This window comes from Arachis ipaensis, chromosome B08 (genome assembly GCF_000816755.2).
Source record: "Arachis ipaensis cultivar K30076 chromosome B08, Araip1.1, whole genome shotgun sequence".
In the NCBI taxonomy this organism is placed as follows: domain Eukaryota; kingdom Viridiplantae; phylum Streptophyta; class Magnoliopsida; order Fabales; family Fabaceae; genus Arachis; species Arachis ipaensis.
The window spans coordinates 36795814-36867902 of NC_029792.2; the positions used below are offsets into that span (position 1 = coordinate 36795814).

Below are 72089 nucleotides of genomic sequence, written 5' to 3' on the forward strand. Positions count from 1 at the left end.
TATTAAAAAAAGGACCAAAATCGAACCAGTTATTTGTTGAAAAAATGTGTGAAGTACACCTGAGCAGAAGATTTACCTCAGATGCTTGCGGGGACTGCGACTGCTCAACTGTATCTGCGTCGTGGACCTCTTCGCATACGTCCCTGCATGTACCCCGTACGTGGTTGTTAATGCAAATATTCGTCTACCATGCATATGCAACGTACTGCATTTTGTTGTATTCTAAAAGTCATAAATGAAACTTGTCTAACCTGTTATGTGTGTCACCGTCGGAGCTCGAGCGTGCTTCTCCGTCGCCCATTGTTTTTCTATTTTTTTTTTGTGTTTCGAATAATGGTGGTATAGAAGGGTAGGTGGGTTTATTTAATTGCAACGATCCTTGCAAATGCCGACGGTTGTGTCTTCCGTTTACAGAATGTGATGCGTTTATGTTTACGGTACTCGGGTGTTGTGGGTGGAGTCACAGGTATTCATTGTAATCGTCAAACTCGCGACAAATCTTTCACCCGTAAGGTACGTTCGTATGCGAGCTCGTTTTATGGTCTGTTCCGTATCCAAAAGTGAAAGCTCTGAGTGACACTATACTATAAAATTTCCTTTTGCAATCAATTATTATAGGACGATTGCGGTCAAATCTATCCAAAACTATCGATAGGCTTCCACTACGGCGCTAAATCTGACCATGCCTTCCCCACCCCCTCCCCGCATTATTTTAATTGATTATATCGTACAGGCATAGGACTGCGTGCTACATATGCAATGGGCGTAATGATTTATTTCCTGCACCAGTACACTGTCAAAAGGCATTCGTTGGAAGATGGGACAAAGCCAAAATGGCTAATACAGTAGATGCCTTTAGCTACCCGATTCCCTTCCCATCGTACATATTAACCAGTTTGTCCAATGATTGTGCCATACTTGTTTAAGCATTAAAATATATACACAGTGTATTGTCCCATACCCCGAATTGACATATACACCTGCTCGTCTGCATCTACCCAGGCCCTAAACCTTGTTTCGTTTTAATTTTATTGGTTCATTAACCAAAATAAATATATGAACCCTATATCATAAACTTTAAACCCTAAACCTTAAACCCTAAATCCTAAACCATAAATCATACACCATAAACCCTATCAACCCTAAACCCTAAACCCTAAACCCTAAATTCTAAACCATAAACACTAAACCATAAACCCTAAACTCTAAACCATCAACCCTAAACCCTCAACCCTAATCACTCACTCATAAACCGTAAACCATAAACCCAAAACCCTAAACCCTAAACCATAAACCCTAAACCCCAAACCCTAAACCCTAAATCCTAAACCATAAATCCTAAACCCTAAACACTAAACCCTTAACCATAAACCCTAAATCCTAAACCATAAATACTAAACCCTAAGCCCTATATACTAAACCCTAAGCCCTAAACCCTAAACCTTAAACCGTAAACCCTAAACCCTAAACCATACACCCTAAACCCTAAATCCTAAATCATAAACCCTAAACACTTAACCCTGAACCCTAAACCCTAAACCATAAACACTAAATCCTAAACCCTAAACAAAAAACACTAAATCCTAAACCCCAAACAATAACCCTAAATTCTAACCCCTAAACCCTGAACCCTAAACCCTAAACTCTAAACCCTAAACCATAAACCCTAAACCATAAACACTAAACCCTAAACACTAAACCCTAAACCCTAAACCCTAAATCCTAAACCATAAACCATGAACCATCAACCCTAAATCCTTAACCTTAAATCATAAACCATAAACCGTAAACCCTAACCCATAAACCCTAAACTATAAACCCTAAACCCTAAACCATAAATCATAAACCCTAAACATTAAACCCTAAACCATCAACCCTAAATTCTAAACCGTAAACCATAAACCCTAAACCCTAAACCCTAAACCCTAGTCACTCACCCATAAACCCTAACCCCAAAATCCTAAACCCTAAACAGTAACCCATAAACCCTAAACCATCAACCCTAAATCCTTAACCCTAAACCCTAAACCCTAGACCCTAAATCCTAAACCCTAAACCCTAAATCATAAACCCTAAACCCTCAACCCTAATCACTCACCCATAAACCCTAAACCATAAACCCTAAACCATCAACCCTGAATCCTTAACCCTAAATCCTAAATCCTAAACCATAAACCCTAAACCATAACCCTAAATCATAAATCCTAAACCCTAAACCATAAAACATAAAGCCCAATGTAGAATAACATAAAGTATTGTAAAATACATTTCTTTATAATTGGACATTTTTTGGGAATCTTTTATTTTTAATATTGGAGTGGTAGTGGTGTTTTTCTTAAATGTGGATTGTTGGGGTGTTATACTTAAATGTGGGATCGTTTAACTAGAGAAGCGAAAATCAGACTGTCCCATTTGTTAGAGGTACACAAATCGGACCATCCGATTTCTGAGAGGTACACAAATCGGACCCAAGGATTTCTGAGAGGTACACAAATCGGTTGCATGGATTTGTGTTAAAAAAATTAAAAATTTTAAGTACAGAAATCGGACCCAAGGATTTGTGTACATCAACAGTTTAAAAAAAAACCAAAAATTACAATGTTAAAGTATATCACCACTTTTACTTCCATAACAAAAAAAATTAGCCATTTTTTGAAATACCATGTTCATTCATTGTTTCACGGCTAACAAACAAATCACGATGTTAACATTTTCATCGTTATTATTATTTAGTATTAACATTTATCTCTCACATTATTATTATTATTATTATTATTATTATTATCATTATCATTATCATTATCATTATCATTATCATTATCATTATCATTATCATTATCATTATGTCTAGAGTCTATTTCTTTTTTCCGTGATCTGTAAATTAATATTTATTTGTTCTATTTTTTTCTTTCGTTCATTGGCTAAGCCTGATAACACTATCTAGAGCATATAGCCCCACCCATCAATTCACATATCCTCGTCTTATAATGCATCAAACCCAGGTGAGCCGAAGGAGCGACAGTAGTGGGAGAACACAGCGTGAAGGAGGACGAAGAGCAAAGATAAGGTTCTTGTATGGTCGGGCCTCATCTGAACCGGGTGTGGGGACTGGGTTGGGACTCGGGCGAATTACTTCTGTTGTGTTGGTTCGGGGTAGACTGCTGGCCCAGAATTGCGTCCAAAAAAAAAAGCTTTCGATGATATTATTGTAGGAGGCTGATTTTTTTTATATGGAAGAAATATTGGTATTTTTTTGGGAAATAGGATTATTTGGTGTAATTACAAATGGGTGAATTTTGTAGGTGAAAAGTCAACACGTGGGGGGCGTGGTGCAACACGTGGGGGCATGTTGGACACGTGGCAACATCCTGGCCAACACGTGGGGAGTGTATTGGACACGTGACAGCGTATTGGCCAACACGTGGTGGGCGTGGTGCAACACGTGGGGGGCGTGTTGAATGAGTTCCATAATACTGTAATACACTTCAAATATCAATATTCAACCAAAACACCATCTCCGTTTTCATATTAAAAATAATTTCTGGTTGTAGGACTCTTCCATGTTATTTGAATTTAGAATAAATCGAATTTATTGTTACCTAATATCTCGATATTCCTTGAAAAATGATGTGACATAATTTTTTGTATTTAATGGGCATTTATGTTTCTTGATGTGACGTGAGTGACTGCTCCAGACTACCTGCGGAACAAGATGGTCAGACCCATCATGATGCCCAACTATACGCGCTCGTCAACTATATAATACAACAAATGTGAGAAAGTGTATACTATACGCTTCCCTTAAATGCTTACTTGATTGCCTTTGTTGTGGATAGTCTAACTCACGGCATTGAAAGAAAAAAAAGTGAAAAGAAAAGCAACTTCAAATATGGAAAATCAGTTTTCGGATTCGTTGGCTGAGATGGGTGACCAGTTCTTTCCAGACGATCTTTTGATGGAGATTTTCACTCGAACAAACTCGAAGACAGCGGCGAGATGCAGAACCGCAAGCACAACGTGGCGTATCCGACTGTCTTCCGACAGATTTAGGAGAGACAACACGCTCGCAAACATTGGAAAACACCGTAAGGTGTTGCTCCAGATGGGTGACCCGGAGACGTACGGTTCAAACGAATCTTTCTGCATTGTGGACTGTGTAGACCGAGGAAGAGTAGCCGCGCCAATGCCAGAACAACTGGGTCCCCGCGGATGGTGGACTGTTATCGGCTCCGATTGCGGTGTGATCTGCGTGTAGTATAGCACGACTAGTCCTGATTTGAGACTCCTGTTATGGAACCCGCTGCTGCGAGTCGCTCGGCAACTGGATGATCCGGCCGACAAACTACTTAAACAAGGCATCATCGAATACGCATTTGGATACCGGGCGGGAATTGACAATTACTGCGTCGTCCATATGTCAAAGAGGCACATCCTAAACAGGTTTTTGCACTGCAATATTTTCAATTCCGCAGAGGGAAGCTGGAAACACGCGTACATAAACGATCAGCATCTCACTCACCTCGATGAGGGCTCAGCGTTCAACCTTGGTAAGGTCGTGTGGGTCAACTGGGGTGGACGTGGTTTGATGATTGCAACGCATGTGGTCGTGTTGGATGCAGACACCTTTCTTCTGAGCAAGATAAGGATTAACGGTAGCTTAATTCAGCATGTGCAGGTGATGCGTGTGCTCGACGGCATCCCACACTTGGTCGGGTATGAACGATCCCCGCACGGAGGACTGTCGACCATATGGTGCAAGATTGACTTGGAATAGATGTGCGTCATCCCGTTCATCAAGCTAGGAGTTGCCGGTCAGTATGGCGTCCCATGGAATCCTGTGACGATCATGGGTGATCGTATGATCACAGTACGCGAAAAGAATCGCAAATGGGCAAGAGGTGTTAACGGTGGTTTTCTGACAGAAATTTCGTTGGATCAGATTAATTTTGTTAGCCGACACAGAGTCACCGCATTCAAAGGTGAGTGGCCGAGTGACATGTACCTTCAGCGCGTTATAATTGTGGGGGTGGATTGTCTAGTTCCCTGACGGAGTGGCCGCTTGTGTGATTCAATCGCATATGCGGCAAGTAGGCTGTCACTCCGTAAATCCATTGCGACTACGTATGGACCAAGTGTAATCGTTGTTTGTATTCCTGATATGTTTAAATTATGTTTTTCGAATGGATTGATGTGTATCGTGGTTCATTATACTTAGTAGAATGCGTAAGGGAAATGAAAATTATCCAATTAGATTGAAAACACAGTGCCAATGCAATCAAATCCATGCTACAACTAAGGCTAAACAAATCGTTTTAATTAATTATGTTTTCCAGTCGTGAACACAGAAAAAAAATAGGCTCAACTAGCGACTTTGATCGGGAAAAAAACCAACAAAATGATCACGGATAGCAGCACGATGATCACAACCCCACGCCCCCTCGTCATCGCGACACTCGCAAGCATGTTGTCTTCCATGGCCATAGAGGCTGCAACGGCAGCCTCGAGCTCTACCCTAGTTTCATGCAAACTCTGTTTCAAATGACGCAGCTCATCTAGGAGTTCCTGTCTTGTCTTCTTTAACTCCGTGTTCTCGCTTCTAATCCACTCGTTCGTTTCCAGCAACCTGAAAATGACATTGGAATAACGAGCCGGGGGCTCTGGATCGTACCACTAAAAGAATGAGCATTTCCTGTTGATTCCGTACCCAGAACATCCATAAAACCTTCTGCTTGGATAGTCACATCTCCAAGCGGTTCTGATTGGCGACCTCACGCCACAGTGACAGCGAGGCGTCGGTGCATCGATGGAGGACGAGCTTATGGAAGAGGATCCCTGCATTGTGTGTTCAATAGTTCACGGGGGAGTGAAAGAGTGGCTTTTGAAATAGCAGCGCGCAACGATGGTTCATATTCACCTCTCTGCTAATGGCACCATGTCCTCACAATCTAACGGTCTTCTTGTTGACTGACACCTGTGACGCCAACCTGGCACGGAACGGTCGATTAAAGCCCCCAGCCCCAGGGCGGAGGCATCTTCCCCCATGGAGTTGTTAGCTGAAGATTCAAACCATTACCATTAAATATGTGGCCCGTTGTCTCCCTTTGGTATAATCTTTCTCTACGAAAAATGGTATGGAAAAAAATAATTCATATGTATATATCTTGTACGATCTGGTTGCATCCGGGTCTATGGGGAGATTGGATTGGTTTACGGGATGGATTCTTTCTACTGTTTTGAACCGTGGCAGACTGTTGGCCCAAAGTAACGTTTTAAAAAAACAAAAAAGGCTTTCCATGGTCATTGTTGCGGGACTCTTCCCAATGCAATCGTCGTAGGTTGATTGAAACTGGAATAAAACGAATTTATTGTCACCTAATCTCTTGTTATTTCTTGAAAAACGATGTTACTTAATGAGTTGTTTCATATTTTTTTGTATTTAAGGGGCATTTACGTTTTTTTGATGTGACGTGAGTGACAGACTCATCATGATGCACAGCCGCGCGCGAAAGCGCTACAATCTAGCAAAAGTGAGGAAGTGTATAGTACACGCATCCCTTAATGGTTTACTCCATTTTGTTCTGGACAGTCTAGGTCACGACATTTTAAAAAAAAAAAAGCAGAGAAGGAAAGCAGATTAGATTATCGCAACTCTGTTGGCAGAGTCATTGGGTGAGATGGGTGACCAGGTCTTTTCGGACGATATATTGATGGAGATATTCACCCGGACAGACCCGAAGATGGCGGCGAGATGCAGAGCCACAAGCACAACTTGGCGTGTCCGACTGTCGTCCGACAAATTTAGGAGGGACAACACGATCTCAAACAGCGGGAAACACCAGAAGGTGTTGCTCCAGATTGGTGACCAGGAGACGTACTGTTCAAGAGTATATTTCTGTCTTGTGGACTGTGTAGACGGAGGAAGAGTAGCCGCGCCAATGCCAGAACATCTGGGTCATCACGGATGGTGGAGTGTCATCGGCTCCGATTGCAGTATGATCTGTATCCGTTATAGCCGGGCTGGTTTTGATACGGGACTGATGGTATGGAACCCACTGCTACGAGTGGCTCGGCAACTGGATGATCCGGCAGACACCCTATGAAAACAGGCCGTTATCGGATACGCATTTGGATATCCGGCGGGAGCTGAAAATTACTACGTCGTCCATATATCAAAGAGACATCTCAAAAACAGGTTTTTACACTACAAGAATTTTGTTTATTTGTGGCAATTTTTTCTCTTATTTGTAGAGGTTTATAACCCCCACCAAATGGTTTGTGGGGGTTTCTAAAACCCCCAGAATTTAAGGTGCCACGAGGTCTTTTGTGGGGATTTTTAAAAACCTCCACAATCTATTCAGTGGAGGTTTTGTGTGTGTTTAGTGGGGGTTTTATATTGAATTTTTGTGATAGTTTTAAATTATTTTTTTGGTAATTTAAAACCCCCACAAATTAATTTTTAATTTAAAAAAAATTATCTATTTTGTGAGATTTTCAAACCTTCACAAATTCTGTAATTATTTATTTATTTTTAATTTCAAATTATTCATTAATCTCATCTCATTTACATATTTTCAAATTAACAAAAAAAAGCAACAGCAAGCTTGAAGTCCTAACTCTGGCTATTGTCAATTAGTTTTCACTAATCATTTTATCTATGAAACATGCTCTCCATTGTCCAAAACCTAGAAATAACTCTAATTGCAAGCTTAGTAGAAAAAAAAAGCATACACCAGCTTCGGCGACTTATCTTGAAGCATTTTCTATTGTATGAAAAATAAACTACATGCCAATATATATTCCTTATTCCATAATCCCTTAAACATGTAAGAACTGTCATAGAACAACCATTGCATTTAGAATAATAAAAACAACAAAAATGCACACTTCATCCTTATGTCCCTTGTCATGAATCTGAGATCCCGTACCAAAACTCTTTCCTTCATTGCAAGTAGATTCTTCTCTTACTCTTCAAAAAATTAAGAGCAGAGTACACATTGAAATAAGAGACCATATGTTTATAATGGTAAACATCAATGCAACAAAATAAAAAAATAAAAGCCATAATAGTATCATTAAAAAACAGAAACAAAAGAATTAATTACCCTCAGAGAAAAACAAAGTAGACAGCCAATTTCGAGAGACCACGGCATCCTGGTTTACACACAACAAAATTAGAACCTTGATCAAAAGCAAAATTAAGAGTTAATGCTTACTTTGGTCCAAAGGTTGCTTATTTTGACCATTGAACCTTTTTCTTTCCCATTCAAAATTCAAGTGCGTAGTTAATAATATACATATGGTCCAAAAGGATTTTTATTATATTATATTATATTAATTAACTAATATTTTTTATTTGTTCTGCTCAATAACTTCTAGAAACACTTTCACACACAACAGTAGTTTTTGGTCCAACATAGAATTGCATGATTTTGAGTGGGATTTTGGACTAAAAATATTAATGCTGACCTCATTTTTTTCATTTTCCATCAATCTGTCAACCAGGTGAGACCCAATGAATCTAGCTCCTCGGTGACCAATATTCTCATGTTGGACTGTAATCAAGAAGGAATAATAAATTAATAATAGGTAAAAGTAAAAACACGGCATAGATCGAGGTAAAAAGATGTTTCTGTGAAATTAGTGATTCAAGTAAAACTTATAGCCAAACACCTAATACAAATTGAATCAAAGATCCATAATTGACCTCTCATATACATAAACCAGAAGCATAGATACAACAAAGGATATAAAAACAGAAAGGAAAAAAAATCACTGAACAGTTAGTATACAGTTTATACTTATCTGTCTATAGTATCAATGTTCATGGGGTGAACATAGGCTTTCTGCTAGATCCAAAGGCAGGATTCCATTTCTCTCATAAATATTTCATGGTTATATATATATATGGATTCCATGGGTGGATTGAAATCTAGTACACTAAAAATAAAAGATAAATATCACACCACATGTAATATCACATGTGCATTATTCCTTTACCTTCATGTAAAATTCTCTAGCTGAGATAGGGATGACCTCTGATCCAAAGTCATTTACAGTTGGAAATCGCCATCTATATTTAATAAATTTGTAGCACTTAGCGAAACAAGATTTGCAATAGGATGAGTCAGTTCATTTTCAGTTAATATTATTTTATTTGAATGCTCTTTGTAAAGCCCCACATGTTGCTATACTTCAGTACCATAATAGATTTAGAAGTATCTCCTTCTTGAATACATACACACCCATAGAAGCAATGTATGGTTTCTTTACAGCCTCTTCCTTTGAAAGCCCAAGAATTGTTGTATCTACTTGCTATATTATGAAGCAGTATTAGCTGTAAACCTTATTCTTGAAACTCCTAATATGTAAGAAGTAGCACAAACATGAGTTATTACCATTGCTTTTAGGTCTTCTCCTTTGGGCTTTTCACTGAATGAGAGAATCCTTCCTTTATCATCTATCTTCAATAGACCAAAATCAGAGGCACGACTGTCACATATGAAGAGAGTTTTAAACAATAATATGTGACAAACATTGTTGAATCATTTATTCATTTGGACTGATAAAAGAGCTATTTTCTCATTCAGAGAAAGATGACAGAGTGATTTCAAGATATACATCATGTGATTATGTATACTAGAAACAAATTCGAAAACCATTAACCCAACTTACCTGTCATCCATGGGGAGACAAGAAAGAGTAATATCTGCACCACTCTCGCGATGATTCTGGATATGAAGATGAGTCAGAACATGTCAAATTGAATGCATCAACAGTATTGAAGGAGGAAAGGAAGTACTATTGATTGGACGAAACAGTGCCTTACTTGAACAAAGTCCATATAGTCCATTCGGTAGAGATAATCCCCAGAAAGAATCAAGACATCCTCAATATCCTTGCTTCTAGGATCCTACAGTATCATAGTTAAACAACATAACTTGGATTAAAAAGTTCAAGTGTAGATTATGTAACTACTATAATTTCTATAGAATTATTATACCTCAAAGAGCCAGTGGAACTTCCTCACGGCATCAACAGTACCCTGAAACCATTTTTTACCTGCCTCCCTGGAGTTTGAGTGGCAGCAAGAACCTGAAATAATAAATACAAGCATTCTTAGTCTTGAGTAATTACAAGTATAGTTCTTCAACACAGAATCCATCAAGTATACCTCAACATAGCCATCTCCAAAGGTGACACCAGTGCCAAAGTTGTACGCACGTGCAATATGCCTATTGAGTGAAGCTGAGTTGAACTGAGTGAGAATGTAGACCTTGTTAACTAAATCTATATCAAATCCTCTACCTTGACCTAAAAAATTTACAATCTATATCAAATCCTCTGCCTTGACCTGAAAAATTTACCAAAGAGAAGAGTACATTAAAACATAAGAAGCAGGATTTGTGTATAATTTTGCCAAAACTATATCATTAAATTATCACAAAATCTAACATCTTTGAAAAAAATTGAAGAATTGAAGAAAGCAAAGAATGAGAAAAAATTAGGAATAAATCCTCATTATAATGACTCCACAGACATGAAATCAGTTCCACGATATCTGATAGTTTTGAATGTAGCTTCAATCGAAGCTTACAGAGACTCACTAGCTCGCCTTCTTGATCTCCTCAGCTAGCACCACCGAATCCACGCCGAAATCGCACTATGAGTGCTTCAAGCCACCGGAAGAACAGCAAAACCAGCGGCACAACCCGCAGTGGAAGACGATGGAGAAGCAGAAGATTTAAAGCATTACCTCAACAATATGAATCAAATCGTCACTCTGAGAGGTCAACAAAAATTCAGAGGCTCCACGATCTCCATTCATAACTCTACCGGCAACGCTTGACGGAGGAGACGACGGCGGCAAGGAGATGAATGGTGGCGGCAATGAATCGTCCCTCTCCCTCTCTCGCTCGAAGCCCTCTTCTAACTGTTTTTTTTTTTTCAATTTTTGTTATTGGCTAATATTATTTGGGCTAGAAATTTTTTTTAGTATTAATTGAGCTGTGGGGGTTATTGTTAATAATTTAGGGAGGTTTTACAAATTGTCACTATTAAAATATATTATGGAGGTTTATAATAACTTCCACTAAAAAACTTCCACAAACAAGCAAGAATTTTGTAGTGTTACACTGCAATATTTTCAATTCCGCAGATGGATTCTGGAAACACGAGTACATTAACGATTTGCGTCTCACTCACCTCGGTGTGAGCTCAGTCTTCCACCTTGGTAAGGCCTTGTGGGTCAACTGGGGTGGACGTGATGCCACGGTTGCAACGCATGTGGTCGTTCTGGATGCATGCAACCTTCTATTGAACAAGATGAGGATAAACCGTAGCTCAATTCAGCACGTGCAGACGATGCGTGTGCTCAACGGCATCCCACACCTGGTCGGCTATGAACGATCCCCGCACAGACTATCGACCATATGGTGCAAGATTGACTTGGAATCGATGTGCGTGGTCCCATTCATCAAGCTAGGAGTTGGTGGTCAGTTGGATATTCCATGGAATCCTGTGACGATCATGGGTGGTTGTATGATCACAGTGTGAGAAAATATTCATAGACGAGCAGCAACAGGTGGTAACGGTTCTTCTGTGACGGAAATTTCATTGGATCAGATTAATTTTGTTAGCCGACATAGAGTCACCGCATTCAAAGGTGAGCGGCCGAGTAACATGTCCCTTCAGCGTTCTTTAATTGTGGGGGTGTGCTCGCTAGTTCCCTGAAGGAACGGCTGCTTGTGTGAGACGATCACGTATATCTGAACTTTTTTTTAATATTAGGTCTGTATTGGTGTAATCCATCAAAGTTCCAAGAAATTGTATTTAACTTCTTTGTTTTAATATAAAAAAAATCAGCCTTAACACTATTATAAATTATTGATTCTTATCATTTTGGACTATTAACTTTAACGCGTCACTATTAATTTATTATATAGAATAAATAATAAAAAGAAAATAAATCGTTCCCTTTGTCTTATTTTTTTGTCTTATTTAATATCGTAATTCAGGATTTCTGTTAACTTTTTTTTTGTCTTATTTGAAATCGTTACGCACGATTTTTTTTTATCCTATATCACTGCATTACACCAAAACATCATAATATTAATGAAAAACACCAATAATAACCTAATATAAAAAAAATTGGCCTATTCGTGTAATCTATCAAAATGTCTAAAATAAAAAATATAAATCTTCTTTTTTTTAAATAAAAAATAGCATTAACGTTTTGTATTTAATAAATTTAAAAATTATTTTTACATACCAAATGGCAGTGACGTTTTGTGTCTTTTAAAAAGTATAAACAAAAATCAGCCCCTTGGCCTTGCACTTCCCGTAATAATAACAATGTTAAATGTTCTCATTAGAATTTTTGTCATTTTACATATTAAGTTTTTATCCTTTACATGCCACACAATTAAATTAAAATAGATTTTAATATCGTATCGCCGTGTGCAGACGCTACTGATCTCATGCAATGGCAGGTCACCTTTTGCTATGTTAGGAAGCACTTTGCAAAGGCTTGAACATTGGACGGCACCCGAGGTTGCCTAACCGGTGCAATTCTAAACGCATGTGATGCATCCTGCGTCGATGGAGCTGACCGTCTTCATACTCCAAGAAAGGTGTTTGCAGACCCAACTTTTTGACCGGGAAACAGCTAGCCGATTCTATCCTCTTCACAAATCAAGCCATCGCAAAAACACAACCATCCCCACGCACAACCAATGCGGAACAACCCATCGGACGCCGACGACCGATACTGCAACGAACAATGGCCGATCATGGGACACCCGCTGCATCCAACAACGTGAACGATGACACGGCCTAGGTACGATTGTGGTGCATTGGCCGGTTTTGACTTTTTATTTATTTATTTTTTTTAAGTTATGCTTATGCTGCTCCCGATTCTACTGAGTTAGTTGTATACCACAACGTACTAACAAGCGCCCAATGCCAGGAGGACTAGAGAACATCGGGCCCAAATGACAACACTTCAAACAACGCGTTGTTGGAAATAATGAGAGAGGTGCTCGAGAACACGAAGGTTGGTAACACCCATCTCAATTTCCGCTCTAACTGTTTCGATAACTCCAACCATCTGACAGATCTGTTACGATCTTCCATGGAAGAACACGCAACGCCAAATGGACAGGGTGGAAGCAGAAATGGTGACGATTCGGTTGTTGGTGGGCGGTCTCAGAGAGCCTGTCACCCAGGTGCAAAAGGGACCTGCGGATATAGTCAACGCAACGTCCGATAGAAACCGGATTGAGAAACGAAGACTACCGGTCGCCGACAGGGAACATATGCACAACCCGATGTCACGCGCCTCCATTCCCAACCGTAGACAGTTGATGCTTCCAGGAACGATGAGGAAGAGACTGCATCAGTCGTCGACAAAAAGCAGCGGCGGAGACGTCAACATGTCTGTTTACGATGACGACGACGATCAGAAACGGGCCATGTACCCAAAGATGTGTAGGTCAAACACGCACGACGTCGAACATGGGCCTAAGGGTGGCAAGGCCACATGCTTCTTCACTCGATTCAAGAAAAAGGTATACGGGGGTAACCGGAGGACTATATCGCCCCAATGGAACAACAATGCAGACAACCCGACAGAGCGAATGGACTGCAGCCAACGCAAAACAGAAAAGGCAGTTTTCCTTTTAACACGGTGACATCATCCGACGAGAGCTCATCGAAGCCGGAACGCAGCCACGGACGGACAGCCGACACCTATAAGCAGATTCCGCGATGACCCCCGTCAAACTTGACCAAGAAGGGAACAAACACCACCAACGAATGGCCAATCTCTCAGCACGAGATGGACATCTGTAGGTACGTCTACGACCATCATGCCGACCCCACGTAAGTATTCTATCTGAACATCAACGACTAAATCTGCCGTGTGGCGTCATTAGTGCCGGAGGGCCGCAGTTAAATTGGGCTAGCGTGTGTAATATCTTCCATTTGTTGACCGCACAAGGAGATCGTTGTACGCGTCGGGTCGCAACATGCAACTCGTTCTGACATGGGATGCCTGTTAGACGGACGGCAACCAACCCCGAAGGCACGTAGCAATCCATCGTATCCTCTTCAAATTAATGGATTTTTTCCCGCTGACCCGGGTTTATTATTTCCATGCGAAGTCTTATTTTTTTGTTGGGTATGATTTGCAGATAATGGAGTTGATCACGATCATGGTTGCATCGCAGGGAGAAACCGATGGAGATCACCCTCGAGCAGTGTGGTGCTTGCATCCAAATTTTGCGGTACGCCCAAATCCTAATTCGGTAGTTTATTTGAATGCATAACTATGATTTAACGTTCTCTGTTTTAACACGAACCATGTGCCGTTGACATGCACGGTGACTTGTTTGAACCTTTGAATACTCCCTAAATAACCAGGCCGATGTAATGGACGGCGTCCACCCGGAAATTTTGGCGCAGCGATACGGCAATGACCACATGCACCCGACGGAAGACCTGCGCCTTGTAAGCTACCGACCGATAAGATTCTTGTACGCAAGTTCTGAACCTGGGCAGACTGAATTATGACTCTCTTATCGTATTCAACTTTTTTCATCAATCGCAGGTCTATATGCCAGTATTGGAAGAAGACTATGACAAGCACTGGTTCTTGGCTGTGGTTGACTTGTCGGAGAAGCAGGTCTTCCAATTTGACACGAATGCAACTAAAGAATCAAAGGCAAGAAGGAGACGTGTCATACAATGCATGGTAAGCGACACACATAGGTTAATTCAGCATCCTATCCGAATACGCTAATCTTTATTATCTTGGCGAATATGTGCCAGCTGACTGCGCTGGATGGAATCGTTGCAACTGACGGGTATAAAAACTCACGCTCTAAGAGCGCTCCCGAGTTTGCTAGTTTGGACATCATGGCCGTACTGGGAGTGCCAAAAAACAGCAGCAGTACAGACTCTGGCATTTGGGTCATGTAGTGGAAGGCAATGGGACGGAGGTTCACCCACGCGGTGTTGCCAATTGTAAGTTAATGCATGCATATAGGTAGAATGCAATTGCAATGTGTGTCTCTAATAAACGCTGCATTGACCATTGCAGCTGGACGAAGAGAAGATCAGGATCAAAATGGCAATTGCACTGCTAACGGGAAGATGCAACGAGAAAAGTGGTGCATTGCTTGCGAAGGCGGCGGAAACGGCCAAGACGGGGGAACCGTGTCTAAGAAACGTGTGAAGGGGCCGAATACAACGTTTTTTTTTCATGCACTGCAAATTTATGTTATTGTATGACAGTCTTCGTGGGCTGATTATATCATGGGCCATAAATCTTATTACTGTTATTGTATCTTTATGTTGGGCCCCTTTATGTTATATAATGTTATTTTCCAGCATGCATCTTCGTTGAAGATGATCGGCCGTGTCATCGCCACCATGCATCAAGTTTTTCGAGTCTTCCGAGCTTCTGTCGGAGGTGGAGTTGACGTGGGCGGAGCGAGGAGTTTTGCCTTCGATGAAGAAGAGAGTAGCTTCGATTAGGGTTGGGCATTAGGGGTTGGATTGCTATGCGAGTTCGGTTTCTGGGTTGTGGGTCGAGTCAGTTTCTCTGGCCCAACACCAAGTAAAAAAAATGTTATTTTCCAGCATGACAAAAAAAAAAACAAAGTTATGTTCCAGGAAAAAAAATTTAAAAACCGTAAATATACAAAAAAATGTAATTATGAACAACTTACCTGCTTCCATCGCCTACATCAATCCGTCCATCCACCGCCAAGGCAAGGCTGCCAATACGAAGTGACTATTCACTAACTCACGCAATGAAATGAATGGTAACATTAGATTAAGGCTTTGTTTAAATCTTGAACTCATTCGGTGGTTAGCGCTTTTTTTGAAATCCGATTACTGCCCTTGGTAATTGCACCAACATTAATGCCCCATTAATACCCAGTCTAATCAGGTTTAATGGTTATTTATTAAAAAAAAACTTAAAAAGGCGGGAGTTGTTTCACCTATTTAACGCGCGTACGTTTCTCAGTTACCAAAAAAAATGCAAACTTTTCGTAGAAGGGAAGCCATTGTTGGAGACTTAAAAGCTTCCGACAGTAAAGAACCGGAAACCATCAGAGAAATCACAGGCGAGGTATCACAATGCCGACGCTCACTGATTTTCGCTTCTTCAGATTCATAATCCCCAACACGGAGAATCAATTTGTAAGTTTTCAATTTTTTTGTTCTACAACCCTATCCCCAAGGCCCGCATGCAAGCCCACATCAATATCGATTTCTTACTCGTACAGAGAATGCCGGCGCCCTTCTCCAACGTTGTCCGGGAGAACATGAGCAACCCCGTCGAGGTAAGCACCACAAATGGTCAGTCGTGGAGCATCTCGTGGGTTGTCGAGGAGGAGCATCCGCATCGAATCGTCTTCATCGGAGGCTGGCGAGCCTTTTACGAACACTACCATCTTCGAATCGGTAACACAATGCTATTTTCGTATCACCAACCAAAGTTTTTCAATGTGGCCATCCATGACACAAGATACTGCGAGATCAACTATGGAAGGTAACAAGATTATTCTAGCGGGATTTCTGTATGCACTCGGCTAAGGCGTTTGTTTTATGCTGTTTTACGTTGTACCAGAAACTTGCGAAACGGAAGTCTTCCAGCAATACCCGCACATGGCAACTATACAGTCCAGTTCTTCGCGATAATCCCGGTGAACGACCCTGATACACTGGTATAAATGCCAATTTCAATTCCTTTACTACCTGCAATCATCAATCCATCCGTGTGTGACACATTGTAAACCTTTTTTTCACCATCCGCTACAGATGCTCCCGCTACGATTTTCGCGGGATTATGGCCGGTCCCTACCGTGACCCCTGACCCTGACTACGCCTACAGGACATCGTCATCGTGTGGCCTGGAATATGAAACCTAATGGAAGGATCGTGCTTCATGGAGGATGGGACGCTGTCCGGGAACACTACGGCCTAAGGGATCAGTGGCTGGTGCTGTTCCGTTATCACGAAGTTCAAAACACCATGTATGTCATGTTCTTTAATGGTCATACAATGGAAATCAACTACTTGGCCCATGCCGAGCCGGGGACGGACTCCACTTGTATAAGCTATCCGACGGCCCCCAATTCAAGGCACATAGCCGATGGGTTCAGATCGACCAATCCCTTCTTTGTCAGTCCAATTGTGCACAGACTGGCAACCTGTTTTCTCGTAAGTCTCCCGATAGTTATTTTTAAAGGCAATTATTTTCAGTGCTATTGTTCTATTTAATTATTTCATTGCTCTTACCCTAAAAAATATGTCCTCGTTTCCATCCAAATGTCCCCCCTCTGCCGGGAGTATACGAGGATAGCCCAATTTCGATTACCAACGAGAGGGGCGCGTGGACTGTTCAGTATACACACTATGTCGGGAGGACGAATGGATGTTTTGGAATGGGCTGGTGTGCCTTAGCAACTGCATGCCAACTAAGACACGGCCATGTGTGTGTCTTCGAGTGGCTGGCGCCGCAGGACTACCGGCTGCATATATATTGAGAACTCATGTATCCTAAACCCCCAGCCACCGCCTCCCAACACAATCCAAGTAACTAGATCGGTCAATGGTGTTTTCTTGCCTCAGTTTGTCAAATACAATGATGCAAGCTGCATGTCCATACATCTATATCTTTAATCTACATTATATTTCCAGGCATACAATTCTACCTTGCCCTCATTAACTTATGCTTTAGATGATAAACACGATAATCGTTTCTATTGTTAATATGCGCGTAGCATTGCAAATAGACTGATCTTCCAATATTAGAAATGTATGTCAATTAGTGCTTGTGAAGTTTGAATGTAATTTTAAGATGTGAAGCTTGAATGTAATTCGATTCACTTCACCTACTTTTTGTATGTTTGAATTTTGAATTTTGAAACTTCACACTGATTTATTAATACCCTAAAAATGAGAATTAGTAGTGGTTGTTTATTAATTCAGAGTTGTTGCCGTGCTTCATTTAGTATTGATTCAGATTTGTTGCCGTGCTTTATTTAGTGCATTTTATTCATCACGTCCAGTGTTTTAAGCGTGTGTTTTAAATTACATCCAGAAGCCATGATCCCTTACAAAGAATTTCAAAACCGCGATTGAACCACATGCATTTTCCAACTAGCACACAAGCTAGTACAAGACGTAACCAGTTCTGAATGTCTACTGCAAAGAGGTGGACGAAGGGAGTTTTTTTAGGAGACGTCCATCTGAATATCCACTGAACGTTACAACCAAAATATCCACATAAACGTTACATACAAAAGATCCACTTACCATACATACAAAATATCCACTACAGATATAATCGTTATAAAGATGCCCCTAACTACCATGTCCGGTTCAACAAAAGGGTCGACAACGAGCGATTAATAATACATCAGGTTTGACAATGGATTTGCAGCTATTCGCATGACACCACTTCACACCTCCACTTCTTGAATCCCGATTAAAATCTGTTATATCTAGAGCACACGGTCGTGACGACTATAGGCCCCCTTTGCTCAATCGCGAGAGACATGACTGGCACAGACGTGTTGGTCCCAGCGAAGTCGCTGTTAGCAAACCCAGCCTGCGTGTCACTATCGGAGCATTGGAACGAAGGAATCTCCGCGGTCGCATACAGATCGCCGGATAGGTTATCATAGAGCTGACACCAATGTAAAAAACAAATTATTAGAACTATTTAACAGGGCAGAAATCTTAACTAGATCGTCTATAAAGCGACTAACCCACCATGTCAGTGTCCATCGAATCCATGTCATCTGCAACTGCGCCGGATGACTCCATTGTGCGGCGGTTCGGACACGTCGTCCTGTTGTGTCCCACCTCCCGGCACAAACGACATCGCTGGGTTTTCTTTCCACCATGAGCACCGTTACCCTTTGTATTGCGCCTGGGTGGATTCCGCCGGGCCTCTGCCACCCTCAGTAGGTGGCCCCTCGGGTGGAAAACTAGTGTCCCCTGCATCTTCGTTCTCGAAGTGCTTCAGCATCAACATGGCAATGTCTCTTACAAACTGGAAATTTTCAATGCTGTGACATGCAATCTTGCACACTTCCCGGTACCAATCCATCAGGCACCAGTGTTGCGTCAGTTGTACAGAATCCAGAATCACGCCCATCGACTGCACCGCCACAAGTTTTGCATCCTTGGTCCATCTCGGCAATATCAGAGACCTCCGGATCTCATGAACATTGTTCAGAACAAGCACCGCAATTATATGTTCGCAGGGGACCCCGAAACATTCCATTCTCATGCACGTGCATCGGGCCTCCCTTGTATCAGACGTTGCAACAACACGCCAATCCTTCCCCAGAGTGCCGTATCGAGAGACGGTGTGGATAAAATAGGAACCGTTGTCTTCAGAGTCAACCACCCTCATTGCACAGGCCCTGTCAAGAATGGGAACAAACAAATAGAATATTGCACGAGTGTAGTTCTCGGCTGCACTCCACTCCAGCTGTTTCAGGTTTGTGCTCATAACAGGGTCACCCTTTGCACACTCGAAATCAGCCTCCACCTCCTTTGCACGCACGAACATCAAGCATCCATGGAAATGACGTAAAAACTCAGTGTAGCTGTATTGAGACTTAACATACCGTGATATCACAGCGTGCAAGCCCTCGCACCTTGATGTTGTTCGAAATCCGGCAAAGAACTTTCCCCGTATGTGTGCTGTGGCCCAACTATGCCTTCTCTCGTACATATCCTGTACACATCTTTTATCGGCGACGCCAAATTTCTCAACCATCTCAAACCACTTTCTCTGGAATGTTCGGACCTCGTAGTCGCCAAGCATGCAATCCCTAAACATCCTGGTGAATTTGGGCTTTCCGATGTTGCTAGTGGCGTTTCGGAGTAGATGCCAAGCGCAGAGTCGATGGTGAGCCTCTGAAAAAACTTGCTCGATCGCAGACTTCATTTGCCTGTCACCGTCGGTTATTATGGACATGGGAGCCTTCCCTTTCATTGAAGTTTGCAACTGTTGAAGCAGCCAGACATAGGTCTCTTCTTTCTCGTCTGCCACCAGTGCAGCGGCAAAGACAACCGTTTGGTTGTGGTAATTCACACCGGAGAATACTACAAGAAGTGAAAGGTAAACGTTTTTCTTGTACGTTGCATCAAATGCAACCACGTCTCCAAACACCTGGTAATCAATTTGGCTCGTGCCGTCACACCAAAACAAATGTTGCAACATGCCCTCACCGTCAACAACTTCCTTGTAGTACAGTGTTGGATCATTTGTCTTGCACTCTCGGAGATACCTTAGGCACGATTCCGCGTCTAGGCCACCCTCCCTTCGTTGCTTCGCATTTACATTGTGCATGTCCCTTGTTGTGTACGGGACGTTATGATACCCGCCGGCTAGGCTCGCCATAAAACCGTGGATTCGGGAGACACCAATGCCCCCTTTGCGCATGTCGTTCATCTGCTCGATGTCCGCTTCGCTCATCCTCCGATGGCCTGGGAGCATGGAAGAAAATTGCAACTCAAGAACGTGGTGGTTATGCGCGTCTGAAAAGTACGCAACGTGCCAATGTCCTGATTCATCGTCCATGCGGAGTAGCATCCTTGCAGGTCATCCGCATCGTGTCTCGGCCCTCGGCCTCTTTTGCCAGTTAGGCATCGAGTAGAACTTCGGGGATCGGAACCCTTGTCGGTGGCACACGAACTCCTGACGTATCCTTACTTCGCCGCATTTTTCGCTTCTGGAACGTCTCGCGCCGAAGCCATGGTGCTTTGCATATTGCTGGTAGAACTCAAATGCAATGTCAACATCTGCGAAATTAAACTGGAGAACATCTTCCTCGCTCAAGTTCAAAAAATCAATCCAACCTATCGACTCCACTGAATCAACAGCGTAAAACTCGTCCTTCGCATAATTGTCAGACATTCCTCCGGCGCCGTCCAAACTGTCTTCCAATTCAACCGCATCCCATTGTCGACATCGGCCTCTGCATGATGGTCGTGTTCATCTTCCTGAAAGTCGTACTCCTCCGACTCCATCCCTGCAGAGCCTTCGCCCTCAAACGATCCAACTCCGTGGTCTGTTCTGTCAGACATTTCTGCTTCATCGGCGACGCTAACGCCCCCAGTGGTATCTTTAACCCCGGCAACCCTGTGCCAAACAGTAACAATGCGGTAATTTAGCGAAACACGCAAAATTGGGGGATGTCCTCCAAAGAAAATTATAGTCCTATGACGAAGAAAAATGGGGATATTTGTAAATCAAGTGAAGGGTGATAATACAACGGGTACCTTCTTTCCATTGATGGAGACGGCGAAGCCATCAACTGCCGAAGACAACTGACAATGCAGATCAGGCTCCGTCGTCGTCAGAGGTGAGGCTGTTTGTGGGTTTGGATCTGCCTGAACAGACTCGTTAACACTGAACACTTTCTCAATCCCAAAGAAAAATAGCGTATCGTGGTTCAAGATCTCCGAATCTCGTCGGATCAGTTGCTGGAACAAGACGCTGCCGAAACCACCGTCGGTGAGTGGTGAGGAGAAGGAGTTAAGCTGAGTCGAGAAGAGAAGGAATTAAGCTGAGTCGGGAGGAGAAGGAGTTAGCGGCGGTGGAGTCAATGGAATGGACGGTGCGATTGCGACGGAGCCACGGAGGGGAATGGGAGGAAGAGAACCTGGGCTAGAGGAGGAAGTTAGCAGCAGTGATAACCTGGGCTAGGTTAATTGTTAACCAAATGCTGGGTGTCCAACTAATTCTGACCATTAAGTTAAGTGTATTCATTTTAAAAATTCTAAAAATGACCCCCCTAACTTATACGAAATTGTGGAAAAGACCCACAAAAAATATGCATTTTTATTCTTGCCTCATTCGGCTGGCCGGTGTATGGGTGGCAACACTACCCGAACCCGCGGGTACTCACCCCGCCCCTACCCGCTCGGGGCGGGTACCCGCAGGGACGGGTTAGGATTTAACATTTTAGAGGTAATGACCAAATCAGTACCCGAAAGATTCAAACGCTGACATTTTGGTACATCACTATTGTTATTAACAAAATGGTCCTTAAAAGATTTTAAAATTTGACAAGCGTACCCACGAGTTCACCGGAGCACATTTCCGGCAAGCACAGTGCTGACATGGCCACTGCGTTTTGATGACATGGCAAATACCCTTCCCACCCTTCTTCTTCTCCTTCTCCTTCCCCCTCCCCAACGCACTCCCCCCCTTCCCCTTCCTGAATGCATTCTCCCCCCTCCCCAACCCTAATCCTTCCCTCCCCCTCCCTAATCCTAATCCCCATTCTACAACGCATTTTCCCCCTCCTCAATCCAAAATCCCCCTTTCTGAACCTTAATCCCCTTCCCTTACCCCTTTTAATAAATTCATCAATTTCCGCTAACCTTTCAAAATGATTTGCAGATTCTATTTAGCATTTTAGATTAAAACTATATATATTGAATAATTTTGTGATTTGGCATTTCACATTCCAAAATCAAACACTTTTTCCTCATGTAATTCTCAACGATGTTAACAATTCAATCAAGGAGAAAATCACACGATTTAGCAGAAGGAAGAAGAAGGAATGGTGAATGCAAGATGATTTTAACAATTTTTTTTAAAAAAAAGAACAAAACCAGCAAATTCGTGAGAAGGAGAGAAGATAATCTGAAGCAGGATGGCAAATAAAGCGATTCCGAATGGCAAGGGAGGAGGTAGTGTAAAGAGTGACGGGAACCACGGGAGGGAGCTACTTGCGAGAGAGGAAGCAGTGCCAGAAGTGAGACCTCGTCTTCGATACACGGAAGAATGGAAAAGGGGACGGGGGCTAGCAGCAAGCACATCAAGTAGTGAAGGCGAAGGGGAGAGAGAGTTGAGAGTGTGAGACACTGTGTTGGGAAGGGGATTAGAATTCAAAAGGGTAAAGGAAGGGGATTAGGGTTCAGAAAGGGAGATTTTGGATTGAGGAGGGGGGAAGTGCGTTGGAGATGGGGGATTAGGATTAGGGAGGGGGAGGGAAGGATTAGGGTTGGGGAGGAGGGAGAATGCATTCAGGGTTGGGGAGAGGGGAGAATGCATTCAGAAAGGGGAAGGGGGGAGTGCGTTGGGGAGGGGAAGGAGAAGGAGAAGAATTAGGGTGAGGAAGGGTATTTGCCATGTCATCAAAACGCAGTGGCCATATTAGCACTGTGCTTGCCGGAAATGTGCTCCGGTGAACTCGTGGATACGCTTGTCAAATTTTAAAATCTTTTAAGGACCATTTTGTCAATAACAATAGTGAGATACCAAAATGTCAGTGTTTGAATCTTTCGAGTATTAATTTGGTTATTATCTCAACATTTTATTACCCGCAGATAGGGTGAGACGAGTTTTATGCGAATTTTTTTGTCAGACGGAGCGGAATCGGGTATAACAAAAATCCGTCCCTACCCGCTCCGTTACCACCCCTATACCGGTGTGCCAAACATGAAAATGGCGTTTCGCGTACCGAATCCGTGCTCCTCTTTCTCTTTCTCTTTCTCTTTTCTTCTGTAACTAGGTGCACAAAACGATGCCGTTGTTCCTCCCGGACGAGGAGTTCGTGCGGTGCTCCGGCGACATTGCCACCGTTGTGGCGAAGGCTGACGCCTACATTCGCAGTCTTCTCCAGGAGCTCGACACGCTCCGCGCCCGCTCCCACGCCGTCGACATCAACGCCGAGCAGAACTGCTCCCTCGTCGAGCAGAAGTTCCTAACCCTCGCCTCCGACTTCTCCGCCCTCCAGTCCCGAGTCTCCGAACTCGACTCCGAACTCGAACAGCGCAATGCTGACCTCGTAGACGTACAATCGCAGAAGCACCAAGTTCAGCTCCAATCGGTACCGAATTGTTCGACATTGCTGCTTTGAAATGTTCCGAAACGTCAATTGCGTTTTTCTTTTCCTTCTTATTTTCGTGGAATTCTTTTTTGCGCCCACGTCTTTTACATTTGGTTTTCATAGGTTGAGAAGGATAGGGAGATAGAGAGGTTGAGGACAGAGGTTAGCGAGCTTCACAAATCAAAGAGGCAGCTGATTGAGCTCAATGATCAGAAGGATTTGCAGCTTAGTGAGAAAAATGCTTCCAACAAGAGAAACCTTGAGAAGATTGTGAGCTTTTCCTTTTTCAACATTTTTTTAATCTGAATTTTCTGGTGGTTTTGGTTTTGTCTTGTGTGGTTTGGTTTGGTTTGTTAGTTAGGGTGAAGAGTAATTTTGATGATGCTGTTTTGATTGTTTGTATTGATGAAGGTTCATTTGAATGAGAATGCTGCTCAGAAGGAGACACGAATAAGTGAACTTGAAGCAGAGCTGGGGAAGTCTAAGGCTTCTTGTACTCGCTTTGAACAGGTGTTTTCCCGTTGTTCTCTTTTATAATCACTTTCCTTTGTTTTACAAAGCTGTTTTATGTTCTTGTAGAGGTATTGGATTCAATTCCTTAAAGGACTGTAAGCATGTAATAAGGTTGCGTTGCTGTTCTATGAAGTCAAAATTGTGTTTAAATATTTTTATTGTTCTTCTAGGAATTTTCTGGTTTCATCTGTGTTGTATGTTGTGTGTATGTGAGTGAGCAGGAGAAGGAGATTCTTGAGCGACAGAATGCTTGGCTTAATGATGAGTTGACAACTAAAGTTAATAGTTACTTTGAGCTTCGTAAGAAACACACTGAATTGGACGCTGACATGTCTTCCAAGCTTGCAGATGTAATAATTTAGTTTAATTTTTCTTTCAAAATGATCTTGTTAAATTTATTTTCTTATGTGTTTGCTTTGATAATATTTGATTTATTGTCATTGCTTTCAGGTTGAGAGACAATTTAAAGAATGCTCAAAATCTCTGCAGTGGAATAAGGATAGAGTGAGGGAGCTAGAAACAAAGCTTAAATCCTTGCAAGAGGTTTCAAATGTTCCATGGGTCATCTTGAATTGTGATTGCTTTTATGTCCCTTTTACTGATTGATCCTTTTTCCTCCTCCTCCTTTCTAGGATTTAATTTCAGCTAAAGATGCTGCTGCAGCAAAGGAAGAGCGACTATCAGCTGAACTTTCCACTGTGAGTTAATTCCTGAATTCTTTGGCTTTATTAAAATCTAATAGGGTTAGCCATTATGTAGACTCCTCTGCTTTTCATGTTTTTGGACTAGATGAGGAATTGAACAAAAGGAAATGAGAATCTGGATTCTAAAGTAAGATAGGTTCTCACAATCTTGAATAAAATAAAGGAAGGGTGGAACATAACAAATTCATGTCATGTGACTACTAAATTAATTTTCCATACCAACTACCGCATGTTTTCCGGGGGGTGGGGGGATAGATATTAGATAACAGCATACATTAGTTTTAGAAAAGAGGGAGACAACTAGAGAGAATTTGAGAGAACAGGTTGAATTTCTAATCTTTCATTAATTTGAATGAATGTCTTCACAACTGAGAATACATATGTATAGAGGTGTACAAATAATCCTCTTTTTGTCTATCTGACTTTACTATAAAGGGTACAACTGATCTCATATGACAGTGGCATTGCAAATGATAAGATACAAGCTGCTGCACTAACCTTTTGATATCTAGGCTGATGAAGTTAGCCTTTTTACGCTAAACTGCCAAATTTTGAATGTATGATTTGGCAGTGAAGTCAACTTTATGAGATAGAAGATAGGTGAAGTGCAGAGTGCAGTTATGATGCTGACTAGAAATGTCCAAATGGAAATTCATGTAGGAAACTTCTAAGGAAAGCAGCAACAGTGCCACATTGCTGGCCAGAACCCTTGCATAATTGAGATAGTAACCGTTTTTAAGTAGCCATGAGTAGAACATCCGAGAGTCAAATTGAACTGTAAAAATAAGTCCATCCTGGACCTAGATAATGTTTGTGGGCATAGATGTACGTTCTGTGGAGGTAAGATTGACCAGGCAATACATGAACCCTGGTCCCCTCTACAGAAAATAAAATTATAAATAAACTGATCATTGGTTTCTCATTTACTTTGTAAATTATGTTTGTATATTGATTTTTTTAAATTTAATTTTTAGGTTAATAAGCTTAATGATCTATATAAAGAAAGTTCTGAGGAGTGGTCTAGAAAAGCAGCAGATCTAGAGGGAGTGATCAAAGCAATAGAGGTGAAATTTGATTGTAATTCTGATGTTTCTGGGAATTGGAATTGCTCAGATTTGAAAATTGGGTATTTATTTAATGTCACTTGCTTCTGTTCAACAGTCTCAACTAAAGCAAGTTGAGGATGATTATAAAGAGAGACTGGCGAAGGAAGTAACTTCTAGAAATCAGGCAGAAAAGGTATTATTCTTCTTTAGTCACTTGATATTCAGAATCTTATTTTCTTTCTTATATGTGTAATCTGTTGTTATTTTTGAAGAAATAATAATTATTGTAATCTTGCTACTTAATAATCATTTAGAATGGTTCTGTAAACTGGAAAATATTATTATTATTATTATTATAGTTATGCTTGTATATGGTGAATGATGGATGGCAATTTGTTTTTGTTCTCCTTGTTTCATTTGTGCGTAGTAGATTTCTTGTCAAACTATGTTATGTGCTAAGGTGCTCTACTTGGTTCATTTTAGGAGGCTGCTGATTTGAAAGGAAAGCTTGAGAGGCTTGAAGCTGAAACTGAGGCAAGAAAGAAAACGACTGAGGTCAAGCCCCGCAGATGCACCATTATACTGTATATATTTTAGCAGTTATTTACATTTCAGATGATGTTTGATATTGTATGTCCCCCAAATTTCTGATGCCATTGGATCATTGAGGAAAAATGAGCTTGATTTATGCATAAACCTGCCACTTCATTCTGCATGATATCAGTACAGCCAGATTGAAGCTACTTTGTGATGCAGTTGATATCTTATGTCCCACAAATGTCTGATGCCAAATGGCAGAACCATGTTAGTCTGAAATGTTCTCTGCTGTTGGCAGCGTCTAATTAATAATTTACTAATACTGGGATTTGAGTTTTGCTTTGTGGTGTTGGAGTATTATGATTGATCAAACATCAGATTATTTAACTTAATTTTTCAATTCACTATTTAGGGGAAGTTTTCTTCTGGTGTAGTGATGAATATGTAAAATGAGCAAACCTATTTCTACTAATTGTCTCAATTGACTGAAATTTGTTTCATGGTGGGTGTGTGGCAGTGCTGTTGTAGTAGAGACAATTTTTGTATAAATTAGTCCTGTTGTATAATTTAGATCATTTTTATCTGTAAGAAATAAATTATCAATATATGTTCATGGCCATGATTAAGAGATAATGTGTAGGCCATCATCTATCTAAATGTATATTCAATATGTTGTGTTGTGTGATACTTCAATGACAATATGCACTGATGTAGTTTCTTCAACCTTATTTATCTATCATGTATCAACCACCCTACAGTACTTCTATTTTCTTTTGGGTCACAGGTGGACGGCATCAATTGAAGATGATAATATGACAGATGAAAATAATTTGCTTGTCCCAAAAATTCCTGTTGGTGTCTCTGGAACAGCATTAGCTTCTTCACTCTTGAGAGATGGGTGGAGTGTGAGTTCTCAAACCGTTACTTCTTGTTCTGGTGGTGTTGTTCCTTTTGATATGTGTATTTAAATGATCTTACTGTATTGTTCTGTTTGCTAAAGTTGGCCAAAATGTATGCAAAATATCAAGAAGTTGTTGATGCACTGAGACATGAGCAATTGGGTAGGAAGGAGTCAGAGACAATCTTGCATCGGGTATGGCTGACATTTCTCTATACATTGTGTGCCACAATTGACTTCTCTGAAGACCATTGTACTTTTGGAGTATCAGAAATGAGTATATTCAGTTGTTTTAGTTTGTCTCTTTGTTGGGCCTTTTGGCACATATTATCATTGACCGACAGTTTTGTTGTTCTGTCATGCTTACATGATTTGGCTTAGTACACTATCTGCTGGTGTTGTGGAGTTCATAAATTATGCTCTCATACAATTTCAATTTTGTTCATTTGTTTATTCTTAATTGACAAATATACACTTTTTCGAATTCTATGGTCTTTGAATATATGATATCCCTCCTGTACAGTATGTTGAAGCTGACTTTCTGTTTACAGATTCTGAAAGAGTTAGAGGAGAAGGCTGAAGCTATTAAAGACGAAAGAGGTATATATCTTCAATTGATTGTTTAGGAGCTTGCTAAATAATCTGTGAATGAAGGAAATTAGAGGAAAAAAATTCTGCTGAGGTTCTGGGGACTTGACACGCCTTATGGTGAGAGGCACCAAATGGCGCATGTCTCAGTAAAGACAGACATGAAACAAATTAAAATATATATTCATTATTATACGTAAATTTACAAGGTAGTGATGACTAATGGTTCATTGAGAGGGTTAATTGCCTGGGAAGGATAGTCACCATAGTGGCACCCAAGGTTATCAATAGTGGATAGAGGAGGAAAATGCGTGTAAACAACTCTACTGTGCCTTCATTGGGGTGACGAGGTTAGAACTCTATATAGGGTGGGAGTGGATGCTGTGTGGGGCATCTCAGAAAGTTTGAAAACCTGGGAAGGACATAGTGGCACCCAAGGTTATCAATAGTGGATAGAGGAGGAAAATGCGTGTAAACAACTCTACTGTGCCTTCATTGGGGTGACGAGGTTAGAACTCTATATAGGGTGGGAGTGGATGCTGTGTGGGGCATGGGGCATGATCTATTTGATCACACCATGCATGCATGGTCATCATTAAATTGTTGTTAATAACTGGCTAGACCCAGCCAAAATAAGTTGATGAAGATAGGGAAGATAGGCTAGCTAATTTATTATACATCCTCCTTGCAGCGGAACATGAAGAGATGGTTGAAGCATATTCCTCAATGAACCAAAAATTGCAGAACTCCCTGACTAAAAATACTAACTTGGAGAAAAGCATTCAAGAACTGAAGGTTTATACATAAAATACTATATAATCTATTTATTAATGTTTTCTTGTTAGATGTAAAACGTAGCTCTGAGCTTTTCTTTTTTATCTTTGTTTTTTTAGGCTGACCTTAGAAGGCGTGAACGGGATTATAATCTTGCACAGAAAGAAATTGATGACCTTCAAAAACAGGTAACGATGGTTTTCCTTGTTCCCTAATAGTTGATAATGTGTGTTCTGTTATTTTATCAGTGTATTTATTTTTAAGCCTTGGTTGAAGCTTTTGTCAATGACAGTAGTCATGATGGAGGATAGTAAGTGCAATAGCTAAAGGAATACCAAATAAAATATAATAAAATAAAATAAAATTTGATCCAGTTCATTGGGCAGGCCCTCTTAAGTGAAAGAAAATTTGGTGGTTGTTCTAATTGCAATTAAATCGGTGCTGTAATGTATTAGATTATCCATTATGTATTATTAATAAATGAAATGATTGATTCCTTGCAGGTGACATTACTTCTGAAGGAATGCCAAGATATACAACTTCGTTGTGGATCCATTGGATATGATATTGTTGAAGATGTTGCAAATATAGCTTCAAGGACAAGTATGGAGATGGAAGCTGAAAAAATAATCTCCGAGCACCTTGTAAGGCTTTGTTGGCTTGATTATCCAATAAGCAGTCCTCTACTTCTCAAACTCGTCTGAAATAACATTTGTTCAATTGAAATTTGGATGCAGTTAACCTTCAAGGATATTAATAATCTAGTTGAGCAGAATGTTCAACTTAGAAGTCTTGTTCGTAGTCTTTCTGGCCAGATTGAGAATCAGGAGGTGGAGTTTAAGGTCAGTTAACTTTTCCATTATCAGCACAGTGCAAATTCTTGATAATATATGGTTCTTTTCCTACCTCTTTCTACTATGAATTCTAGGAGAGGTTGGAATTAGAGCTGAGAAAATGTTCTGATGAAGCTGCTTCAAAAGTTGCTGCTGTTCTGCAGAGAGCCGAAGAGCAAGGGCGCATGATTGAATCACTTCATACATCTGTGAGTTTTCATTATTTATTTATTTATTTTTAAAACATGGTGTAGGGTGTTCTTTTTTCCTGCCATAAGTTTTGGCATATGTTGAGAAGGTTTGTAGAAAACCTAACAGTAGATTAGATCAAATAAAGGATAAACTATTAGGGATCAGAATTTTAGAGAGGAGCCTACAATCATCCAAGACATTAATGTAAATTGCAAACATAATTGATAACAGGACTAGAATCATCTGAACCATGTAGCTGCTGGCTTCATTTAGTTAAAACTGCCGTGTGGTGCCGTTTTCTCTTTGGGTGAAGAACGAATAAAATAGCATATCATACATGTGGAATTCAAGTACTGGAAGTTTATATAACCATACTTTCTATTTGTGTCATCAAAGTTTTAACTTATTTCATTGTTTGTTACCTGATATTTCTGTCAATCAGTTCTTATTGTTGCTACGTCATGTAGGTTGCCATGTACAAGAGGTTGTACGAGGAAGAGCATAGTCATCATTTATCCCAGACCCATTCTTCAGAAGCTCATACAGGTATTTATTTATTTATTATTATTATTATTTTTAAAATAAAAAAACAATCAAAAGAAGTGCTATCCATGTAGCACACTTATGATAAAAGGAAAATATATGTTTGTCAAACTCTGAAATACCCTTTACTGTTTTCTTCTATTTTATCTAAATGACATGAGGAAAGGTAGGCCACTCTATTTCTGCTCAAATCTGGGTTATTCAATGTTAATTTGCCCTTTTTATCTATTTGATTCCAATTCTCACACCATGCATGCATGGTCATCATTAAATTGTTGTTAATAACTGGCTAGACCCAGCCAAAATAAGTTGATGAAGATAGGCTAGGCTTTTCTACTAATTTATTATACATCCTCCTTGCAGCGGAACATGAAGAGATGGTTGAAGCATATTCCTCAATGAACCAAAAATTGCAGAACTCCCTGACTAAAAATACTAACTTGGAGAAAAGCATTCAAGAACTGAAGGTTTATACATAAAATACTATATAATCTATTTATTAATGTTTTCTTGTTAGATGTAAAACGTAGCTCTGAGCTTTTCTTTTTTATCTTTGTTTTTTTAGGCTGACCTTAGAAGGCGTGAACGGGATTATAATCTTGCACAGAAAGAAATTGATGACCTTCAAAAACAGGTAACGATGGTTTTCCTTGTTCCCTAATAGTTGATAATGTGTGTTCTGTTATTTTATCAGTGTATTTATTTTTAAGCCTTGGTTGAAGCTTTTGTCAATGACAGTAGTCATGATGGAGGATAGTAAGTGCAATAGCTAAAGGAATACCAAATAAAATATAATAAAATAAAATAAAATTTGATCCAGTTCATTGGGCAGGCCCTCTTAAGTGAAAGAAAATTTGGTGGTTGTTCTAATTGCAATTAAATCGGTGCTGTAATGTATTAGATTATCCATTATGTATTATTAATAAATGAAATGATTGATTCCTTGCAGGTGACATTACTTCTGAAGGAATGCCAAGATATACAACTTCGTTGTGGATCCATTGGATATGATATTGTTGAAGATGTTGCAAATATAGCTTCAAGGACAAGTATGGAGATGGAAGCTGAAAAAATAATCTCCGAGCACCTTGTAAGGCTTTGTTGGCTTGATTATCCAATAAGCAGTCCTCTACTTCTCAAACTCGTCTGAAATAACATTTGTTCAATTGAAATTTGGATGCAGTTAACCTTCAAGGATATTAATAATCTAGTTGAGCAGAATGTTCAACTTAGAAGTCTTGTTCGTAGTCTTTCTGGCCAGATTGAGAATCAGGAGGTGGAGTTTAAGGTCAGTTAACTTTTCCATTATCAGCACAGTGCAAATTCTTGATAATATATGGTTCTTTTCCTACCTCTTTCTACTATGAATTCTAGGAGAGGTTGGAATTAGAGCTGAGAAAATGTTCTGATGAAGCTGCTTCAAAAGTTGCTGCTGTTCTGCAGAGAGCCGAAGAGCAAGGGCGCATGATTGAATCACTTCATACATCTGTGAGTTTTCATTATTTATTTATTTATTTTTAAAACATGGTGTAGGGTGTTCTTTTTTCCTGCCATAAGTTTTGGCATATGTTGAGAAGGTTTGTAGAAAACCTAACAGTAGATTAGATCAAATAAAGGATAAACTATTAGGGATCAGAATTTTAGAGAGGAGCCTACAATCATCCAAGACATTAATGTAAATTGCAAACATAATTGATAACAGGACTAGAATCATCTGAACCATGTAGCTGCTGGCTTCATTTAGTTAAAACTGCCGTGTGGTGCCGTTTTCTCTTTGGGTGAAGAACGAATAAAATAGCATATCATACATGTGGAATTCAAGTACTGGAAGTTTATATAACCATACTTTCTATTTGTGTCATCAAAGTTTTAACTTATTTCATTGTTTGTTACCTGATATTTCTGTCAATCAGTTCTTATTGTTGCTACGTCATGTAGGTTGCCATGTACAAGAGGTTGTACGAGGAAGAGCATAGTCATCATTTATCCCAGACCCATTCTTCAGAAGCTCATACAGGTATTTATTTATTTATTATTATTATTATTTTTAAAATAAAAAAACAATCAAAAGAAGTGCTATCCATGTAGCACACTTATGATAAAAGGAAAATATATGTTTGTTGCACTTTTTCAAAGTGTATATGATTAACAAATTTTGAGAGATATTAGGGGCTTGAGACAAAAGTGCGGCTTCTGTGGTTCTTTGTTTTGGTGTTTGCCCATATGCTTTCATTGCATATTTTAAACCCATGAGAAATATAGCCAATGCATTCGATGTTATTACCTCAATTGGTTTCTGTTTTTAAGTTTCTTTCTCCTTACTGTTGCTTTTACATGTTCTCCTAGAACTTGTAATGTAATGTCCTATGATCATGCTTGACATTGAATTTTATTGTTATTCCACATTTCCAATAACAAAATATTTTGCTGGGTTGCAAATCATGTTAACCCAAGTGTCTTTAACTCTTAGGTAATTATATTTTTAATTGTGTCTTAAGAGGGGGAGGGGGGTGTTGGACTGATGCTCGATTAAGAAGTTTTTGGTAAATGCTGTTCAGCCACAAGCTGTAAATAGCTTTTGTGGCATAATGCAAGGATTTAGGTGGATGACTTTGGGGAATGATCTATATATAATGGGGATATGGAAGAGTTTTGACGTACAACTTTTTTTTTGTTCTTGCAATGCCCTTCATCGTATATAATTCATAAAAATGTATTTTTCCATTTCAAAGACTTTAACCCAAGACCTTTTAGTTAGAATGTAAGCACATATTTATTATTATAACTCACGTTTAATAAATAGAAGAGTGGATTATGTATAAAATTGTTAATTTGTTTATTGGAATTTGGATGTACACTTTTATGTCATATATATAGATAATTTTGTAGTACTGTTGGTCTTCTTTTGTTTATAATTTTGTAGTACTGTTGGTCTTCTTTTGTTCTGTTTTATTCTGCTTTTACCTTAAGATATCCAATTTTGCACGTTGTACTATTGTTTCTTCTCTATTATGTTCATCCCTAATCCCAAATAAGATTTTCTTCGGTATATTTTCTCCTATGTTTGTTCAAGCTTAGCAGTAAGTCCTGTATAATCTTCCTTTCATGTGTTTATATTGCTTTGAGAATGTTGGCACAAAGAATGTAAAATAGTTGTCATATCGATATTGTATTTGTACTGATATACCCATTTCTCGGGTATTCCTGGAATAGTAAATTTTTTTTTATTTTTAGTGAAAAAAGTAATTTAACCTCTCTGAACTTTAAGCTCACATGCACTTTACACCCAAAACTTTTGAATTTGCAATGCGCAACTTTGAGGTTGTCAAGTGGTGTAGAAAAGGTCCTATGTTAACTTTTTTTCTCTTTCAAATTTCTGATTTTGCACCTTTTACTATTGTTTTCTCTATTATGTTCATCCCTTATCCCAAATAAGATTTTCTTCTGTATATTTTCTCCTATGTCGTTCAAGCTTAGCAGTAAGTCCTGTATAATCTTCCTTTTATGTGTTTATATTGCTTTGAGAATGTTGGCACAAAGAATATAAAATAGTTGTCATATCGATATTGTATATGTACTGATATACCCATTTCTCGGGTATTCCTAGAATAGTAATTTTTTATATTTTTAGCGAAAAAAGTAATTTAACCTCTCGGAACTTTAAGCTCACATGCACTTTACACCCAAAACTTTTGAATTTGCAATGCTCAACTTTGAGGTTGTCAAGTGGTGTAGAAAAGGCCCTATGTTAACTTTTTTTTCTTTTTCAAATTTCCTTTCTAATAAAAGGGTGGTGTTGTCAATAAAACACTTCAAGTGAAGCAGTAATTTTGTATGAAATGGTAACACAGAAAACTTGCAATTGTCAAGTGAATATTTTGAAAGTAAGAGTGTAGTGTGGATAAGAGCCAAAGTTAATTGAATGGTATCCTAAGAAAACTATAAGCATTTTACATTACTTTTTAGATGCAACTACTATAAAGTATTGTTAATTGAATGCTCTTTGCATATCTTTCAGTTGTCAAAGATGTTGGTAGGAATGACCTTGCTGCTTTAATTGATAGTTCACAGGTAAAGTAGATGTTTTGACTCTCGGAAACAATGTTTCAATTCCATATTTCTGTTTTGAACCCACTCTCCCAATTGTTCATTAAGAACATAATCAACATATATGATGTCCTCTCATGCATAAACCCTTTGAGCTTGAAAGTTGAAATGTGAACAAGCCCATTTAACTATTTATAGTTCACGATATTAGCTTTTGTTAGTTCTGCAAGGAGAGTTTAGCCTTCTGCTTCTTTCTGTTGCAGGCTAGCCTGGGTACCATACAGAGTGCTGAGGAAGTTCGAGAGGTGTGTTATTATTATTATTATTGTACAACCTACTTCGATTTTGCTTTCATAATTTTCTTATGAAAGTTTTATTGGTTTGAAATCTATAGGAGGCAAGAGTCGCAGAGAGAGTAAAAAAGGAAGAGTATATAAAGAAATTAGAGGTTTGTTCTGTTTGATTCTATATGAAACTTCCTATCACCTAGTGAACCATAATTTTCATCTTGAGAAAGTGCTTTTTGGGTTAAATTGTACCTTTTCAGAGGGAATGGGCAGAGGCCAAGAGGGACTTACAAGAAGAGCGGGAAAATATGTGGAGACTCATGCAAGATCGTGATCAAACCATAAAGAACAACACTATGCGGCAGGTTGAAGATTTGAGCAAAGAGTTAGCTAATGCATTGTCTGCTGTTGCATCTGCTGAATCTAGGGCTGCTGTGGCTGAGGTACATGTTTTAGATTTACACTTTTATATGCTTTATATGCTGGCAAAATTTTCTTAGCAAACTGTTGGACGATGAAGATAACTTTATTCCATATACACAGGCAAAACTCTCTGGCCTTCAAAGAAAAATGGGTTCCGTTGACGATAAGGTTTAGTTTCTTCTATAGTTTTTCTTTAATTTTTCAATGATCTTGCTTGTAGTTAGACAAGAGCCATGAATGTAGAGAAGCTTGCAAGTCCACCTGCATGTCTATGGTTTTTCATCGAAGGAAATACACTACTAGATTATGTGTAGCATGTACCTGCCATTACTTTGGTATGATATATTGTTAAATGTTGATTAGAAAGGGATATGATATGCTCTGTTATATAAGAGCTGAATTTTTGCAAACGAAAATTGTGTTAGTGGAGGTTTCTCGTACATTTTTATGGTTATTTTATTCTTTTTCATGGTAAACTCTGTATATATATTATTTTTGCACAATAGCTATTTTTTATGTTTACTATAATTTATTTTATTACTGATAACTGTCTGTAGGTTTTTGAAAAGGTTGGTGTAAGTGGATTTCTATCTAGCTCAAGTGATGTGGTGAGTGTAGAAAAAAAATAACTTAATTTGGCTTCTGTTACTAAGTTTGTATTTATGTATTATATGAAGTGAGTGACTCCAATATGGATAATAAAATTGGACCTGACATTTTATCTTTTTTATTCTTAAAAAGATATTAGTTTATTTTTATTATAAAACAAAACTATATTTTAAAACAAAAATAGCATCTGACTTACTATCTTGTGTCCGTCTTAGAGTGTGTGTGTGTGTGTGTGTGTTTGGGGGGGGTGCATAGTCTGCATGCTATTTAATCTGTGAATAAGGGGAAGTAACCATTATTTTGTCTACTGACTGTTAGATCCCACATCATGTTGAGCACTAAATATTTCCTTTCAATTCAAGTCATTATCAGTTGTGTTGTATTTGTGCATAACATTCCCCCCACCCAACTGACACAGGTTGCTGGTGAACTACAAGCAGCAAAAGAGGAGATTGAAAAATTGAAAGAGGAAGCTGATGCTAACAAAGCTCACATGCTACAGGTTTTCATTTTTTTGTTTCTTTAAAAGGATTAAATTTCTGCTTCACACTAATAACTACTTATGTGTTATATTTTACTTTGAAGTATAAGAGCATTGCTGAGGTTAATGAAGATGCACTCAAGCGGATAGAAACTGCACTTGAGAACTACAAAGTGGAGGTAATTTGCTATAATTAGATCTTCAAAGCTGTTTGTCTTACATCCTCCTGATGTTTTTTTGTAATTAAAAATTGTTTATCTTCTTCATTACCATATGTAGGCTGGGAATGAAAAGAAAGCTTTAGAAGGTGAACTTCATTCCCTTAGAGAGAAGGTGGTAGAGCTTAAAAATGAAACTAGTCTGAAATGTGAAGAAGTGGCTTCAGTAACAGCAGGCAAAGACAAGGCTCTTTCATCTGCTTTGGCTGAAATCACAACTCTGAAGGAAGAAATTTTAGCCAAATGGTAAGTTGTGTATACTATAATGCTTATTATTCTGCTTGTTTGGTTTCTTTTTTATATTAGTTTTTTTTTTTCCTGCTTGTAGTTCTCAAATATCAGCAATGGAAGTTCAAATATCTGGTTTTAAAGAACAGCTGGACGAGGAGCATAAGAAGTGGCGTTCAGCTCAAAACAATTATGAAAGACAGGTTTGCTTATGTTTGCTTCTGACTGTTGCTTGAATGAGTCATGCATTGGAAGTTTAACCTGATTTTGGTGTTTATGTCAATACTAAACTTAACAACATTAATAGAGTTAGGGAAGTGTCTAGAAGAGTCTAGAAGCTAGAAGTGGTTACTGATCTGTTAAGACAGTGCCAGCTAGGACAGTTCCTCCTAACCAACTCAAATTCCCCTAAGTGTGTAATGACTCTACTGCCCTTTTTCTCTGGCTAGATGAAGTTCACTCCTCTCTATGTATATAAGCACCGATTCCGTGCTATTATGATTCATTATTCAGAGTTATCACTTCTCACTTCTCTCTCTCTCTCTCTCTCATTCTCCAACTCTATTATGGTATCCGGAGCTTCAAATTACGGTAGCATGGATCCTCCTCTGTTGCCTCTTCTGGTGACTCCGCCATTGCCGATGGATCCTCCTCTTCGGCGTCCTCTCTGAAACATCCTTCCCTTTACACACCTGCCCTTCTTCTTCCCCATCTCCTTCCGTATCCAACCCCTATACATCCCCAAACACACAAATTCATTTTCCAGCAGACTAGTCACTCGGTCCATGATTCGAGGCCTCCTACCTACCCCTGACACACCTCCCTTGCACAAACGATCCTCACATACCACCCTAGCCACACACTCCCAGCCTGCATTGCAGAGCCTCAACCCTGCCCCACCTTAAGCCTCTCCTCTCAACCTCCAACAAAACAACCAGTATCCGGTTCTAAATATGTTTCCCTGTAACCTAGGTTTGTAGGTGATGCCCTGGACTCAGCTCAGCGGCTTGTTGCAATGACAGAAGAATTTCAGGTCGTCTCTTGCAAGTCTACTTGGTCCTTAGTCCCTCTTCCCCCAGGCCGCACTTGCCAATGGCTGCGAGTGTGCTGGGTAAAATAGAACCCAGACGGCGGTGTCAACAAGTTCAAGGCATGACTTGTTGCTAATGTTTTTCCTCAAAAGGTTGGATTTGATTACTTGGAGATCATTTCACCCATGGTGAAACCAGCCACCATTCGAGTAGTGCTAACCCTGGCTCTCACAAATGGTTGGGTTCTAAATAAATTAGATGTGAACAATGCTTTCCTAATTGGTGTACTTATTGAAGAGGTACAATAAGATAACCAGAGGTGTTCTTGGATGGATCTGGACTGGTTTGGAAACTGAACAAGTCACTGTATGGGTTAAAACAGGCACCGCGAGCATGGTTTGAGACCCTTAAGGCCTCACTTAAAAAGCCTCAGGTTCAGTAGTGCCAAGTGTGATCTCTCTCTCTCTCTCTATCAAGACTCATCAATCTAAGGTGACGTATATCCTAGTATACGTTGAGGTGATCCGCTTCTTCCTACATTCTGGAGCTTATCACTAGTCTTAATAGCATTTTTGTACTCAACAGACTTATGGGACTTGCACTATTTCTTGGGAATAGAAGAGCAAAAGTGCCCAAATGACTCCTTCTCTGTGCTAGCAAAAATACATCCAAGGCCTTCTGCAAAAGAGCCAAATAAGACAAAGCTAGACCTCTTTCAACTCCAGTGATTTCTGGCCTTAAATTATCACAGTGGTAATGACATGGTGGATAATCCCACTCATTACAGGCTGATCGCCCTGCGGTATGCCAGGTCGCTAGGCCTGGAATTTCTTATAGTTTGAACAAAGCTTGTCAGTTCATGTCCTTTTCTCAAGAGAGCCACTAGAAGGCAGTGAAACAAGTTCTTAGGTATCTAGCTAGTACTCAAGAGCTTGGACTTGTGCTCAGACCAGCCTTAGACCCACTAAACCTAAATATGCTGAGCTGAGAATGTGGACGATAGGAGGTCTACCTCAGGTTCCTGTGTTTATCTTACCTTGTAGTCCAGAAAACTGCCTACAGTTGCTAGATCCGACACTGAGGTGGAATACAGAAGTATTGTGGACCTCATTGTGGTTTGAATTAAGAATTCCTACCTCAAGACCAGTGGTGTATTGTGATGATCTTATTCTTAGTGCTATTATGCTGGCTCACAACCCTGTCTTGCACAATAGGACAAGGCATATGAAGTTAAAGCCCTTTGTGGAAGGGTTATGGAAGGGAATCTACTGATTGCTCATATTCCCTCTGATGAGCAGCCAGCAGATGTATAACCTAAGTCAATCTCTAAAGCGAAGTTCCTAAGCCTCAGAGAGAAGTTACTTGTTACAGATTTTCAAAGCTGTGGAGTGCCCAGTTTAAGGGGGTACATAATAGAGTGGGTTAGGGAAGTGGAAGTGGTTACTGATCTGTTAAGACAGTGCCAGCTAGGATAATTCCCTCTAACCAACCCAGATTCCCCTAACTTAAAGTGTGCAATGACTATACTGCCCCTCTTCTCTAGCTTGATGAAGTTCACTCCTCTCTATGCATGTAAGCACCGCTTCAGTGCTTCTATGATTCATTATTCAGAATTATCAGTTCCTACTTCTCTCTCTCTCTCTCTCTCTCTCTCTCTCTTGTTTCTTTTTTCTTCTCTTCTTTCTACTCTCGCTCAGTTTCTGTAACTCTATTATCAAGAGAAAAAATTCTTTTGACAATAAAGCCAGGAGATTGAAAATATCCATCATAGCAAAAGCCAAGGCCCCTACAAACAGAATACCAAATAGTCGTGTATCTGTGACCAAGGCAGATTCTTAAATGGGAACTTTGATTATGTGATTATATGGTCAACTGATAATTAAACTGAAACACAGTTTTCCCTCGTTAATAACCAATATAAAGAAATTCTCATTATTTTTATTTCTTATTTTTGCAATCTTCACATTGTATTTTTCTAGCCACAGATCTTGTCAAGTAGTACAGCCAACAGTAATGATAAAATGCAGTTGAAACCATTTTCTCTTTGTCTCATCATGATACACTACTCAACAATGCAAAGCAAGGGAGAGTAAAGATGGCACTCCCACCACCACTTCATCAATGCCTTGACAGTAATTAGTCCAATCCTTTTATTCTTCATCCACAACCTTTGCAGTTCATTCCTCGCTGTTATCCTCTGCTAACCCATGGTTTCTGTCAGTGTGAATGGGTGCAAATCTGACTGATAAATCGTAGGTTGACCGTGGTATATGCAGTTGGGTTTGTTCTTTGCACTCATAGCCTCTTATTGATATTCTTTCATCAAAATAAACAAATGAATGAATTTGGTTTAAGGGAATTTTTTAATTGCTTGAAGTTATGTATTTCTTTAATGATACGTGGTTAAAGGCGATGGTGGTTGGAAGTTGCTGGCTGGAGGTTTCATGAGGTGGAGTTAGGGATAAGTGGAATAAATACAAATGTGGTGGCACAGTGGCTGAGCTAGAGTCTGTCGTTCTACGAGTTAGATGGGACAGTGAGGTCATGTTAAAGTTAAGATGTGTGGTCACCTATATAATAAAATGTCATTTACAAATCTTAAATTGTAAATTTGAAGTTTAAATTTTGACCAATAGATTCCACTTTTGATGTTTGAGAATCAGTGACCGTGTCATCACACACACACAATGTCCTTGTGTAAGAACACATTGCATTCTACACATTGCAACATGTCATATGTGGTACTTTTCCTCTAGGTTTTTGTTCGTTGTTGGTTTAAAGGAAAAAATGCTATCATAATCCATACATCATCCTGTATTTAATCTTTGGAGAATTTGTTCTTTTGGATTTATTTTATTTTAATTTATTTTTGCATACTTGTATTCTTAGATGACTTTGTTCCTTTCTCATCACTTAGTCCCTTTGTGGCATTTATTATCATAGGTTATTCTCCAATCCGAAACAATTCAAGAGTTGAAAAACACATCTGAAGCATTAGCCACGCTGCAGGGTGAGGCATCTGAATTACGAAAATTAGCTGATGCTCAGAAATTTGAAAATGTAAGTTTCGAACTTTAGTCTTATCTTCTTTTTCTTTCTGTGTACTTCATCATGAATGCAGTTACTGTTTTTCGTATTTTTGATATTGTTTATTTTAGAAATTCCCCAACGTGTTATTTTGACTTACCTATTATACTTTTTGCTTTTACTTATGCTGTGTTGTAATTGTATTGAAACACTTGATCAAGTTACTGTATCTACTGTTGCTGTATTTTGACTGAAATATTGATGATTTTCCTCCATTAGAATGTTAAGTGAGTGGTATTTTGGTTTAAGATGGTGGACATCTTTAGAATATATACATTTTCTTGTCATTGCTGCTAGAGTTCAATAGAAAAATACATTATATAGAAGATTTTTTGAAACACATAATTAAGGATATCACATACTGAGGAAAAATGGAGCAGTCTAGGGTGAATAACTGTGACTGGGGAGTGAGAGTAAGGAAGTTGGCAGCTGGTATCTGTCAGTTCACCAGGTTCATAATTGTTATTTCAAACCTGACCTTCATTTCAGAGTTTCAGAGAAAGCTGAGTGTTCCTAGGTCTTTAAGATGAAAAATTGAAAACGGAAATCCAATCCAACTTGTTCCATTTTGTAACTTCTGAATGAGGTTGGTAATGGCAGTTAGGCTTACGAATAATAATATGAATCCTTGAATAGGAACTTCAAATGCCCATGTTCTTGACTGACATGTGAAACTTGCATAGCGTGTCTCGTGGTACTTTGATAGAGCTAGTTCAGTTGGATTTTTCATTTCTTCCTGCAAAGGGATATACCTATAAGCCACGTGGTTTACTGTTGCATTTGTCACTTTGTTTTGCACTTTGTCTACTTACTTTATATATTCTTTCCCATTAACTGGAATTTTGGTTTGTTCCATTTTCTGGATTAATGTACCGATAATTCACCGTGTTTGAATATTTGTGTCTTGCAGAGTCAACTGAAGGCTAAGTGGGAAGAGGAGAAGACATTGCTTGAGAAGTCAAGAAATGATGTTGAGAAGAAATATGATGAAATAAATGAGCAGGTTAAGTTTTCTTTTCACCCGTTTAGTTCGACTGATGCTTTATTCAGTTATCCTTCAGTTTTCTTGTTGAATTATTGTGTCCTAACTTTCTCTTATTGTTTAGTATCAAACTTTTGTCTACCCAACACATTAAAAAATTGTGGCCCATTGATGTGTAAATGAGGAATTAATTATTTACATTTTACAGGACTCTGTTAATGTACTTGGTATCTTTGGTGAGTGTTGGTTGCAGTTAGCAAGTCTAGTTAATCACCTTTAATGCGCAGTCTGTGTCATTGCCGGTATTTGTGTGAGAGTTTGTCTTTTGTTTGATTTTTTTTTTCTTTTTTGGTCATACAAATGACCTCTTCCTCCTTGCTCTGTATTTTCTCTTTATCTTGAACTCAAAATATAAAAGAAAAAGTGGTCACATTGCAATTCACTTTAAACAGCATGTCCATAAACAGTAGCACTGTTTCTTCCTTGTGGCAAGGCCAGATAGTGTGAACTGTTTCTGTTCTTTATATTTTATTGGATTGGTTTCTATCAAATTACTTCTGTGATTGATGTCATCAACCTCCTTCAGAATAAAATACTTCATAGCCATCTTGAAGCTTTGCATATTCAGAGGGCAGAGAAGGAGCGCAATTCTGCTGGTATACCATCTGGAAGTAGTAGTGCAGATACATTTGGTGATGCTGGTCTTCAAACTGTGATTAGTTATCTCCGGCTTTCAAAAGAAATGGTAAATAATTGTCATGTCCGGCAAAATTGTTTCGCGTGTGCATTTGTATGTTCATTTCTTGGTCATAATTTAAGTTCTCTACTTTCACAGGCAGAAAAAGAAGTGTCATTGTTGAAACAGCAAAAGCTGCGGTTGCAGTTGCAGGTGAAATATTGTATCCATCTATCTCTTGTTTGTCATGGCATGGTGTGTCATCATCAAACTACTGTTAGTAATAGCTTCTTTTAAATCATATCATAGTCTGAAAAAGTGAAAGGTGAATGATTTGAATATGTACCTAATATTTTACAGTACGTTGCTGTGTAGGGTAGATGTTTGTAGCCTTACTCGCCATAAAGAGAGATTAAAAGCTATTTTTATGATTCAACTTTGTGACCTCCTAGCTTTTACATCAAGACTGACTCTATTTGTGAAACAAAACCTCGATTCTGTTGCATGAGGAATAGAACAATTTGTATATATGTATAATATAAGAATTTGTATTTATTCTCATTCAAACAATTCGTAACTTGAGTAATATATTTCAGTCTTGTTTGTTCATTTGAAGGTCTAAGTTAAAGAAATTCTCTTTTGTTTACTGTTTCTTCTGATTTTCTGTGTATCTAGTGACATGCTTTTCTTCGTTTCTTGGTTTCATGTAGCTTGAGGGTGCTTTAAAGGCAGTTGAATTTGCAAATGCATCACTAGAGGCTGATCGTGCAAAGTCAAAATCGCGTTTGTTCACCGAAGAAGAGTTCAAATCATTGCAACTTCAGGTTTGGAATCCTTCTTTCATGATCTACATTACTTGTGATGTCAAATTAAGCTGACCTGTTTTGATGGTACTGTTCAATGAACTATATAATCAATCAAATAATGTGCCTTTTCTTTCCCTTCTCACCCCCTTCTCTCTGTCTCTCTCTCAACAATTATCTGCAGGTTAGGGAAATGAACTTACTTCGTGAGAGCAACATGCAGCTTAGGGAAGAAAATAAGCATAATTTTGAGGAGTGCCAGGTACATGAATACATGAAGTACTTTTGGTCATAAAATCACAATTAATCATAAGGAGATAGTGAAAATAAGAGTAGAAGGTATTTTTAAACAATTTAAGGATTATATTCCCACTGATTGAGAAAAGTAAAATAAAATAAAATAAAAATAAAGTGGTTGCTAAAGTATCATTCTTTCTCAGGTGATAAACCCAGCTATTAAATAGGAGGAAATTCTAATCAAGTGTAAAAGAAAAAATATTTCCTTAGATGTGATATACAGGTTACAATTAATTATAGGGAGAGAGTAGAAAGTATCTTAAGAAGAATTTAAGGATAAAACTCTAATTGAGCGAAAAAAATACTTCTGCATGGTATTTTTTATCCTTTAATAACAATAAACCCAACATTGTATCTCTATTAGAAATTGCGTGAACTAGCACATAAAGCAAGAGCTGAGGTTGAAAATCTAGAGAAGCTTCTGAGAGAAAGAGAAATGGAGTTGGCTGGTTGTAAGAATGAAACTGAAGGACTAAAAAGGGAGAAAGATGATCTCTGTCACAAGGTTTCTGAGGTATTGCTTCCTGAACATTACAAGTAACATATTTAATGTTACTGTGTTGGTTTTTTATCATTATTTCTTTTTTTAAACTTTTCTTCCCTTCAGTTGCTTGAAAGGAGTAAAAACATTGATGTGGAAGACTATGATCGAAGCAAGAAACTTGTTCGAGATTTGCAGGTAGTTCATATTACCCATTTATATTATTTTACTGTTGCTATCTAACATTAGATTGAGACCCGCACGATGCGCAGAGTGGTAAATTAATAATAGTATAAAATATATTTTAATAAGTATTATATTGTTTAAAAATTAATTAAAATATATACAAAATATTATTAAATTTGATGTATTTTTTGTTTTTATTTTTGCATTTGTTTTAATTGGCGAACTTAGTTTTCTTATGTGGTATTTGTCCTCCTTTTTTTATTTTCGGTTGCCGTTAGACTTTTTTTTCATATGTTCTTGTAAAGACATGCTCTTTCTAAATTGTTAACTTGTATACATTTTCTATTGTCTTTTTTGTTCCATCTTTGTATGTATGTTTTTCTGAAAATATGTCGTGGATTCGTTTACTTTTCTTTTTCCTTAATCTCTTGATTGGTATGTCATCTATATCTGATGATATCAGTGTTAGTGAAGTTGGTTCCTATAATAAATAAAGAATATAAATGAGCAATATAAATGATATTTTGAATAAATAAAATTTTTGTAGTATTACCTATTAGATTTGTTGTAATACGGGTCGAGTTTCAGTATTTTTTGTTGGGACAAATATCTTGGTAACAGTTGAGAGCCATTTTTAAAATTAAAATAATTTACTTTAACTTCTAATATAAGTGTGAGGTTGTATAAATTCTTCAATTGAGATGACATTTTCGTGTCATTGGTGACTTGGAGTGTAATTAGATTTAAGACAGTTGTGTCCAATAATTTTTTTTTATATCAAATAGCACAAAAGTTATTGTAGTACTTTGATTTAGAACCATTAATTTAATTTTGAATATGTAATAATTATCGAGTTAGAAATTTATAATTTAATGAAAATTTTTATGATAAGTATAATTTGATGGAATTTGATAAAATTTTTTATAATTTGAATCTATAATAATTTTCTATGTTGTAGTACGAAAACTTCATTTTTTTGTAAATTTTTCTTTGATATCTATTTGTTTTCTTCTCCTAGTGCATACAGGTTTTCAACGATATCTATAATAGTAAGAATAAAATTTTTTAGAATATTTATTGTCTTGTCCAGTAAATTTTAGAATTTCTTAGTAATATGAGTGTTTTTTTCGTAAATTTGTTTTAAAAGTACAATAAATATTTTTATTTTGTACCTAATGATCTAATAGAATCATTTCTAAGTAGATAAGCTCCTCTTCATTTGTTGGTGTAAATATTTTTCATAGGCGAATCACGAATGTGCAATGAAGTAATAGTGGTAAAAGTCTTGTGTATGATATATAAGTAGGTCAAATAGGATGGAATTTAAATATTTTGTAATTTAAATTTTATTATGATAATATTATTATTATTATGATACTTTGAATAATAATACATAATAAATTAATTAATTATGGATGGGAGTTATGGTTTATTTTTTTTTAATATTTTACTAGAAGTTGATGGATTAATTTCTATGATTTTGCCAAGTAATCAAAATTGATGACGTGGCATCATTAGAAGAAGAAACATAGCTTAGATTCAATGTACAAATAGTTGGTATCAACTTTTATATAATAAGAATAGATTTTCTTTCTGTTTTAACTCTTGATTTTGTTGAACACTGGAAATGTGTTTCATGTTATCTTACATTCGTCCTGTCGCCTCTCTTCAAAACTGTTTAGACAGTGATTTCATGTGAAAAGCTTGAGGTTTCTGAATTCCTCAGCTCATATTTTTATATACACTAATTAATCATTACAATACCTACTAAAGATAAAACACAATTATTCATAATTGATTCTAATCTAACCTAATTGACACCTAACAACTAATTGACTGAATTATCTGAATATAATATCAACATCCCCCCCAAGCTGGAGCATATATATTATATGCACTAAGCTTGTTACAAATGTAATTACTATGAGGACCTCTGAGGGACTTTGTGAGAATATCAGCCAATGGTTCACTTGAATTAACAAATTCAGTGACAATTTCTTTTGATATAACCTTCTGCCTTATGAAATGACAGTCCACCTCTATGTATTTAGTTCTTTCATGAAATCCTGGATTGGAGGCAATGTGGAGTGCTGCTTGATTATCACAATATAACTTCATTCGGTTAACTGTCCTGAACTTCAACTCCGAAGGAGTTGCTTGACCCATATTAACTCACAAGCTACTAATGCCACGACGCGATACTCAGCTTCTGCACTTGATTGGGCAACAACACTTTGTTTTTGACTTTTCCAGGATACAAGGTTTCCACCAAGAAAGACAATACCCAGAAGTAGATCGTCTATCAATAGGAGAACCTGCCCAATTGGCATCACAATAGCCAATGACTTGGGTATTTCCTTTATCTTTGTATAGTAATCCTTGGCCTGGGGCTTTCTTGATATATTTTACAATTTGCGTTACAGCATCCCAATGATCACTGCAAGGAGATTGCATAAATTGACTCACTACACTAATAGAGTAATAGGGTATGAAATATCTAGTCTAGTCTAGTAATAGTGAGGTAGTTCAATTTTCCTACAAGTCTTCGATATCTCCCAGGATCAGAAAAATGTTCCCCTTGGTTACGTAGTAATTTGATATTAGGATCCATTGGACTGTCAACAGGTTTGCAATTCACCAAACCTATTTCTTCCAAAATATCAAGGGCATATTTCCGCTGCGATATAGCAACACCATCTTTAGATTGAGCCACCTCAATACCAAGTAAGTACTTGAGTTTACCTAAATTCTTAGTTTGAAAGTGATGAAACAGATGTTTCTTCAATTTTGTCATCCCCTCATGATTATTACCAGTGATGACTATATCATCCACATAAACAACCAGATAGATGCACTGTCCATGTGAGTTGTGTTGATAGAACACTGAGTGGTCAGATTTGCTTCTTTTCATGCCAAATCTTTGAACAACAGAGCTGAATTTGCTAAAGCTAGCTTGTGGAGATTGTTTTAACCCATAAAAGGAGCGTTTCAACTTGCAAACCAATCCTGACCCCCCCGAGCAGCAAATCCAGATGGTTGTTCCATGTATACTTCCTTGTCAAGGTCTCCGCGAAGAAAAGCATTCTTGATATCTAATTGATACAATGGGCACTGACGGATTGCTGCATTACAAAGGAATGTGCGGACAGAAGAAATCTTTGCTACCGGAGAAAGTTTCTTGATAATCCTGCCCATATGTTTGACTGTAATCCTTGGCAACCAAATGAGCCTTAAGATGATCAACTGAACCATCTGGTCCAACCTTAACTCCCATGTACCACTATACTCTAGAGCATTCATTTCATCAATCCTAGCTTGTCTCCATCCTGGATGAGAAAGTGCCTCATTGACACACTTAGGTGTAGGTATAGAAGATAATGTGGAAACAAAAGCATAGTACGGTGGGGACAATCGATGAAAACTCAACAAATTATAAATTGGATGAGGATTTCTAGTGTTACGATTACCTTTCCGAAGAGCAATCGGAAGCTCATCAACAGATACAGTTTGCTCCGTAGTAGGGGGAACCAAAGGAGTAGAACATGTGCCACTATCTTGTACCATCTCAGACTGTGAATGATTTGGCTGTGGACGACGGTGATAGATAATTAATGGTTGTTGTAGTGGACTAGAAGTAATGATTTGAGGGATGATGACACTATCAGCATTAGTGGAAGGACCATTTGTGGTGGTTGTTGGATTTTCTGGTAAGGGCAATAAGGGTGGACCAACATAAGGAATTGGAAGAACTTGTGAGACAACATTAGAGTCAACATGTGAGGTAAAGTATGGTGTGTCTTCAGAAAAGGTCACATCAGCAGAAACATAGTGACGATGAGTAACAGGGGAGTAACATCTATACCTTTTTTGGAGCCTAGGGTACCCAAGAAAAATACATTTAATAGACCGAACAGATAACTTATCTTGACCAGGAGAGAGAGATCATGAACAAAACAAGTAACCCAAACACACAAGGAGGAACATGGTACAAAATTGAAGTGTTTGAATGTATTATATTATAAAATGTACAGGGAATCAGCCTCTTTATAGAGGAATTACAGAAATAGAAATAACTAGAAAATAGGAAAGAAGGAAAAAATACTAGCCTAAAATAAAGGAAAGATTTCTAATTATAAAATCCCTAAAATTAAGCTAAACCCAAAAAGGAAAAGATTTATAATTAATTCTATTTACATAAGATTCATAAAAGGAATTAGGAATCTGATTTTGATTTGATTTAGTCAACACTCCCCCTCAAGCTGGCTTGAAGATATCATTCATTGACAGCTTGCTTATTATGCTATCAAAAGTCTTCTTGGGTAATCCTTTAGTTAGAATATCTGCTAATTGTTCCGTGGTTGGAACATATGAGATGCAAATCTGTCCTCTCTCAATCTTTTCCCTGATAAAATGCTTGTCAACTTCAACATGTTTAGTTCTATCATGCAACACTGGATTATGAGAAATGGAAATTGCAGATTTGTTGTCACAATACAACCTCATTGGTGGAGAAATGGAAACTTTTAGTTCTCGTAGGATTTTCTCTACCCATATTGCTTCACATATTCCATGAGCCACTGCTCTAAACTCAGCTTCTGCACTACTTCGTGCCACAACACTCTGTTTTTTACTCCTCCAACTAACCAGGTTTCCGCCAACAAAAGTACAATACCCAGATGTTGACCTTCTATCCATGACATTCCCAGCCCAATCTGCATCTGTATAAGCTTCTACTTGAAGATGTCCATGCTTTTTATAGAGTAACCCTTTTCCAGGCGACCCTTTCAAGTACCTTAGGATTCTAAAGACAGCATCCATGTGTTCTTGACCAGGTGAATGTATAAACTGGCTTATCATGCTCACAGCAAAGGCTATATCCGGACGTGTATGGGATAAATAGATTAGCCTCCCTACCAACCGCTGATATCTCCCTTTGTCCATTACATTTTCTGGTTCAGCTGGCTTCAATTTTAAGTTAGGCTCTATAGGTGTTTCAGCAGCTTTACAACCAAGTAATCCCGTCTCTTTTAAAAGATCTAGGATGTACTTTCGTTGGTTCATAAAAATGCCTTCCTTAGACCTTGCAAATTCAATTCCAAGGAAGTATTTTAATGAGCCAAGTTCTTTGATTTCAAATGCTTTGGCAAGCTTCTCCTTCAAGTCTTTTAGCTCCAAAAAGTCATCACCTGTCAGAATAATGTCATCCACATATACAACTTCGATATGAAGGTGTATGTAAAAACACAGTGCAACCAAATACTTTTAAAGGTAAGTCAAAATGCAATCTACATGCTGGAAAATTCTTTTTGAAAGTATCCAACGGTGTGCAGTAATTTAACACACGTGTGGGCATTCGATTTATGAGATAGGCTGCTGTTAGAACAGCATCTCCCCATAAATACTTTGGAACATTACCCTCAAATATAATGGCACGTGCTACTTCAAGGTGTTTATTCTTCCTTTCAGCAATGCCATTTTGTTGGGGTGTATTGGGGCATGTAGATTGATGTTGAATACCTTTCTTTTGAAGAAATTCACCATTACTAGACACAGAACTGGAATTTAACAGCCTTATGAGCTGCTCAACCTGTTCCTTACTCAATGATGATTTTTCAGCCTCATGTCTGATTTTGATTTGATTTAGTCAACATACAATTTATCCTTGGGGAATAAAATGGAATGAGGAACTTAGTTATTCAAAAGAGAGGATGGCATACGGTTAATTAAATAACAAGCTGTTAAGGCTGCATCTCCCCAAAAACGTACAGGTACATTAGAATGTAACAATAAAATACCTGCTGTTTCAATGAGATGTCTATTTTTTCTTTTGGCAACTCCATTTTGTTGTGGCGTATGGGGACATGTGGACTGGTGTAAAATACCATGACATGTCATAAAAGAAGAAAAAGATTTGGAAAAGTATTCTCTATTATGGTCTTTACGGAGAACCTTAATAGTTTTATTAAACTGTGTTTAAATTTCAGCAACAAAGGAAGTAAAGAGGGAAAATAGTTTGGAACGATCTTCATTAAATATAACCAAGTACAACGAGAAAAATCATCAATGAAAGTAACAAAATACTTAAAGCCCGAAGAAGACAACACACGACTAGGACCCCATATATGAGAATGAATAAGAGAAAAAGATGACTTGTATTGATCCTTATTGTGATTAACAAAGGAAGACCTGACATGCTTTCCAAGTTGGCAGGATTCACAATTCAAAGACTCTAACTTAGCATAAGTAGGAACCATAGTTTTAAGTTTTGACAGACTTGGATGACCAAACCGATTATGGAGGAGATTAGGTGATGCAACAGCCGTACAGACCACGGGATGAATTGAACTAAGATGGTGGAGACCTTGTGACTCATATCCTGCACCAATCGTCTTCCCCATTTGACGGTCCTGTATGACAAAGGAATCAGCATTAAATGTGACATAACAATACAGAGATCAGGTAAGTTTGCTGAGTGAAATTAAATTGAAAGGGAAGTTTTTGACAAATAAAACTGAGGTTAAAGACACAGATTCAATAGGTGAGACACAGCCAACTCCTGTGGCAACAACTTTGGAGCCATCTGCTAAAGTAATAAACTTAGGAAATGCAGGTGAAAGAGAAGGCAAAAAGGGATTTGTCACTAGCAACGTGATCCGAGGCACCCAAATCAATTACCCAAGAACTTGAAGTATTACCAGATTGAGAGATGCAAGCTGTGGAATGATTCGAGTAACAGTGGTACCGGGATATGGATTCTGTTTTGCTGCCTGCAGCTGAAGATATTCATTAAATTCTGTTGGAGAAATGGCAATTGGTTAATTGCTAGAAGGTGCAGCAATTGTTTTCTCTTCAATGTGGCCAAACCCTGTCTGAACAACATTGACAGTTTCCTTGGGAAATCCATGAAGGGAATAGCATGTATCTTTAGTATGCACAAGCCGCTTGCAGTAGGAACATTGGGGACGACCGGGGCATTGACCAACTTGACTTCCACGTCCTCCTCGAGCTCCATGAGTTCCTCGACCACCACGAAAACCTGATGCAGTCACCATGGCATTGGCTTCAACTGAAATTGAGGATGAATTAAAGATTTTTGTTGTAGGAATTCTGAGTAGGCGAGTAATCAAGTCGTCCATTGTAGGGACATTCTGGCCAGTAAGGATTTGTTCACGAATATGTTCAAAATCTGGGTGCATTGCACGCAGAACCATCACCATATACAAATTATCCAGCTTTGTCTTGAGGGCTTCTTGAGTGTCAGCTTGTAAAAACAATTTTAACTCCTCCACTGCAGCTTGGGTCTGAGTAACAAAACTGGTCATATCAGGATCAATCTGCTTAAGGGAAGCCAATTTCTGAGCGGAATCTTATAGGTGCTGAATATCATTTGCAAATAAGCTCTGTCTTTTTCCAAAACGAAGAACAGGTCTTAAAAGACCTTAAATTAACCAAGATTGCAGGATCAACTGACTGCCGTAATAATGCACACAACTGATAGTCAAAACTTTCCCATTGAGTTCTATTTTCTTCAGGAATTTCATGGGCAGATTTAGTGAGGTGGTCTGAGAGACCTTGACCTAAGAACCATAATTCAACAGATGTTGACCACCCAAAGAAGTTTTTACCATTCAATTTTTCAGATGTAATTGTGGGAGTACCAGAAAAGGCATAAGTAATTGGTACAGTATTGGACAGTTGAGGATGAATATTTGGGGTTGTTGCATCTTCTGCTGGAGTATTTGCACTAGCAGTGGACATTCTGAATTTTAAGTAAAAGCTGAATTTTAAGGTTCAGATGTTGTATAAAGGGCTATATTTTTTTTATTTATCTTTTTTTTTCAAATAGAAGAGGCTAAGGGACGGTTCACAAGGAAGAAAATGATGGAACAAAAACAAAATTTGAGAAGAGAGATGAAAAATGAACAGGGGTTGAAATAGATGGTTTAAAGAAGATAATGATGGAGTGAACAGGGGCTGAAATGGATGGTTTAAAGAAGATAATGATGGAGTGACTGACTAGAACCTTCTGAGGTTGACTGTAGACTTGATTTTCCCTGATAAGAGCAACAAACTGATAGAACACCACAGACAGTCGTGGCTGATAAACCAGAAAAGAGCTGGAAAACAGAAAAGAACCCTATGCTCTAGATACCATGTTTAGACAGTGATTTAATGTGAGAAGCTTGAGGTTTCTGAACTCCTCCGCTCATATATTTATATACACGAATTAATCATTACAATACCTACTAATGATAAAACACAGTTATTCATAATTGATTCTAATCTAACCTAATTGACTGAATTATCTGAATATAATATCTACAAAAACTTTAGATGTTGGCTTTGTACCTGTCTATTTCCATCATCAGGGTGTAAATTGTGTTATCCTTCTCATGTATTCTGTTTCATGTTGATGCCACCATAGTTGAAGTATTGCAAAGTTTAGTCATATGCTTGTTTTATTTGTGGTACATATGTAATTATGTACTGGAGGAAAGGCTTAGATGCTATCAAAAGCAAGTCTCAATGCTGTCCGTTATTCTCTTAACAAAGCTCTATCCCACTAGATGGGGTGGGCTTCATGAATCCGATGACTTAATTGCGTCTTGTCCATGCATAAGGATTTGACATAGTTTTACATTGGCTGTCAAATGCCTAATACAATCCTCTTTCTTTTCGGGCTTGGAATTGGCTATGTAAACATGCAGACTTGCTGTCTGTTATTTTAAATAAGGAAAATATGAATATAGTTAAAAGTGGTATTTTTATTAACAGTTGACTAGCTAGGTTATCAAACTTCTTTGCCTCTTAAAAAAATTTCCTATGCATTTAATATTGTTGGGAGATGTTAACTGAGCATTGAATTTTACCCTGAATGCTTATGAGAAAATTTTACCACATCCATAAGATGAACAATATGGTATTCGTATGGGATCTGATGTTCAGCAGTAAAATGTCAACAAGTTAAATATTATGAAAGATGAGAAATCGAAATGGATTAGTCGGAACACCAAAGTACGTAGAATTCGAAATGTGTATAGTTGAGATAGTTCATAGTTGGGCTAGTGGCAATCGTAGAGTTGGTAGAATCCTAGGTGGTTGGACATGTAAGGTAATTAGAAGCAACTGTAACAAGAGTTGATCAGACGGAGGGTGGCGCTTGCGCTCGCTGGTCTTGTAGAGGGATCCATTCTGCATTTGCTGTTAGATAACTCTGATTACCATAAAAGTAAAATAGGGAGGATTCAGGCTGAGAATTCTTCAAAATGATGAATCTGATTCTGAATCACAATAATTTTAGATTGCAAAATATATAGGTGAATTATATCAGGTACATGTTAGTCATCTACTCTGTAAAAGTATCTACTAATCTCTTAGTGGTGAGCTGACACAGCTAGTTAGACTGGACTCTGCATGTTAGAATGTGCTCTAACCAATCATTCTATCTTTAACACTATTTTATCCCGGCCTAGAGGGAGACTTTTTTGGATAAAGAAAATGCTTTCTGTTTTCAAGTTTTGGAGAAGAAAAAACTGAAAGTAATTAGACCTCTATGATGTCTTTCTGTTTTGTTCTTAAAAAGATCCTGAATATAGAAAATGCCGAAATTGAAAATAGAACATGAAACACACAAACTAAGTAGATCCTTAGGCTTTATTTGGTAATAGTCCCAAGGCAAAAATACAGAGACACCAGGAGATACAAATCAGTTTGGAGAAGAACATGAATATAAATAGGCAAAATGTCTCTGTCATGGGACCAAAGTAGCCTATTCTTTGTCCTCCAAAAAACTGTGATATGGACAGGGTCATATATTTTGTCTTGTTTTTTCCTTCTCATGACGCTTACCAAACACAGGGTTACTTAGGGTTTATTATAGGCGAAACTGTGAATAATAAAGTAGTAAAAGTTCCATGACAACTAGAAAGTTAACAACTTTCATCTGTGAGGAGTACTAACTTTTATGTCTACACATGCACTTGTTAGATATAATATTCTGTTTTTCTCTATATTAAGATATAGCATCTTGGTATTTATTGTTTATTTACTACTTTTATTTTATCTTATCAGGAAAGACTCAAAGAAAAGGATTCTAAACTAGACGAAATGGGGAAAACTCTTTCTGTAAAGCAGGATTCAGTTGCACGTTTGGAGCAAGACCTATCAAACTGCAGAGTGGAACTAGCAGAGAGAGAAAAGAGAATTAATGATATTACACAATCTGAGGTCTGCATCATATTCTCTCTTATAAAGCTCTGAAGTTCCCCTATTTCTTACGAAATTTTGTTATGATTAATTTCTCAGGTTAGCCTAAAACATGAAGTGGACAGGCATAAGAAAATGCTGGGTTCATGGAAGGTGTATAAAAATCCTTGTTTGAAAAAATGCAAAGTTGTGTGTTTATCATAAAAAGAATAATCGATTTGGATCCTCTAATATGAGAATCTTTGGAAAGTGAGAATATTATTCTTGTTCTAGTTATATGATTTAATTTATTGTTCCAAGGGTGGATAACTTTTCTTATCGCTTTACAAGATTTCTCATGTACTGGATCCTTATCCTTTATCCCTTGTTAATATATTCTCCATTTCTGTTTTTGGTGATATTGTTGTCTTCAACTGTTTTGTTTCATCTTATGTTTCCTTGTCCATAATTACAGATCAAGAATGACTTGTTGTCAAAGGAGGTTCAACAACTTTCAAAGCAATTAGATGAAATCAAACAAGGTTCTGATATTTGTGGCTGGAGTATATTTATTATTTGAATTTTCAGGGAAAAAGTTGACTACTGATACAACTGGTGATCATGCAATGAAAGAAGAGAAGGACACCAGAATACAGGTTTACTTGAAAGTGGTTCAACCGTTTATTTTTGAAGAAATTTGATTCAGCATGTATTAATTTTGTTATTTCTATTCCTAGACTCTTGAAAAAACAGTGGAGAGACAACGAGATGAATTAAAGAAGGAGAGGGAAGAAAATCAAATGGAGAAAGGCAGACGAATTAAGACTGAGAAAGCAATAAAGGATTCTTACAACAATGTTGAGCAGGTGTTTTTCCTGTTTCCTAAATTGTTTTTATTCGCATCGCTTAATTAAATATGCATTGTGGTTGCTTCCAATAATGGATTGACGTTGACCCCCTTGCTCATTGTATGTTGTTGTACTTCTCTTTTTGTTTAAAAAAATACAAAAGCTAATCTTGCTCTATTAAAATTTGATTTTTAATAGAAGTTACTTGATACTTAAGTAACTTTATTGTTTGATCTATTTAAGTTTGTGTTCCTTGAGGGTTAATACTTGGTTGTTGCTATGGTTAAGTTACAAAGGGGGATTTGGTTGAGCCAATAATTTGTTGACACCAAACCCTCTTTATTTTCTTACTTCTCTCTTGTTAATTGATTTACTTTCAGGAGAAAGCAAAGTTTATTAATGAACTTGAGAGGCACAAAGAGGCTCTAAAGCGATTATCCGAGGAAGTTGAAAAGGTCAAGGATGTTGGCAATCTTCCTGAGGTAATGATGTAAAATAGTGGTTTGTCTTTCCAAACTAATGTTGGGGGGACTGCTAAGCTAGGATTTTATTGTGATGTTCTGACCCATTGTTGCTTCTATAACCTACGAATGTTTTCAGTAAAAGCTTAAAAAGCAATCTCAGTTCTGATATTGATTTTTTTTTTTCTCCTTTTGCTTTTGGTATAAATTTTCTAAGGGAGCAAATGCAGTTCAACTTCTTTCTGGATCCAATGTTGACAACTTAGCTGCTCCATATGTATCTGCTGTTGAAAGCTTTCAGAAGGAAGCTCATTCAGTATTTTCTGAGCTTGGAGGCCATGTGAACCGTGGTGATGCAACAACAGTTATGGATACTTCTGCTGCTACAGGTTTATTAACTTCAGTTTTTGCAGTGTACATTTAGATTACTTAAAAAACGTGAGCTATAGCGAGAGTCTGGCGAGCAGTAAAACGGTGAACGAAAATTTTCTTGATTTCAAACCAGACTTTCTGCATAAGGAATTTTTATATATCTGTTTATACTAATAATTGTATGCAAACATTTGACAGCTTCGGTGGTACATGCATCAACCCCTAGCGTCATATCCTTGCCAGCTGTTGGTGTAAGCGGTTTATCCCCTAAAGCCACCATAGATAGTGATAAAAGACCTCCATTCTCCCGGCCAAGTGCAGAACCCCGTAAAACTGGTAGAAAATTGGTCAGGCCCCGTCTGGTAAAACCTGATGAGCCACAAGGTGACACAGAAATGTTTGATGCTGAAGGATTAGGTAAGCCTGGGCCTTCTGAGGCAGCACCTCAAACTGGTTTTGCTCCATCTCAGCCTTTAGCTCGTAAACGTGTTGCTACTACCTCTACTACTGAGTTGCGGGAAGAATCAGTTGCAGTTGGTGAGAAAAGTTCTGATGCCCCCATGCTGAAGAAGTCGAAGAGATCAGAATCCCCGGAAGATAATGGTGAAGAACCTGTTACAGAACATGCTGGAACTAATATGGCTTCTGAGGAACTTGAAAGTGGTGAGTTGCCACAAGGCCAAAATGCAGGAGTTGTTGAAGCTCAAAATGAAGACGGCGAAATACCTGTTGTAAAGGATGAGGAAGCCAACAATCCACAGAACTTGGATGGTACTAATCAAGAGGAATTACATGATGACAAGCCCATTGATTTCGAAGAGAATCAGGATCAAGCAGCTGAAGTGAAAATGCAGTCTGATGATATGCACAGGGATCATATTGAGCCAGAAAACCAGCAGTCATCGTTGGCAGTTGGTGGTGAGACAGAAGAGGGAGAATTGTTGCCAGAAACTGGAGAACCTGAGGGTGGTAATGAGGAAAACCAAGATTCTCGGGAAGGTCAATCTGAGCCTGTTAGAACGCCTGAACCTTCTCCAACTAGGGCTGATGATGAAGCTCTCGAGGCCGGTGAGATCAATTCTCCTGAGCTTTCAGGTGATGATAAAAATGATGAGGGTGACTTGACTGAGGAGGCCGGCGATACACTTGACAAGGCGGCCGATGTTAACGAATCAACAACAGTTGAGACTGACAAGGTGGCTGAACCTACTCCCATTGCAAGTGAGGTTGCTCCGACTACTAGTGCTGCAGAAACTAGCTCCTCAAGACCTGTTACAAGGCAATCTACTGCCCATGGCAGTGCCACTGCTGAAACAGACGATGTAAAGCATACATCACCTCTGAACAGTTCATCAACCACCATAAATTTGTTAGAGCGAGCCCGAGAGAGGGCCCAATTGAGACAGGCTGGAGTAGTTTCCACTGTTGGGAGAGCACGTGGAAGAGTTCCGCGTGGTCGAGGTGTACGAGGTCGTGGACGCAGGCCGCCCACTAACGAATCTTGACTCATCAAAGTAGTGTGAATTGTTAATTAGATAGGACAGTATAGAGATAATAGTAGCTGTAAATGAGGCTCAGGTTCACGTAAATGCAATGGTTTATCATGTTCTAAATGATATGTACCCATAATAGGAAGCATATGTTTGTATCAATGGTTGACGTTTTGATAGATTAGATGACACTAGTATTTGTTAATTCATATGCATCAATACTTTTTATAATTTAAAAATTAATTATTTTCAAAATTTGATACGTTATCATCATCTCTATCTTACATAATTTCATTCAAGATTTAAAACATCTTCGTGAAATTAACAAAGGTTCTTATGAAAATCTGCAGCTTTTTTCCTTTTTGGTCTTTGCATCCATCTTTGATTTTGGGGGAAAAAAATTACAGTCATGAATTTGATTTTAATTATAATTAGACTAAAAACATGCTTGATATGTAGGGAGTTAAATTAATTATATTATATAGGATAAATATGAAAGTGTTATTTGTTTATAGGTATTGTGTGATATTATTTAAAAATTGATTAGATAATATATAGATTAATGTTATACTAAAAAATAAGTTTGTAAAAAATATTGTACAGAACAGTAATTTAGCATTTTGTACGCAGTTTAATATAATTATTTAAGAAAATTCAAATACAGAAGAACATATTTTATTTTTTTTAGGAATATAAATTTATTAACTTTTAAGACATTAGTTTTTGATATTGTAGATACATAATCATATCTTTATTTGTTTTCAGTTTTCGCCTTTGGTTTTGTTTACATATTGTTTTTATGTATTGTTTTTTCTCTTGTTTTTTCCTCCTCTTATATGTTCTTTTGATGTTGGTTTTTTTTCTTAAATATTGATTTATTTGTATTTATTAGTATCATTTTTGCTCTACATTTTTATGCCAGTTTTTTTTTTTTTGTTTTTTTTTGTTCTTTTGTTTTTTTGTTTTTTTTGTTTTTTGTTTTTTGTTTTTTGTTTTTTTGGATTTGTTTATACTTCTTTCTCCTTGAAGTTTTGACTGGTGTTATCATCATTTAATAATATTAATATTGGTGAAATCAGTATCTATAACCCTTTTAAAGAAATATTGCTAATGTAAGAATTCTAGTTTTAATGAGCACTATAAATAATGTTTTAATGAAGAGAAAGTATGTACTCTTTATATTTGTAACTAAAAGTTATTAGTTATTACTATTATTATCACAGTTTAACTATAGATGATAGTTGCTTTTAACCATTACCTTTTTATTTAATTGAGTAATGATTCATGCTGTGTGTCGTTATGATGTATATATCTAATTTTCTTTTATATTGCATAAGTTTTTAGTTAATTAGTGCCAACTATGTAAAATTGCTTACATGATACAATTACAAAAAACAATATTGCATAAACTTATTCTATAATAAGTTAGTATCAATTTTTTTTATAAAATATAAATAGATCGATATAAATAGATGATCAATTTGGTATAATAAAAATGTGCATCTTGCGATATTTAAAGATATTATACTCTACTTTTGTTGACATTCTAACTTTTTTTTTTATGCAGGAGTTATGCTTTCATTTTAAACATATTTTTAAGGTTAACTACCAATTTGATATTTGTAAAATTCAACTGCTGATAAAAAAGTTCTTAAAAGATGATTGATAAAATAACTTTTGAATAATTTAAAAATACAAAAAAACTAATAAATATTATATTTTTGTAAGTAATAAAAAAATTTATATTTAGTAAACGATTNTGTTTTAAAAAAATGTGGTCATTCACAATAAAATTTTCTTTTGAAAAAATTCACTTAACAAAATCAAGTCTCTGTATTATGTTAGGTGTAAAGTATACAAAACTGAGTTATGTCTTAGTATCTTGTTTGATTTAAGATAAATACAGAGACTGAAATAATTAAAATTACTAAATTATCTTTGTTAATTAAAAAAAATAAAAACAAAATAAATAGTACACCCTAACACAGAACTTTACACTTAAGTCGTAAATCAAAGATAATGAGGCAATACAACACATAAAAGAAAAGTATATACATAGTATTTGAATAATAATGATATATCTAGGAGCATGTGAAAAAATTTAAACAAAAGACAGTTGTTAACCACACTCGAACCACATTAAATAAGCGAACATCGTATACAGAAACGAAATATATATACACACACAGAGACACACAAGATCCAAAATAATATACATAATAATAATAACTAGTCTTGATTCGCAAAGAAAAGACCAACTTAAACATAATACAAACCAAAAGAGTACAAATGTATCGTGTTTCTCCAAAATAAAATCTCTAAGAGAAAAATGTACAATACAATATTTTAAAAGCAGAGAAAAGTACTGCATAACGAAATAACTTCAAAAGTAAAGTCTTCTTCGCTTCACCAACGAGTCCTGCACTCTCAACGAGATGCATCACGTTCTGTATCTGAAAAACAAAAAATTCACGATGGGTGAGAACCCGAAGGTTCTCAGTAGGATAATAGTTCCAAATAAAGACTATATAAAATACATGAACCCGCTAGACAATTGTAATGTCCAAACTCACAAGTTCAAGCCTAGGATTCAACCAATTTCAACAAGGTCATTTTGCTAAATTCTCAACTCTGTAACTATTGCTGGTCTCAATTAGTTTCCAATATAATCTCAGGATTACTCCTAATATCAAATTATTTAGTCCAGCAATTTTAATCACAAAATAATAATTATACAGGGTTAAATCTTCTAAAGTAATTGTACTCTTTCCATTACTAGTCTCGTCAGTACTAAACAATCATCCCTATCAATATTTTCAATCTCATAAGGCTTAATAATCTCAATAGTCTCATGGAATTATCAATAGTATCATTAGTATCAATACATTATCAATAGTCAGTCTTAACAGAATCAATCACAAACAATACACAATACAAAGCAATCACAAATAGAGAGCAATTACATCAAGTATCATAAATAAGGACTCATCAATTAGGAAAACCAAAACATATGTGAACAACCAAACATTAGCAAACAAATGCATATGATACATTGATAAATTACTATTTTATGGTTTATCTTGTGCTCAATTGAGTGGATTTTATCAACTCTTTATCCACTTATTCATACTATCTGCATGGTTTTACATTTGCCTTCCTAATTATGTGCTTTGATTGAAAACATGCTTCTTTGGTCTTAAGTTCCCTATGTTTAATCCTCTCTTATTACCATTAGATGCCTTGATATGTGTGTTAAGTGATTTCAGAGATTACAGGGCAGGAATGGCTCAGAGAATGGAAAGGAAGCATGCAAAAGTGGAAGGAATACAAGAAGTTGGAGAAATTGCTAAGCTGTCCAGCCTGACCTCTCTGCACTCAAACGGTCATAACTTGAGCTACAAAGGTCCAAATGATGCGGTTCCAGTTGCGTTGGAAAGCTAACGTCCGGGGTTTCGATTTGATATATAATTTGCCATAGCTGCCCCGACGCTAGGTGACGCGAACGCGTGAATGACGCGCCCGCATCGCATCTGCGAACTTCAATCCGCGCGGACGCGTGGACGACGCATCCGCGTCACTTGCCCGCGACCTGAACGTAAGAGAAATCGCAGGGAGCAATTTCTGGGATGCTTTTGACCCAGTTTTTAGCCCAGAACACACAAATTAGAGGCTATAAAGTAGGGGAATGCAACCATTCATAAACAAGCTTTCACATTTACAATTTTAGGAGTAGATGTAGTTTTTAGAGAGAGAGGTTCTCTCCTCTCTCTTAGGATTAGGATTTAAGATTTCTCTTAGTTTTAGGAGTGCCTCTCAATCCCAGGTTCAATGTTCTTTTTATTTATTTTCTCAATTTAATTTATGAATATCCTTGTTATATTTGATTTCTTTTGTTAATGCAATTCGAGGTATTTTCAGATTTAATTTTGCTTTGCTTTATTTATATGAATGCTTTTAATTTAATTTAGATATTTTTCTTTTTGGCTTTGGTTAAATAATTGGAGACACTTGAGTTATCAAACTCATTGTTGATTGAAAATTGGAATTCTTCAAGAATTAATTCAAGTTCCAATAACTCTAACTTTTCCCAAGGAAAGACTAGGATCTGAGGAATAAAAATTAATTCATCCACTTAACTTACCTTCATAGTTAGAGGTTAACAAAGCGGGAGAAAAATCCAATTCTCATCACAATTGATAAGGATAACTAGGATAGGACTTCCAGTTCTTATACCCTGCCAAGAGCTTTTCTATTTATTATTTTAACGACTTATTATCTTACATTACTTGCTCCTTCTTCCCAAAACCCCCAATTTACAAGACTCATAACCAATAATAAGAACATACCTCCCTGCAATTCTTTGAGAAGACGACCCGAGGTTTAAATACTCGGTTATCAATTTTAAAAAGGGGTTTGTTACTTGTGACAACCAAAACGTTTGTAAGAAAGGTTGATTGCTTGGTTTAGTAACTATACTTACAACGAGTATTTATTATAACTTCTAAACCATCAATCTTCAGTTCTTTCAAAATGGCGCCGTTGCCGGGGAATTGCAAACGTGTGCCTTATTATTGGTTATTGTAAATATTTGCTTTTTACTTGTTTATTTGTTTTTATTTTTGTTTTTATTTTTGCTTTTTCGTAAATTAAGAGGTTATTGGTTTTTATTTAGTTATTAAAAACTTTTCAAAAAAATTTTTTCTTGGTGTTCATCTTGATCTTCAAGTTGTTCTTCATGTTCATCTTGACCTTCAAGTTGTTCTTAATTGTTTTCTTCGTTTTGATCTAAAAAAATTTTAAGTTTGGTGTCATTTTATTGTTTTTCTCTTTCCTCATTAAATTCAAAAATTCAAAATTTAAAACTCAAATTTCAAATTTTAAATTTTAATTTTCAAAATTCAAATTTAAAATTTTAAAATTAAAATCTCAAATTTCAAAATCTAAAATTTCAAAATTTAAATTTCAAAATTTAAATCTTTTTCAAAAAAAAAATATATCTTTTTCAAAATTTTATCTTATCTTATTTCAAAAATCAAATTTCAAAAATTTAAAATTCAAAATTTCAAATTTCAGATTTCAAAATTTAATTTTCAAATTCCAAAATTTAATTTTCAAATTCAAAATTTTAATAACCTTTTAATTTAAATTTATTTTTATTTTTGTTTTTAATTTTTATTTGCTACTATGAACTCTCACCCCTTTGGCTATGAGTCTGGTTACCATTATATTGTAGGAAGAGGAAATTACAATGAAAACAGGCATCAAGGTTGGAACAATCAAAGATGGGAGGAGCCACAAGGATTTGATAAACCCTCATGGCAACAACCACCTCCAATGGACTATCAACAACCACCACTATATGCCTACAAACCCTCTCCTCAACATGACTTTGGACCACCATACTCGCAAGCCCCTCATCACCAAACACCACCATATGACCCTAACCCACATCCACCATACCAACCACCATATGAACCAAATGAACCATACATAGATCCACCCCAACCTCCATTGGATAACAATACACTCATCGCTAACATCATTGGTCTCACCTCTACACTCCAAAATCTTATATCCCGCATGAACCAACCTTCTACCTCCAATATTCAACCCGCAAGCTCCAGTGCACTTCCATCTCAACCACAGAATGATCTCTCCATCCCATCACCACCATCCATGGAAGAGCACCCACATCCATCAATCCGAGAGCAACATGATCCCAATGATGCTATTGACATGGAACAAGAGAGAAGGGATCATCTTCGCGAATCCATACTTCATAAGGAGCTAGAGGAGGCACTAAAGGTGAAGGTAGAAGAGACCTCTGCAGATGGAGGAGTAGTTGAAGGGAGTTATCATAGAAAAGTCACCATCAAGGAGGAGTACGATTTTATACTTAAACAATTGGATCAAGCGATAAATCGATTGCCTTCCCAACGTTCAGACATTCAAGGAACCCCCATGGCTTCATGTGGACAATCTAATGAAGAACGTAGTATGAAGGAGATATTAGAAACTCCGGTGGACAGCAAGGAGCATGAATTTGTACTGGAACAAGTGGAGGAAGCCGGAATTATTGAAGAAGAAGAAGTGGTTGAAGACTTAGGAGATGCTGAACCTCCTTGGGAAAGTCAAGACATAGAGCCTCCCTCAAAGACGTTTAAAATTGATGTTGAAGAGGGTGTACAACCTCCAAGACATATCATGGTTGAAGACTTTAAAGAGGTTGATCAAGAGATGGATTCAATCATTGATGAATTCTTATCCGCAATTGAATCCTCTCCCATTGAACTTGACATGGAGATGGAAGAAGAAAAAGCACAACCTCCCACACTCTTGGTGAACAATGAAGAAGAGATTGAATTGGAAGACAGCTACCAAGAGGAAGAGGTTGAAATTGAAGAAGCTTGCAAAGAGGTGGAAGCTGTTAAAGAAGAGCCCAGGGGAATGGGGCTTGAAATCACCTTGCCAAAGTTATTGGAGACCCCTCCCCCTAAATTGCCATCATCCTTCACAATATTCAAGTGGGTAAAATTGATATCCCTTACCTTTCTAATTCTACTTGAATATGGGCTATTGGAGACGGATGGTCAACTTAGAGCTCTTTGTGACATTAAGAGTAAAAGGAAGATGGTCAGTGGTAAGAATTGTCCTGCAAGGTTCATTATGGTTGGAAGCTTTAAGTTTAAACGCAAAGGTTGGTATAAAACTCAACTGAATGGGTCTAGGAAGCTGTTTGGATGTCTCAGTAAGAATTTCGAATGTTCACCACCCAAGTGGAAAAATGATGATCAACAAGAAGATGGGTGCAAAGGCAAGGTCTGGGACCCCAGAATTCAATCTAGAAATCAGCACTCTTGGGGCCTTGTCACTTGCTTTAACTTATTTGAAGGCTTTCTGCACCTAGTTTGGGATCCCGGAGGCTGTTGGCATTCTAAACATTGGTGGAGATTTCTGGATGAGTTCAAGCATAAGCTACCATAACAGGAAGCTCATCACATGTCCAACTTAAGGACTTTAACTAAAAGTGCTAGGTGGGAGACAACCCACCATGGTATGATCGTCCCTTTTTAAGTTTTAATTCTAGTCTGTTTTGTTTGTTTTCGAGTTTTATTTTATTTTATTAAACCTGGAGTTTTGCATAACATTCATATTAGCATTGCATTCTGCATACTGCATTATTTAAAAAAAAAAAAGCATGCACGCGACGCGGCAGCGTCGCCAACGCGTCCGCGTCGAGTGGGAATACTGGCCTCCCATGCGACCGCGTCAATCACGCGGCCGCGTGCCCTGGAATTTGACGTGAAAATGGTGCACGACCGAAAGTTGTGCTAGAGTGGTGCTGGATTGGTGCTGAACGCACAACCCTTCCCACGCGGACGCATGACCGACGCGTCCGCGTCATATGCTTATACTGGCCACTCACGCGATCGCATGCCCCACGCGATCGCGTCGCCCAATATTTGGCATTCAATGATTTTGAACAGAGAGTTGTGCGAGCGCGAGGCTGCCCTCGCGCCAGCAGCATAAAACGGGTCACGCGACCGCGTCAATCAGTTTAAGCGCAAGTCGCGCGACCGCGTCGCTTGCGCCGCACAGCTCATCCAACTCTGCCAAAATATCTTATATTTTTCTTTTCCAAATCCTTATTTTTTTATCTTTTCTTATTTCTTTCTTATTTCTTTCTTACTTTATTTATTTCCCTTCTCATTCTTCTTATCTTTTATTTTATTTAAGTTATTTGCATACTTTCATTCATTGCATTATAATTTTGTATATTTTTATTTTCTTTTCTAAATTTATTATTTTCCATTGGTGTTCAAATGTTCTTATTCAACTGCTATATCTTTTCTGGTATTATCTTAGTGCTTATGACTTGTTTTATTCTGATTGGGTAACATTATTTAAATCAATGCTAATCTTTTATGATACTTGTACTTCTCTTGCATTGATATGAACTTATACTATCTTGCATTACCCACATTTCCCTCTCCTTTGTTGCAAATTCTGCACCACTGGTATGCCATGGCTTCTATTGTTTTCTCACGTACATGTTGAAGCTTCCACGTAAATGAGACCCTTATCATTTGGCATTAACACCCATATTTTATTTATTTTCTATCTTTTGGGTTACTTTTCTTCTTTTTCTCTTCTTTTAGGCTGGCCACCGAAGACGGAAAAAGAGAGAAACCTCTAAAAGGGGAGACAAACAAGTCCATCTGCACAATCCTTGAAGAAAAGCATCAGTTGGAACAACCCGTCCACCTGCACATCTCAGCATGCACCGAGGACGGTGCAATCTTTAAGTGTAGGGAGGTCGATACCGATCTCCATGGGTTAGTATTTTCTTATCAACACCAATATTTTATTTTCCTTGTTAGTTGTTGCATTTGCATGTTTGATTGCATATTTATTTGATTTTGTGCATATTTTACCACTTGGTTGAAGTAATATTTTCTTTTTCAAGAAACCTTTTAGAGAATTTCACTAATTTGAAAAAAATTTTATGTTAAAACTTGTTTGGAAGTTGTATTTGGAACATGATTTTTGAGCTAAAGAACACACAACCTGTGAGATTTGAGCTTATTTATATGGTTACATTATTTAACCATAAATATTTTATTCTTGTGTGTTTACTTCTCTATAATTGTGATCTTTACTTTGTTTCAGTCTATATGTCTAATATTTAGTGTATCTACATGTTTGCATATGATTGAGGCCATTATTTGATTTTAGCTCACTTATCCCAAATAAGCCTACCCTTTACATCACCCTTGTTAGCCACCTTGAGCCTTTTAATCCCCATTTGTTCTGTATTTTACCACATCACTAGCCTTAAGCAGAAAAATAATTAAATATCCCAATTGAATCTTTGGTTAGCTTAAGATAAGGATTGTGCAACAATTATGTGTGGGGAAACTGTGGGAACTTGGGTTAATAAGGGAATGTATCATGTTTCTAATTTTGAATATTGGAAAATTTGGGTACCGTTAGGTGAAAGCTTAGGTTAATTAAAGATTCAATTTATAAAGCTCACTTAGCCATATACATATATCCTTACCCTTACCTTAGCCCCATTACAACCTTGAAAGACCTCATGATGTTTGCATTGGAACATTAAATATTTGTTGATTGGTTAGATGAAGAACAAAGTTTAGAAAGCATGATTAGAGAAGAGTAGAGTGAATTACCCTATACACTTGAGTGATTAAAGTGCATATACACTACCAGTAAGGGTTCAATGCTTAATTCTATGTTCCCTGCTTTCACAAGCTATCTTCCTACAAGTTTACTTGTCTTTTGTTGTATGATTTAGATTAGTGGAATTTGATTTATATTTGTCTTGAAAAACTTATTTACTTTTAACCAAGTAGGTAGAAACATTCTGCATGTAGTTGCATTCATACAGATAGGTTACATTTCATACATTCTACCATTCCTCTTCATCTTTATAGCTTCTCTTGAGCTTAGCATGAGGACATGCTATTGTTTAAGTGTGGGGAGGTTGATAAACCACTATTTTATGGTTTATCTTGTGCTCAATTGAGTGGATTTTATCAACTCTTTACCCACTTATTCATACTATCTGCATGGTTTTACATTTGCCTTCCTAATTATGTGTTTTGATTGAAAACATGCTTCTTTGGCCTTAAGTTCCCTATGTTTAATCGTCTCTTATTACCATTAGATGCCTTGATATGTGTGTTAAGTGATTTCAGAGATTACAGGGTAGGAATGGCTCAGAGGATGGAAAGGAAGCATGCAAAAGTGGAAGGAATACAAGAAGTTGGAGAAATTGCTAAGCTGTCCAGCCTGACCTCTCTGCACTCAAACGGTTATAACTTGAGCTATAGAAGTCCAAATGATGCGGTTCCAGTTGCGTTAGAAAGCTAACATCCGGGGCTTCAATTTGATATATAATTTGCCATAGCTGCCCCGACTCTAGACGATGCAAACGCGTGAATGACGCGCCCGCGTCGCATCTGCGAACTTCAATCCGCGCGGACGCGTGGACGACGCCTCCGCGTCACTTGCCCGTGACCTGAACGTAACAGAAATTGCAGGGAGCGATTTCTGAGCTGCTTTTGACCCAGTTTTCAGCTCAGAACACACAGATTAGAGGCTATAAAGTGGGGGAATACATCCATTCATAAACAAGCTTTCACATTCACAATTTTAGAAGTAGATGTAGTTTTTAGAGAGAGAGAGGTTCTCTTCTCTCTCTTAGGATTAGGATTTAGGATTTCTCTTAGTTTTAGGAGTGCCTCTCAATCCCAGGTTCAATGTTCTTTTTATTTATTTTCTCAATTTAATTTATGAATATCCTTGTTAGATTTGATTTCTTTTGTTAATGCAATTCGAGGTATTTTCAGATTTAATTTTGCTTTACTTTATTTATATGAATGCTTTTAATTTAATTTAGATATTTTCCCTTTTGGCTTTGGTTAAATAATTGGAGACACTTGAGTTATGAAACTCATTGTTGATTGAAAATTGGAATTCTTCAAGAATTAATTCAAGTTCCAATAACTCTAACTTTTCCCAAGGAAAGACTAGGATCTGAGGAATAAAAATTAATTCATCCACTTAACTTACCTTCATAGTTAGAGGTTAACAAAGCGGGAGAAAAATCCAATTCTCATCATAATTGATAAGGATAACTAGGATAGGACTTCCAGTTCTTATACCCTGCCAAGAGCTTTTCTATTTATTATTTTAACGACTTATTATCTTACATTACTTGCTCCTTCTTCCCAAAACCCCCAATTTACAAAACTCATAACCAATAATAAGAACATACCTCCCTGCAATTCCTTGAGAAGACGACCCGAGGTTTAAATACTCGGTTATCAATTTTAAAAAGGGGTTTGTTACTTGTGACAACCAAAACGTTTGTAAGAAAGGTTGATTGCTTGGTTTAGTAACTATACTTACAACGAGTATTTATTATAACTTCTAAATCATCAATCTTCAGTTCTTTCATGCATGCCTGTCCTACTGGCTGTGAGCTCACTTGTCAGTTATAATGCCAAACCCAAAACACATCTGATAGCTAACCCAGATATGGAATACTACAACACGGAGCAAGTGAGATGAAGCCACGATCCTTGCATCTTACCCAGGCAATTAATCAATGATCATTTTCATAATTCATCATAACTCACCCAAGCAATTAATCAATTGGAGGAAATCCTCAACCTCTCTAATTCGTGAGTGGGATAAGACCACCGTCCTTACCATGAACGGGACGAACCATCATTCCCACAACATCACACCATAACCACGAAACAAGCGGGATGAAACTACTGTCTTTACCCAATGCAGGTGCAAAAACCATACACAAGTGGGACGAGCCCACGACCTTGCCAATCAATAATCATGATCAATTTTAAACACGCAAGCGGGATAAAACCATTGTTCTTGCCAAATCAGTCATTTAGACCACAATCAGTGATAATCATTTACTTTAATCAATTTTATCAGTTATTAGATTCATTAACCTCAGTTCTTTATTAAATACTCAATTTTGTTCTCTCGTGAGCAAGATAACACCACCGTCCCCACAACAACTACCTCGCAACACTGAGCAAGCGAGACAAAACTCATGTCCTTGCATCTACCAGGTGCAAGTGTCTCATAAATCAATTCTTTCTCAAAAAATAATTCATTAAAATTCATCATATCTACCCCCAGCAACACTTATAATTATCATCGACCAATCCCATTATCCTCATCAAATTCACCACTAATCATATTTGCTAGTATAAGTATATCTCATTCATAGTTTTATCATAAGCCTCATATCAATTTTCACTCAACCACAATAATAATTTCAACCAACCATAACCCCATTTGTCTATCTATTAATTAGTATCATTATCTCATGAGCGGGACTAAGTCATCGTCCTCATTGCGGGTAGGACAAATCTCTATCCCCGCAATAGTTTCATCCGGTTAACCAAGTGTTTATCCAGAAATAATTCAATTTAATTCATTATATTCCTCCCCGGTGTGTTCAAAGCTTAATAATTAGATATTCAACTCCATATTGAGGTTAAAGGGATTACAGACTCGCCGAAAAGGCAAAATAGTTCAAAATCAGTGTTTCTGAAAAATGAGCACAGTCGTGCATACGCATGATCCATGCGTACGCACGATTTCAATTCGGGATGCACATCATGCATATGCATGCCTCGTGCGTACGTTCAAATCCCAATTCATGCGTACGCATGCATGGTGCGTACGCGTAGAATCCACCACTTTTCAATTCTATTTCAATTTCATGCGTATGCACGCCCTGTGCGTATGTGCAAGTTCATTTTCATGCGTACGCACGATAGGTGCATACGCGCGATTTCAATTCTGCCAAAAACACTATAAATTCAGTTTTTCACACTCATTTTTCAAACATCAATAACTTTTGTTACAAAAATCAATTTTCAACCGTTCTCGAAAAGTTTTAAAGTTCTCTTCAATTTTAATTCAAGATAATTTTTACCCAAATCTGAACTCCGTTTGCCAAGTTATGTCCCGTCGAAGTTGGTCAAAAATACGTTTTTATCCCAATTTTCTGCAAAATGTCATTTTGTACATTCTGAAGTAATTTCATTTCAAAACCACCCCAAACCATTTCTAGGCATCCTCAACACTCATTTATCAATTCTCAATCACTTCATACTATCCAAACCCAAAGCACCACTTCCATTTCAATTAACCCTCTCGTTACTCAACAGCAATATCAACCAACACTCAAACATATCAATTCACACAATTTAGTCAATTAAGACCTCCGGCCACAAATTCACTCAACAATTTTCAATCAACTTATCGGGATGCTTTCGAACACGGCCTCTGGCCCAATTCACCACTCAATAATCATTAAGAGGCAATTCAATTCACAATATCTATTCCATCACAATCATTTAGCTATACCATTTACAATTCAAAATCACAACTTCATCCATCATTCAACACAAGCATTCACACTAATCCCTCAATAATTCATAACAATATTTATTTCCATTAAATCTTATCCTAGGGGCAATTAACCTAGATTTTTACATAACCTTACATTAGGTCTACCCGGAACTAAAACCGTATCTTATTGAAGGCATTTTCCAACCTTTGAATTTCCTCTCACAAATAAAACCCAAGCTTCAAGCAATGCCACCAACCGTCCACTAAGTGCTCCAAGATCAACCCAAGTGTCTAACTCGCACCCAAATTGAGCCCTTGAATATTTTTTCTCCATCAATCAAAGTCAAGCACTCAAGCAACTCAATTCACATTTCAAGCTAGGATTTGCACATAAAAGGGGGATCAAAAGGAAAAGAATTCCCTTACCTTAAGCCACGTGTTCATAGATTAAAACCTGGCTAGAAGTTGTGCTTGAGCTTCTCCTAAAGCATCAAAATTAAAAATTTCAACACCACTCTAACCAAAACGTATTTTGAGTGGAAAAATAGAAAATGGGTCAAAGTTCTCACAAGTACTCACCACAATACTTAGATAAAAATGAAGAAGAAGATGAGACAAACGTGTAGTCACAAACAAGTTGTCAATCGGAGCTATGATTTGGAAGTTTTGTAAATTTAAAGTTTGGTATGAATAGTGTTTAGGGCATTTGTTTCTTCACTCTCTTCTCCTCTTCGTGCCCTCTCTCTCTCTCTCTCAAAGTGGGGGATGAGGTGCAGAATTTGCTAACTAAGGTAAGTATTTATATCATGGACTTAAGTGCCCTACCTTAGAACAAAATATTTAAAATATATGTCTGGGTTTTTATTCTACATATTTTTTCTTATCATTTTTACAGTTTTAATTTTCTCACTCACAGTACCGATCAAACTTATGCCAGTACAGTAAATTTTAATGTCGGTACACGTTTTTTCGCAATTAATTATATTTTTTGTGCTCAATTTATTTTCTAAATAAAAATTTTACTGGTAATATTTCAAACTATAAATTTTAATTTTCTAACCCTTTTAGCTCACTTTTAATTTAAATAAATAATTATTTATTATTTTTTTGTCTTACATTTTACCCACCTAAAAAAAAAAATTTTGCCCTGAAAATTTTGATCACTTAAAAAAAATAGGCGAGTGTGGCTCTTCTTTACTTCAACTCCCAGTTTCTCAATCCTCTACTGATGTTTGAATACAGCAAACTGCAAATTCGAACCAATTACGTTCACCTATACTAACAACACATCCTAAACCATATCTCTTTCGCATCATAATAGCCTTGAAGCAATTAAAATCACCACGTACTTGTCATCATCAGGTTTCTACCATCAAGGACTATACTCGAAGTTTCAGACTCAACTCTAGGTTTAATTACAGCGGTCCTTCAAGTTTCATTGCAATATCTATATTCAAATCTTGGAATCTAAAAGCTAC

General features: G+C 37.7%; 3 protein-coding genes and 1 pseudogene across 3 annotated transcripts; 1 reads left to right on the forward strand and 3 right to left on the reverse strand.

Annotated features, from left to right (window-relative positions):
* On the reverse strand, window positions 8485-10225 carry LOC107610937 (annotated as a pseudogene).
* On the reverse strand, window positions 19005-20623 carry LOC107610938 (protein FAR1-RELATED SEQUENCE 5-like). Its single transcript, XM_021108214.1, has 2 exons — window positions 19154-20623; window positions 19005-19061 (listed from the first exon to the last, which is right to left on the reverse strand). Exons 1-2 carry the CDS (start codon window positions 20621-20623, stop codon window positions 19005-19007), a joined length of 1527 nt encoding a protein of 508 aa, XP_020963873.1.
* LOC107610939 lies at window positions 20633-21117 on the reverse strand. Its single transcript, XM_016312915.1, has 2 exons — window positions 20946-21117; window positions 20633-20901 (listed from the first exon to the last, which is right to left on the reverse strand). The coding sequence occupies exons 1-2, from the start codon at window positions 21115-21117 to the stop codon at window positions 20633-20635; spliced, it is 441 nt and encodes a 146-aa protein (XP_016168401.1).
* LOC107610940 (nuclear-pore anchor) lies at window positions 23474-57924 on the forward strand. Its single transcript, XM_021108215.1, has 50 exons — window positions 23474-23873; window positions 23997-24143; window positions 24285-24383; window positions 24608-24736; window positions 24837-24929; window positions 25019-25084; window positions 26065-26154; window positions 26252-26329; window positions 26620-26691; window positions 27432-27578; window positions 27674-27766; window positions 28123-28171; window positions 28851-28954; window positions 29053-29121; window positions 29437-29577; window positions 29671-29775; window positions 29862-29975; window positions 30426-30504; window positions 30865-30968; window positions 31067-31135; window positions 31451-31591; window positions 31685-31789; window positions 31876-31989; window positions 32440-32518; window positions 34520-34572; window positions 34770-34853; window positions 34943-34996; window positions 35096-35278; window positions 35379-35426; window positions 35816-35866; window positions 36286-36369; window positions 36453-36527; window positions 36628-36812; window positions 36895-36997; window positions 40769-40885; window positions 41823-41915; window positions 42481-42639; window positions 42730-42783; window positions 43281-43394; window positions 43558-43635; window positions 44035-44184; window positions 44278-44349; window positions 54409-54564; window positions 54643-54696; window positions 54998-55064; window positions 55111-55178; window positions 55260-55388; window positions 55751-55852; window positions 56049-56220; window positions 56402-57924. Exons 1-50 carry the CDS (start codon window positions 23568-23570, stop codon window positions 57706-57708), a joined length of 6405 nt encoding a protein of 2134 aa, XP_020963874.1. The 5' UTR covers window positions 23474-23567; the 3' UTR covers window positions 57709-57924.

Bases quoted from the DNA above. Each gene is read 5' to 3' on its own strand.
- LOC107610940 (XM_021108215.1), top strand. From the start codon at position 23,568: ATGCCGTTGTTCCTCCCGGACGAGGAGTTCGTGCGGTGCTCCGGCGAC. The intron at 27,579-27,673 runs GTGAGTTCTCAA...TGTTTGCTAAAG, and splicing joins TCTTGAGAGATGGGTGGAGT to TTGGCCAAAATGTATGCAAA. The intron at 35,279-35,378 runs GTACATGTTTTA...CCATATACACAG, and splicing joins CTAGGGCTGCTGTGGCTGAG to GCAAAACTCTCTGGCCTTCA.
- LOC107610939 (XM_016312915.1), bottom strand. From the start codon at position 21,117: ATGTCTGACAGAACAGACCACGGAGTTGGATCGTTTGAGGGCGAAGGC. The intron at 20,902-20,945 runs GTCTGACAATTA...CTGTTGATTCAG, and splicing joins TTGGACGGCGCCGGAGGAAT to TGGAGTCGATAGGTTGGATT.
- LOC107610938 (XM_021108214.1), bottom strand. From the start codon at position 20,623: ATGCTACTCCGCATGGACGATGAATCAGGACATTGGCACGTTGCGTAC. The intron at 19,062-19,153 runs GTACAACTGACG...CCAGTTTGTAAG, and splicing joins TGGGCGTGATTCTGGATTCT to AGACATTGCCATGTTGATGC.